The sequence below is a fragment of the Amaranthus tricolor genome, chromosome 15 (assembly GCF_026212465.1).
Source record: "Amaranthus tricolor cultivar Red isolate AtriRed21 chromosome 15, ASM2621246v1, whole genome shotgun sequence".
Lineage (NCBI taxonomy): Eukaryota > Viridiplantae > Streptophyta > Magnoliopsida > Caryophyllales > Amaranthaceae > Amaranthus > Amaranthus tricolor.
In genome coordinates this window covers 18,071,698-18,143,786 of record NC_080061.1, presented here as the reverse complement: position 1 = coordinate 18,143,786, position 72,089 = coordinate 18,071,698, and the positions used below count along the sequence as shown (strand labels likewise).

The window sequence follows — 72,089 nt, the reverse complement described above, 5'->3', positions numbered from 1 at the left end:
TTTGCAAAAAAATACCTTGTATGACATATTTTTTTTAGTGGCACCGTTAGTTGACCGTTAACTTAAAATTTTGATCTAGAATGTGTATGGCACGTGAATTCTCTAAATGTACCCTTCCCTCCATTCTTTTTCTAATTTTTCCTCCAATTTCCTCTTTTCCTCCAATATCTTCATTATTAACAATGCAATAGAAACATTAAATTATGCCAACTACAATGCAATAGAAACATTAAATTATCCCAACAAACAATTCATACAAACATTAAACTATGTCCATTACACATAATGTTCCACAGTTCATTAAAACTTAAAGTTTGATCAACAAGCACTAACTTAACTACAAATGATTTAAACTTGACTACTTTGATCCACTACATTGTGTGATGTAGTGGATTGATGATGAGAACTTGATGAAGTATGTGTTAAAATCACTCTTGGTGTACTGTACTTCCTTGCTCTTATTTTTTTTGCTCCCAACAACACATGACTTCTTTCTTCCTCCTTTTTATGGTGAGGTCATTGATGGACATGGTTGCTTGTTTACTGATGTAGGCATTGTTATAGGCGCAGTAGATGTTGTTGTTGTAGAGGGTACTGCTGAAGTTGTAGTGGTAGCAGTAGGGACTGTTGGGATAGATTGTTGGCGCTGACTGGTAGCTGCACTTGGTGTTGATGATGATGAAACTAACTCCTTCCAAGGACTTCCTCCCCTTGACTTCTCCATTGTGACAGGGGGTTTTGAAGGGTTTGTGCACTTCTTTCTGTTGTGTCCAAGTGTGCCACGATTGCCACACCTTCTTTTCGTGAACTCCCTCACCACAGAATCTTGCTTCTTCCCACCCCTCGTCTAATCTACCTCTTATTTCCTCTCTCTTTTATTTGGCCTACCAGGCATTTTCCTAAAAAGGCGTGGTAGAGGCTTAGGTAATGTGAAAGTAGGTCATATTTTATGACCTGGCATGCCATGAAAACTAGGTCCATATGTCTGGACATACGTCTTGACATGGTAAGCCTCATGAACACATTGTGTATAATCTAATTTTTTATTCACAATGCAGGCCATGGCATGCTTACAAGGGATGCCAATGAGGTTCCACCTACCACAATCACAATTCTTATTTGTTAAGTTCACAATTCTTAATTTTTAATAAATTTCACAACAGAAGGCATGATCACCCCTTGAAACTTACTTAACCCCTCCCTTTTAACTGTACTCCTCTATATTACGTATCTCCTAACCCATTCCGTAAGTGATATTTTAGGCTTACCTCTTGCCTCCCTTAGAACATTGTTGAATGATTCACAATAATTATTCAACCACATACCAGATTTGCTCCTTGTGGGGAATGCATGTCTAGCCCAATGGTGTAGTGGAATAGCAATTAGGTATCAAATGAATCAACATAAATCCTTTTTATTGTATTCATTTCTTGATCAAATTGAAATTGTGATGAATTGGGTATATTGAAAGTTGATTTTAACATTTAATTTCCTTTAAAGTCAACTTGATTTTACCTTTAAAGTCAACTTCAAGGTTGAAAGTTGGGTATGTTGAATTGGCATCTTCACCATCATTTAAAACAGGCTCATCTTCATCACTGTCCACTTCATCATCACCCCCATTGTAGTATATGTCCCTTGTGTCTTCTTCACCTAGCTCCTCATCATCCGTTCCATATTCCACATTCTCTGCAAACAAATCAGAATCATTTTCAGATTCACTCTCATTCGCTGCTTTGTAATCCTCATCACAGCTATCATCATTTCCAAATTCACTACTTTCATTATCAGATTCACTAGTGTCTATGTAATAGGGCTGTTGATTTTTGACTGATTTAGGCTGCAAGTATGTGTGTTGGCTGTTTCTAGAGGTGGTTTAGAGCATAAGGGCTACACTGCTTATTTTTTTTGGAATAGGAGTGCCCTGGGATGTCTTTTAGAACTAGGGTTTGCATATAAGGGTACATTGACACCCTTGTCCTTTAGTGTTGGTCCCCTTTTCACATGTGCACTTGCACTTCCCACATCATCCCTAACCTTATCTGTCGCTACACCTTTATCCTTATCCATCTCATCTCTCAAGCTGCACACATCATCATTACTTTCCATGTCATCTGTCTACTCATCAATTCCTATTTTCATTTTGGCTTTCATCTTGATGCTTGTTCTTGGTTCTTCACCTTTGTCATCACCACCATGAACAACATATAAATGGTACCAAACATCCTTTTTAGGACTTTCTAAGAAGTTTGGGATGCATTTATCATCCTTGATTTCTGTCCTACCTACAAACAATGTGTACTCATACCTCTTGTACCATAGTCTACGTACATCAGGAAATCCTAACTCTTCTCTAATCCAATGTGCTATTTCAAAGAGCAAACCTCCTCTGTATTTGGGTGTAAGCTAACCCTTAATTGCCTATACTCAGTCTTGTAGTTCTTAGTCACAAAAAAACCACCAAAATACAACCTATATTAATTGGCTTCATTATCTCATACGTTGAATAATAATAAGCAAACTTTCTACAATTCAAAATAAAGAAAACACAAGATTAAATAGAGGACAAATTATTCAATTTAACAGAAACCCTAAAATTTTATATTGAAACACAACAAATCAGCAAATGTTGAACAATTCCAAAACAATTTTAGTAAAAAAATTTACCCTTTCTTAGTTACCCATTTGAAATCAACCTTAATTCTCTTTGTCAATATCTTTTTTTGGCCATTAACAACAAATTCAGACCATCGTGACTAAAAAGAAAGAAGAAATAGATTTTTTTGGTTTTGAAAGGTGAGATTTTTAAGGAAAAAACATGCATGGACAACTGCAGAAAGAAGAAATAGATGAAGATATGCAAGCTTACCAGAGATTAGGAGAGTTATTAATGCAGCATTCAAGAGTTGATTAAGTTGTAGCAATGAGTTAAGAGTAATCTCTCCCTATGAACAGTGAGGGAAGCAATGAGAGTTGAGGGTAGGCATGGCCACGGGGCGGGTTACCCGGAACCGAACCGGTCCCGAACCGCTTGGAACCGGATCCGAAACCGGAACCGTTTGCGACAGGTTCCGAACCGCCCTGAACCGCGGAACCGTGAAACCGCCGGAAAAAAGTTGCCGGAACCGTGAAACTGCCGGAAAAAAACTTCATGAACCGGACCTAAAAACCGCGGTTTGGAACCGGAACCGGAACCGGAACCGATCCGGTTGAACCGGTCCAACAGTTCCATGGAACCGGAATCGGGACCGGTCCGGGTGAACCGGAACCGTGAAAAGTAGCCGTTATATAGCCGTTGCCATTTTTCCTATAAATACTCATCACTTTCAATCATTTTTATTCACAACTCATCTCTTCTCCTACTCTCTCTACTTACTCTCTCTACTTAATTCTTTAATTACGCAATTATTCTCTTAATTATATAATTAGTCTTTTAATTATTTCTTAATTTAGTTAATTACATAATTAGTCTATTAATTATTTATTTATTTCTTAATTCTATTATTATTTCAATATTATCAATCATGTCTTCATTTTTGAAAAAAGCCTCAAAAAAAGTTACTAAAGTGGCAAAATCATTGGGAGGTTCCAGCTCCTCCAAAAGAAAGGCCAATTCTACTCCGTCGGTATCAACAACACCTTCGATTAGTAATTATAATTATGAACCAAATTATCTAGAAGGGTACGACCCAGAATTACATAATTATGCAGAAGAAGTGGAAAGAGAAATATAAATTGATGAAGAAGAAGAACAAGAAGAGGAACCAACGACCCCTATTGGGTTACATGTATCTCGACAATCACCAACAAGATCACATGAAGAACAACAACAAAGACAAGCTCGTGGTAAACGAGTCAATTTCCAAACTATCGGTTAGTTTTATAATTTTATTCTTCAAATTAATTAAATTTTAAATTATTTATTTATTTAATTATAGTTTTATAATTTTAAATTATTTATTTAGATGAAGATGAACCAGTAAGACAACCTTTTCCGGCAATGCCACCTCCTAGTGGTAGAGCTGTTTCACATGTGTGGTCGTATTTCACAAAAGAACCAACCGACAATCCAGATATTTTCTTATGCACTTGTCAAATTTGTGAAAGTCAAGGAGTAAAACCCTTAGTTTCATACAGTTTTGCCAGAGGTAAATACTTTTTAAGTTTTTTATACATACATTATATATTCATATTTTATAAAAATTTATTTATTGTGTTTTGTGAATACGTGTTAGGTGGTGGTACGGGATCTTTTAACAAACATTTGGCAAAGAAGCATGGAATCACAAAAGAAACTCATGCAGCAAGCGGCAGCGAGACCACAAGTGGAAGCCGACAGACACAGTGGGACATTCCCAGCACAGGTATGCCTTTTAGATATAATCGTAATGATATGATTGATGAATTTTCTAGGTATGTAATTTGTGATGAATTGCCTTTTAACCACGGTGAAAGTAGGGCACACGAGCGTTTTGCTAGAATAACTTTGCAACCACAATATAGAGCAATCCCTAGGAGCACTCTTAAAAGACGCACAATTAAATTATATGAATCAATGCGCTATGAATTAGTTGAAATGTTTAAATCTTTTAATGGTAGGGTTAGCATAACAACTGACATTTGGTCTGCTCCCCCACATTTAGAATCTTATATGTGTGTAACAGCACATTGGATAGATCAAAATTGGATTATTCAAAAAAGAATAATTGCTTTTGAGACAATGCCAGAAAGACATATCGGTGAAAACATAAAATATAGATTAGTAGAGATATGTAGAGAATGGAACTTATTAGATAAGATATTTTGTTGTTCAACTGATAATGCAACCGCGAACATTAAATGTATAGAACTTTTGTATAACGAACCTGCTTTTAGTTTTATCCTTGGGGGTAGCTTATTACACATACGTTGTTGTGCGCATATAGTTAATTTATCTTGCCAAGCAGGTATAAAAGAATTAAGCGATTTATTAGAACCAATTAGAGATATAGTGAAGTGGCTTAGGATTGGAAAGATAAAGAGACGATATAAACAATTATGTGACCAATATCAACTTAAAAAAGTGTATTGGTCATTAGATACTCCTACACGTTGAGAATTAGCTATAGGTGTACATAATATATTAGAAGCGTATGACCACGCAACTAAGATTTTTTCATATGTTTATGAACCGAACGTTCACTTAGTAATAAGTGAGTGTATTACTATTTTTTATCATCTCCTTAAACATACGCATGATGATACTAACCCATATTTGAAGCCGATTCTTGCAGATATGATGGAAAAATGGAAGGCATATTTTACCGATTTTCCTTATATTTATGGAATTGCAACCATTTTAGACCCATGTTTTAAAACTGAGGTCCTTACTAAAGTAATAAGATTTTACTACCAATCGTTAGATCGCCCGCCTACTGATGTACATAATTATGTAGGAACATGTAAAAAATATTTAGCAGAACTCTATGATTATTACGCTAGTGTATATAACCCAAAACGCGATACGTCTAGGCATGCTAGCGTTTCGGCACATCCCACTTATTATAATTCGGTAATAGCTAATATAATGAGTCAAGATGATAGTTTTGTAGGATCATCTTCTTCTTCCTCCACCTCATATTTAGAATTAGATAGTTATCTTAAACACCACTTTGAAATAGACCAAGGTAGCTATAACATTTTAGAGTGGTGGAAAGAAAAATCTGTAAAATTTCACATTTTATCGAAAATTGCAAAGGATATCCTTGCGATTCCCGCGTCAACAATTGCGTCGGAGTTTGCTTTTAGTGCAGGTAGAAGATTTTTGGACGAAAAGAGATCTCGTCTTGCTCCACATAGTATTCAAATATGTGTTTGCAAGAAAGATTGGGATCAAGCGGAGATTCGAACACAAGGACTAAGGAATGATGATGATCAAGACGACGATGATGATCCATGGATGATGATGGATACATCTGCATCATCGTCAGGAGGAGAGTCCGCGGAAGCATCTAACCAACCAGATGATGATGTCGAAGACGAATAGGATCAATCGGACAACGATAAATCAACATTCAACAACTATAAATAAAAGGTATGACAAAGAACTACGTGGGCTTTGATTCCTTCGGGATACGTAGGCAGCTTAGTATTCCTTTGGGTACTAGGTTCAAGTCCATTTTCTCCCTGTTTTTTATTAATCATCTTTATCGACATTATCATTGATTCGTTTTTTATTAATTTATTTTTTTCATTATTTTTAGTATATATTTTAATGACGATCACAACTTGACAAGCAATGAATTTCGCTAATAATCAAGTAATCATCAAAGGTACGTCCGCAATATTATAATATTTTTTTATTATATAAATATTTAAAAAAAAAAAATGGAACCGATGGTCCGACCCGCCCGTCCCGTGAGTTGGAACCGCCGGAACCGCCTCATGAACCGCCAAGGAACCGTTTGGAACTGCCCGGAACCGGAACCGGTCGCGACAGGTTCCAAATGGCGGAATCGGGTGGAACCGGAACGGAACCGGACCAACCCGGACCGTGGCCATGCCTAGTCGAGGGAAATAAAGTACGGTGAGGAAATTCGTAAGGTTTACTGGTTTAAAGAGAGTCACGTGCCACACACATGCGAAGTCAACGCAAAATTTGACGGTCAACCAACAGTTGACGTTAAGTGGTAGCATTTTGAAAACAATTATGTAGTTTTTTGCAAAAAAAATTAGACTAGGTAGTTTTTTACAAAAGAGCCCATATACTAGGTAGTTTTTTGTAATTTTTCCTAGAAGTAATATGATCATCGATTAAACAGTTATCAAGTTGCTTAAAAAAATGTTAACTTGAGCTATGGCTTGCTCAATTCGACCGGATAATGTGTTTACTTGTAACTTTTTTCATTCTAAAATTAAGACAACTATTTATTTCTCTTTCTTTTGCCCAATATAGTTTTGGTCATTAAAATTGAAAAATTAAGTCAATGAATCTTCATCATAAACTTTTGAAGTTAGCACTTCTCAACTCCCAATTATGTTAGTGAAATGGAAGGACAGAGGCATGGTCACGAGTTATGGGCAATGCTTTGATATGGTACGCGTTTTAGAGTTCTTACAAAGATGATCTGTGTCTTTTAGACTATTTATTTGCAACTTTGAATTTGCTATTTACTAGAGGTGTTCATTCAGTTGATAGGGTCGGTTTCGGACGGGTGTTATTCAGTTCGGTTGCATTTCGGATCGGTTATTTTTCGGCTGTGTGTTACAACGGGTCACACTCGGGTCGAGTCGGTTAGTCACGGTTCGGTTAGAGATCGGTTATTCAAGCTATCGGGTTAGTATCAGTTCGGTGTCGGTTGAAGTTCGTGTCGAGTGTCAATCGGTCTCGGGTTGTCATCGATTACTAATTGGTTCGGTTTTTTCGGGTATAGATCGGGTTCGAGCTTTATTTTTCGAGTAGTTATCGGTTACGGATAACTATTGATCGGGTCAATATCGAAATAAGTTAATAGTCAGGTTTTTAATTCATGTATGCTCATTTACTTACAAAAAAATAATTACCGATTGTTTTATCAGATATAGTAGATAGGGGTATCAAACAGGTCGGGTTGAGTCATTTTCAGGTTCGGATCATATATAAATGAGTCAATAAACCCGTAACCTGAACCTGACCCATTTAATTAATGGGTCAAAAATTGAAACTCCGACCTGATCTGTAGCAAATCGGATCAACCTGCTAATGACCCATTTAACCTACTTTGTTTTAGGTCATTAAATTCATATATTTCAGGTCATTTGACCCATTTAACCTTAATTAAAGGCTTCCTCCAAAAATAACGTATGCCACTTATTGCAGCGAGCACATGGTATTCTTTAGTAAAAGGCGAAAGAATAGTTCGCTTTGTGCTCACGGCGTGACTGCGTAAGTTGGTATGAGATCTGTGGAAGTGATTTAAAAGATTTTTCTTTTATTAGTATCTTTCATAGCCGATGTGGGATAACTTCCTTTGTTATTGAAAGTCATCTTCAGCTGACAAATCCCTTAGCCGATGTGGGACACCTTCCTTTCTTATTGAAAGTCATCTTCAGCTGACAAATCCCTCAATACATGGTAATTGGTATTATCTTAGTTTTACGAAGTATTTGGCAAATGTTGATCCGTCTTAAATTTAATAAATGGGTTAAATAGGTTTTTTTCGGGTTTAAATATTCAACCTAAACCTAACCCATTTAATAAACAGATAAGGTCGGATTTACCCATTTAATTAATTGGGTCAAAAATCTAAACCCAAACCCGCCAATTTCGAGTCGGTTTCAGATCAGGTTAGCAGGTCGGGTCAGCTTTTGCCAGCCCTAATAGGCAGATCAATTTATTTCAATTAGTTTATATATATATATATATATATATATATATATATATATATATATATATATATATATATATATATATATATATATATATATATATATATATATATATATATATATATATATATATATATATATATATATATATATATATATATACACATATATATATATATATATATATATATATATATATACACATATATATATATATACACATATACATATATATACACATATACATATATATATACACATATACATATATATACACATATACATATATATACACATATACATATATATATACATATATACATATATACATATATATATATATACATATATACATATACATATATACATATATATATATATACATATATATATATATATATATATATATATATATATATATATATATATATATATATATATATATATATATATATATATTCTGTATGCAATCTCTTCTGTATAGAACTTGTGTTCTTCCTTTTTCCGTATTATTAGAAAACTGAAATTGGACTTAATTTGCTAAAATTAGGTGAAAATTTGATTCGGATTTATAACAGTTCGATTTACAACAGTTCGATTTACAATCGGTTCGGGTTTGTATCAGTTCGGGTTAAAAACAGTTCGATTAATAATCGATCGGTTTGTATTAGTTCGGGTTAAAAACAGTTCGATCTTAATCAGTTTTAGTCAGGTTACATTCGGTTACGTGCATAATTCGGGTCGGATTTGACTCGGGTCGATCACTGTTCAGTTCGGTAACATCGGTTAAGGTTTATATGTCGGTTATAAAATTCGGTTATAGTTCGAGTTCGATTTTGCCCTTTTCGGTTATCAAACGGTTCGAGTGAAGTATCAGTTCGGGTAATTGCGGTTCGGTAAACCTAAAAAACTTTCATTTTTTTCGGGTCGGATAATTTTCTATTCCGGGTCGGATTTTCGGGTCGGGTTTGTTTTGAACACCTCTACTATTTACGAAGATCGAAGTGAGAGTTTTTTTAAATCAAATTCAAAGGGATCACTCTTTAATTATAAATTAGCCCAAGGGATTTGATCAATGAATATTCATCTTGGGAAGGATCCTTCAAACAATTTCATAATAGATTCATAGCATAGGCCACACTTCCTCAAAATTTAACTTATGACCTAAACTCACAACAGACATCAATATTGAACCCAAGAATTTGAGGTTGAGAGTGTTAGGGTCAATAAACCATAACTCATCCAGATTAACCGAAATATACTACTATAACTTGTGATTTTATTCGATTTGCTAGCTACAAAAAGCTTTACAATAGAAAAAAAACAATATATGATTGAGATAAAGATAATTTATAACATTTGTTATGTAATTCGCTAATCTCTTCGTGAGGAATTGGAAAAAACAAATTACCATTGGTTTTGGTTTCATTTAAGGACATTTAAAGCGAATGAGAATGGTAAAAGCAAATTCAATGGTGAATTATGATACATTATGAACTAGTGATTTAAGAAAATCTACAAAACGTCACCACAACCTTTATTCCTCATCATCATCTGAAATAATTGAATTTATCATTTAGCATTTAGAAGTTTGAGTTTGGAAAATGCACTATGTTTGCTTAGCCCACTTTCTATCAAATTTACATCTAAATTATGAGATCGGAGCTTGAGCTTTAATGAATTTGTAAGTAATGGGACCCACACTAGATTATGACTTTCCATATCCATGGAATTAACAATCAAAAAGTGCGTAGTTGAACATAACTAAGAGCAGGGGAAATTCTATAATCTCTTGCTTTTAGCAAAATCAATTTCCTTAACCAATAAAAACAACAAAATGGCACAAATCATCACACCTTTTATGAACTACTCAATAAAATTTTACCTTTCCTTGCCAATTTAAACCCACAATATTTGTAATTCAACCCAAAGATCCAATAATTTTAAGTTTCAACCACCAAAAAAAAAATTACTGATTACACACCCCTTAAAAAACAGAAATCAATTTTTTTTTTGGGTACGAGAATTGAATTATTATTGAAGTAAAGAGAAAATAATGCAAAGAGATGAAAAATGACATCGACTTGGACAGAATTTAGAAAAAGAGAGAAAAAAATAAAAGAGAAAAAAAACTAACAGATTTATTAAAGCTTTCTTCAAAATTCTGGGGAGCACGGTAGCGTTGCTGCATCATGCATGCTTCTCTTTCTATCTAAATTTGGGAGATTTTTTTAATAAATTTTGTCCAAATTGACGTAGGACAAGATTTGCAATTTAATGTTTATTTTTTAAAATTTAATAATAATATAATTTGTCAAAAGAGAATTAAAAATGATAAAAGCAAACGCCTATATAGACTACCCATTCAACGCACAATAACTAGTTTCTTCTTGCATTTATAAATTCGGTGACCGGTGGCGGTGAGCCTAAATATATTGTGTTTTTAAATTAGTGCCATTTGCAATATAAATAAATACTCTCCATCATCATCTTCTCAAATAAAATTTACTAATTTTAATATCAAATTTTAATTAGAGTTTCTCATCAATTTATATAAAAAAATATATTTATGTGAGATTTTAATAGTTTCGTTTCAATATATACTTTCTAAATATCAAGATTTTATAAGTTATAAAACTCACATTTGAAACTATTTAATTTTTAGGTTTGCATTGAGATCCGTAAAAAAGCAAATTAGAAGAGCATTTGAAAATAGAGGGAATAAATAACAGTCTCTCTTCTATGAGACCGTCTCACGGTGAGACGAGTCCATACAAACGACCTATTAGTTAAAAAGGCATTAAAAAAGAAGAATGAAAACTAAACTCCCACCTACATAAGTAGTTTTCTTAATAAAACAAATAAATAGTTTGGGTTGGATCAATAGAAGTCATCTCATGATGAGACCTTAATAGAGAATTAGTGAATAGTTTTTTATTATTATTATTATTATTATTATTATTATTATTATTATTTTAAATATATTATTAATGCCATTTGCATTTATTTTTTATGTACTTTTTATGTTTCACTATACTTGCTACATTTGACTTTATTCGCAATTCAATGTGTTATGTTGATCATTTATATATTAAACTATACGCGTCTAAACATTATAAAATGTTAATATTATAAAAGTATGCGATTAGATGATTCAAACAAGATCCTACTTGACTATATTATTTCTTACACATTAGCTGCAGTATATAAAATTATCTCGAACGGGAAATAGTGTCAAAAATGGTAATGTAGCGAATATTTTAGAACAGAGGAAGTAGGTAATTCTTCTGTATCTTATATGACATCAGAAGCCAGCGTGACAAGATGTCACAACTTTGAATCTCAATCATCTATCATTTAAAGTGGAATATTAAAAGCATCAGTTGTATTCGCACTTCTTACCAAAAGAGCCCTTGTGTGAAGAGGCGTGTTTGGGTATATAACATATTTTAGGGGCCTAAGCATCAACTTAAACTTTTGGTTGAGCTGAATTCTAGATGTTGGATATTGAGATGTATTTGCCATTATATACCTAACTAGTGTATGTACTCGTGGAGTGCATGCATATATTGGTCTTTTAATTTATATAAATTCAATTGAAATGTTGAAAACTATCCTAACATTTAATGTATCAAATTGTAAAAGACATAATAAAAATTATTGCAGTCATTTATGAACAGGTTGTATTACCAAACCAATATATTTAAGCAGTGTAGTAATGTCTAAATCCTCTCTTATAGAATGCTTATGTTAGAAGTTTTTAACAATATGAATTATATGTCTAATCCATGCAAAAAAAAAAAAAAAAAAAAAAAAAAAAAAAAACTTTATTTTACAATCACAAATTTTTATTTAAGTGCACAATTTACAAATGAGTTGGTTTTATTATAGCAAAATATTAAATGAAAAATAATTACAAATAGTTATTAACCAAACACATAAAATATGCATTTAAACCTTCCACAAAATTTATTTTGATGAAAATTGAATCAATTTAACATTCACTTATCTAAAAAAGTATATTAAAATAATTTATGTCGTAGTTACCTAATCAAGTCAAAAATAGCACGTGTAATTTTTGTTTTAATTGATACTATTAATGAAATGTTTGTTTCTTTCACCTGAATTTTATCATACAAAAATTCAAAATAGTATTTTGTTTTGAGATAAATACACGTACTATTCATACTTGACATCAAAATATCAATCTCATTTTAAAATTAAATGACTCATAAATTAGATGTAATATGTTTTTTTGGCAATTTAAATGAAATATATTAACTCCAAAAAACCTTTTTACAACCTAAGCTACAAAAAAGAAAAAAACACCCCCTAAACACATGAGGGAGATGACAACAAAACAACCAGCCAAAACAAGCCAATAGGAAAGACCCAGAAACAAACAAAACTAACTACTTAACTACCAAAGACCAAAAGACAATGATAAGAAGGACAAGCTATCCAGCTAAACAAACCAAGCCAAAAAGGCAACCCTTCAAAGAAACTATAACTCTTGACAAATTATTCATCAAACCATCTCGAACTAGAAGTGAAAACCAACGAAGGAGAGAAGCGAAACCGATAACCAACCTACCAAGAGACTAGGTTGACTATCACAGCTACTAGCAGCTTCACTCCATACCTTTTTATCCTTAGACTTCTTTTTTCTATTCACTTGGACCGATTCCTTCTCCTATACATTGACAGTCTCACCCTGAGGTCTCCCACCAGCCACTCCAGTAGCCATTATTTTTGTGCAACATTATCCTGCATAGGCATAGAAGGCAAAACAATAGTGTTCTTCTTGACAGCCTTCACAACATGTCTATTCTTGGGTTATATGCCCTATAACATGGCATTTCTAACAAAAGTGAGGCACCCACTAAATAATCTTGATGAATAACGTGGCCCTCCTCACCTTCTACTAGGACAGTTTTAGGCAAAGGCTTAGAAACATCCATCATCATCATCATGCCTAGTGTATCCCGCGCTCATAAGAACTATGATCAGGGTCGGGGGAGGGAAGGAAGGCGGCGACAAGGGATGGCAATCTGTATTGGACCAGATCAAGATTCGTAGATCTATTTTCGTTTTCAAGGATTTGGGCCCTAAATTGGACCCAACGGATCGGGGTCAAATTTGAATCCTTTTAAATTTCACGTGTTTAGATGCGGATCTTAAAAAAATACCCAAACCCGGACTTGTGGATTTGTAGGACCTATTTTTTATTTTATATGCATTAAATATGCTGGGCTTAGATTGGGATTCGGGATTTTTAAAAGCTCAACTGATTTTGCAACATGACAACACCCTTCCGCTGAAAGTCTGAATCCCTTACTCCCTTATATTTTGTAATGTGATACAATCTTTATTTTTTTACCTTAATCCCTTATATTCTGTAATGTGATACAATCCCTTACTCTTACTCTCTTCCCAAACGGCCAAACCCTAATCCACAAGAGTCAAGACCCCAAAATCCGCAATTCAGTGTTCACTAGGTATTTCAAGACAATTTTAAGTTGTATAATGTTTTTTGGGTGATCGATTGTGAAATTATATATATTATTATCATGATTCAATGAATATAGCTTTATGGCAATCTCAACACAATCCAAAAATAAAATAAAAAATAAAAAAACGCAAAAAATAAGTCAGACCCGTTTTGGACCTGAATCCGATACTGGATTGCAGTATCCACGGATTCGGATATGGATCTTGAAAAAGTAAACCCGCGGATTCGGGTCTAGATCTGGTTCTTGCTATTGATAATGGATATTGATTTGGGTCCACGTGGATCTGATCCAGATCCGACCCGTTGACATACCTAGCGGCAACTCATGCCCATAAAGGAGAGTGCGACTAAAGAGTTCTTCGACTGGAGAAAGTTCCACAGATAAATTCTCAAAAAAATCTCGGTAGTCAAAAACATATAAATAAATAAAATACATACAAATAAAAAAAATAACCAGGTAGAAACGAATAAAAAATAGTATGTAAAAAGGTAAAGGCAAAAACAAGAAATACTAATAAGAAAAAGAGTATAAGTAGTTTAATCCATGGATAACATACTAATCTATTTTAAAAGAATATGCCAAAAGTTTAAATTGAATATTCCGGAAACACATAATAAGTATTCAGATAATCAAAAGCAAACAACCCTAAGACTTTATTGAATAAAATATATTTAAAGTGTTCTAATTTGATGACTATTTCTCAATCTTTGGGAGCTTTGTACATGACATATCTACATCCATGATTTGACCTCTTGATATATCCTTTTGAATGGTGTCTTGTTAGAGTTTTCATCTTGAATCGAATTTGTCTCAGAAATTTTATTTCCCTCATTTTGAGAAACCTAATTTGTTGAAAAAATTTGTTAGTTAAAATTTTTTTTAATATTAAACGCACATTCATATAAATTTATTACCTCATTCTTCTCAAGAAATTGATCAATAATGCTAGGATCCTTTGTTAGCCTTTTAACAGTGTATGTTCGGCTTCCTTTCTCAATGTTGAAGTTGTTAGTTACTTTGTAGCGGAATAAGTAACGCCGATCGAATAGGGATTCGAGCTCAATTGGAAAAGAAGTTGGAAATTTTGACTGTAACATCAATATAAATAATAACAAATAAGTATATTAATATCAACAAAATAAATGATTCTTTGATAATAATTATTCATTATAAACATTCAGACTTTTAACTGACTTGCCCTCACATCTCTAGCACTTAATCCGATTTCAGCTCTAGCTTGTGGATCCCATAAAATAAGAATAGCAAAGATATTGTTATTTTATTAATTACCAATTTACGTATTATGAATTTATGAAATATGTGTTAAGGAATTGTTATTGCATACCTGTCCAATTCTTCATTTTGGCATACTGCAATATCATAATAACTCTTTCATTCACAATTTCTCTATGCTTGATGTGTTCATAAGCCCTTTCAGCAAAGTGATCCCAAAGTCTTTTAGAGGGAATTTTCATTATAATCATCACCAATCACATCTGATATAAAAGTAATTACTTTGCCAAAATTAAAATTTTTCTGTTAATGAATAGAAAAAGGCAAAGAAACTTGTCATTCTGAACATTATCGAGAATGTCAGAGAAGGAAACAAAGTTAAAAAAAATGGATTTGCTAATTTTCAAGTTTGGAATTTCTTCGATTATAGATGTATTATAGAAGAACATCTTCCATTCATGTTTGGTTGATCTATACTCACCCACTGCAGGATTAACACCAAATTTTGAATAGAAAATAAGGTTTTCCTAACACACAGGAATTGGAATGAGTTGGCATTGTAAATTTTCCCGTCCAAGCCATTATAGATATTCCTTTTTCGTCCACCAGGATTAAGTGAATTGATGTGGTCACATCTCTCTCTTTATACTCCCACATATGTATCACCTTTGTATTAATTTTCCATCGCTCTGAATTTCTTGAATGTAATTTAAGCTCATGATTATTCTTGAAAATATTATTCATCAACAGTTATGTTTGAGAAAAGAGAAATGATATGAGCAAATAATTGGAATGATCAAATGGTCTATTAATACTGTAATTCCTATCATTAAAGTGAAACCAAATTTTTATTTTTGTTAAGGGATAATTATGTTATATAAAAATTGATTACTTTACATATATTCCAATTGGATGATTTTTTACTGATTTAAAATTGTTATTGTTGTAGCCTAGCAATGTATTTTGACTGATTTTAACAATCAATTACCTAAATTGTTTACGTTAATATTTTACCACTGTATAATTACAGTTGGCTCATTGCCTTCACAAATATTCCAATTGGCTCATTTTTTGCTTCAATTTATTTGTTTCTATAATTGTCACCTGGTCTATATACTTCACTTTTTTTTGCTAAAATTTAAATTGTATTCATGGTAACCTAAAATTTAAATTTAAATTGTTGTATATTAATTGTAAATATGGTAAGCGTGTAAATGTTAATCATTGATTTTAATGTATTTTGAATGATTTATATGATCAATCGTTTTCCTAAATTGTTGTTTATTAATTGTAAATATGGCTAGTGTGTAAATGCTAATCACTGAAATTCTAATAATACCGGCCAATAGAATAAAGACAAATGACATTTACTCATTCAATCTTTTTTTTCTATTATACAACAAAATTAATATTATGTATGATTGTGTTATTAATTAATTATCATAATTTTTTAATTATTTAATTATCAATGTAAATAATGAAATCAAATTAATAGTGGTATGAGTCGTGCCAGTAATCCGCGATTTCTATAATATGTTGATTGTGTATCATTGGATCTTATTTATAATTCTAAATCAATTTTTTTGAAATTATTGTTATATGTTTCAATTTATTCATTTACTATTTATTATCCTACTATTATTGAATAAAAATTAATTATATATCATGTAATCATTTCCTATTGAATGGATTTTTTTCAATTGTCATGACTCTTTAGTAAATGACACTTGGAACTTTTCAATATTTTTATCAATTATATTTATTGTTAAATCATTCTTTAGCCCTTTTTACCGCCAAATGAATTTTTTTATTATCAGTTAGTGAGATAAAATATTTAGTTAGTATGAAATTAATGAGACATTGTGTTATTATTAATTATCATGTAATTATTTTAATCATTTAATTATCAGTGTAAATAACGAAATCAAATTATTAGTGGTAAGAGTCGTTAATTTTTTACCGCCTAATGATATTTACAGAATTTAAAATTTTATTTCTTATCATTAATTTTTTTTTCAAAGAATCTAATATGAAAATTAAGAATAATTAATTTTTTGTATATAATTATTTTAATCTTCTAATAAAAAAATAAATAATAAAATAATAAAGTATAATTAATAACCTTATATTTCAGCAAAACAATATTAAATTAAATTACATAAAATAACACTGAATTCTTTCATACTATAACTTTTTGTAATCTAATGGGTTTTTAATATAATTTAATATTGTGTTTGCTTTGAAAATAAAAGATACTTTATTATACTTTATTATTTTTACAATTTTATTTTTGTAAAATTTGCTTTTAAAGGCTAATCTTTAGTCCGTCTGCAGATTAAATATAATTAATTTATTCTATAAAGGGCCAACCTTTATGTCCTATTTGCAAAAAAAGGGATTTCAGGTAAGTGGTACCCATAATAATCGGTTTCCCTTTTAATTAAAAGAAGGATATTAAAAAAAATTTGTTAAAGCTTATAAAAATATGTAGAGATGTCTAATAACCTCTTTCACTCTACTTCCTCTTTATTTCATCTACTCTCTTTTTGTCTTTCTTTCAATCTCTCTCTCTCTCCATCTCTCTATTTCTCTACGAAAATGAATGGTTGTGATTCTTCTAATAGTGGTCAGAGCTCAAATGCAAATGGTATTCGAACTTTTACAAATTGGAGTTGAAATTGAGGACTGTTCGAAGGGGACCAATCTTTACTCTATGCTTAATTGTTGCATCATGCAAATGGACAACATCATTCTATCCCTATATATCCACTGCATCTTATAACTAACACTAGTGAAAAAAAGCTTATGTGTTGCGGTTTTATCCTTATTATATGCTGCGGTTTTGACCCCTTTTGTTTTTTAAAAAAGGGACTATATGTTGCGGTTCTTTTGTTTTGTGCATATTTTTTTTGTTTTGTGCAAAATTGAATAAAATGAACATTGAAGAAACCAGTGCAAAAGTCGCGAGCCACAACTTGAGCAATTTCCAAAACAGAAACTTTATCTTGAAATTTTGCGACCCGCGAGTCTTTTCGCGATCCGCAACTTTTGCACAAAACAACAATTTTGCAATATTGGGATATTTAACTTAATTAATTAATAAATTTATTTATTTATTTGATTTAACTAATTATCATTTTCGATGACCATTATAGAGCGATGACAACAAATACTTAAAAAGTTGTAAACTTATACTTTTGCAAACCAAACTCATACTTATACTTCTTCATACTTATACACAAAAACAAACTTATACACAACATTCCAAGTTATAAACTTATACTTACAAAACTTATACACAACATTCCGAGCTATAAATTTATACTTAGAAAGTTATAAACTTATACTTACAATCGTACAACCTACTACAATTTGCAATCAAATACAACACAATTTCAATACTTTAAAATTCATACTTATACTTCTTCATAACAATATGTCTTATAATTTAAAATTCATACTTGTATATACTTTTTCATACATAAACACAAAATTAAAAAAAAACTTATATACAACATTTCAAGTTATACACAACATTCCAAGTTATAAACTTAGACTTTTAAATCCATACTTATACATAAAAGCAAACTTAGAATTACACAATACTATATTTCTTCTATCATCATATACCCATCAACTTGTCAAAATTACCAACATTTCAAGTTATAAACTTTACACAACCCATATAACAAATCAAAAAAAAAAAATTAATCCATAAAAGCACCTCACATGAAACAACACTCAAATTTATCCACAAAACACAAACATAGAATTACAAAATACTATAATTTTTCTAACATTTTATATCCATCAATTAGTCAATTACCAACATTCCAAGTTATAAACTTATTTCAAGTTGTAAACATTAAACAACCCATATAACAAATCACAAAAAAATAATCCATAAAAGCACAAATATATCTTTAAAACTCAAATAAGTGAGATTCAAAAAACAATATGCCTTAAAATTTAAAATTCATACTTAAACATAAAAACAATCATTTAATCCAAAAACACAAACAAACTTGGAATAAACAACATTCTTTCAAGCCTATGTATATTCTAATAACAACATTCATTCAACCCTAGTTAACCCTAATAATAATACAACCCTAATAATATTACAACCCTAATTAACCCTAATTAACAAACTAATAATATAAACTAAGAAAAATGTAAAACATCATGGAAAAACAAAACGTATTAATATATGAATAGAATTTACCTTGGTATTTAAATGATAATGTTGTGCTCTACATTGTAACCTACAATGGAAAAACAAAAACAAAATTATATGATTAAACAGGATGAAGATGAATAAGATGAACAAGATGAAGAAAAACAAGAACAAAATTTTAAAAATAAGCCCTAATTCGTGGGTTTAAAGATGAGATTGAAATGGGTTAGCAAGGTGAGATTTCAATGGGTTTTCGTGGGTTTTCATGGGTGATATAGGTTGGCTATGTATTAAACAAGAACCAAACTATAAACACACGTTTGTATTTTAAATTTTCGAATTCAATAAATAAGGCTGAAAAGTTTCTATTGTAATGGAATTGTTTTGTGATTTTTGTGGTTTTGAAACAAGGAAAGTTAAGAAAGGATATGTGGACAGAACAACTTTAAAATGGTTGAACCAAAGGTTTAGTTTCGATATAGAATTCACCACGAAATCAAAGCTATGGGCTCCTAAGAACACATTCAATATTTAGCCAAAAGAATGAAAAGCAAAGGAACTTCAACTTACTTTCAACTAATCCAAGTTAAAATTAAATTGCAAAGAAGGAACAAGAAATGCTCAAAGGTTGTTTGTATTAAAATGTAATGGAAGTGAGTGAATTACAAGAGAGCAAGCAGTGAAGACTCAACTCTCTTAAATGATGATAATTCAAAACACATATTAATTAAAAAAATAAATTAAGTAATTATATTTAGTTGTTTAAGTTGATCCATAATCATATTAAATATAAAGTGAATAATTGATATATATATTTTAAGTCCTGAATATTGAAATACGTTTAAATGAATTAAGTTTATCTTAAGGTTTAATTTATAAGTTTTGAAATAAGTTTAAATGGTTTTAAGATAATTATGTTTAAGATAAGGTTGTTTCCGTAATTATCTTTTAAAATATTTTTGTAGCACCCCGTAATTTATCGGATTTTAAAAGAAAATATAATAAGATAAAAAAATAAATAAGGTTATTAAATTATACTATTTTACATATATAATTATAAGAATAAAGTAAATTAAATTTTAACGGCAACGAGTTTTATCACGTACGATGTCATCGCGTGACGTTTCTTTTCTGTTTTAACAATATCATAGTAATTACTTAATTAATTAATTAATTTTAAAAAAATAATAATAATTAGGGGGAAATTGAAGGGGTGGCCGGTTGGTGGAGGCATGGGAGGAGTCTTGTAACTCCTCTCATAATTGTGTATTATGGCACAATTATGACTATTATCTTAAGTACCTATTAATCCTTAAACTCCTTTGATTTTCCTCACCATTTCAAAACTTCAAGTAAACAAAAAAGAAATTTAGAAATTTTCTCCCTGTTTGCTCCTTGAATTCGGCACAATCAAAAGGAAAAAAAAAAATTCTTGTTGTCCAATCCAATCTTTTGATCAAAGGGTAAGTTTAATTGAATTGTTAATTATAGATTTTATATACTAAGATTTATAAAAGAATTATGTTTTATGTATGATGATATCCTATGACTTATAAGAGGATTGAATATTTTTCTTTTATATATAAAAATTTTCTCTAATAATCCTTTAATAAACTATAATTTGTTAAAAGGATTAAGAAAAGAACTTCATGATCAATATTCTTTAACAAAATTTAAATTTGTTATAAGAATTAAGAATTTAAAGTTATATTGAAATTTAAATAAATTTCTTACGGTCTATTTTCTCTAACAAAATTTCAATTTGTTAGATGAAATTTAAATGGTATAAACCAAGTAGTGTAGTTATTCAACAGATTATAAATCTTTTAGCAAAATTTGACTTGTTTGAAGGATTTTATATATACATATACGTTTTGATTTAAAAGGGTGATTTGGTTTTATGATTCTCTACAAAATTTTAATTTGTCAAGAGAATCAAGTATTTAATTTAATTATCATAATTTATAAAATTTTAAGTTCTTGAAGGATTTTGTGAATGTGATCTTGTTAGATGTATTTTGGTCATGGGATTTAAAGGATTAATCATTTGAATAATGTACATATAATAATAATAATAATAATAATAATAATAATAATAATAATAATAATAATAATAATAATTCTCCGGGCAGCAGCAGTTCTGTCTCGGTAAAGGTGCCGATCCGGATACGTCAATCGTGTTCCGTTGTTGTTTTATGTACCGATGTGTTAAAAACTCGCTAAACGTTTAAAATAATTAAAAATAGTATTTAGATGTTAGAAATTATGAAATTTGGTACCCAAGGTAATTGACGCGTTCTGAACGCAATGGAGAAGTCAGATTTTTCATTTGAATTTTCTAACCTATCCGAAATGGCTCTCAAAGTTTCTGGTCAGAATGTGAAATTTGGAACCTTTGGGAATTGGATGTAAACAATTAAAAATTATCACGTCTTAGTGATATTTTAGCATATGGAGTGGATTAAATGTGTAAACACCTCCTAATACGTGATCGTTTTGTGTGTGTGTTATTTAGGACCTCGATTCATAAGATGGCGAAATTTTGGTCGTGCTTGAATATTGTTGTTTGCAGCGCTTAAAGGTACACGCTTAGACCATACTGTTTATGTGGTTGTGTAAGTAGTGTTGTTTTATTTCTAATCGAGGCATTGTAAATCACATAAGGATTAGACACTTCAAATAATTTGAAAGAAATTAATTGGAAATTGAGAATTTATGTGGTTGTCACCCAAAGGGGTTGACGTTTGGTTGTATTATGTTACCCAAAGGGATTAACGTATTGGTTTGGATTATTATAATTATTGTTCCCATGGCAGTTTTGGATCATTACGGTCACCATGGGGGTATGCATACTTTAGCCTTTGACGACTCAAACAGGACGGGCAACGTCTTAGGTCGGTGGTTGCCTTGGGATTAGCTCTCCCAAGTGTATTCCTCCAAAAAGATTTGAATTTATACTTGAACGACCCAAACAGGACGGGCAACGTTACAAGTTGGAATTATCTAATAATGAATGATTTATACTTGAACGACTCGAACAGGATGGGCAACGTTACAAGTTGAGATTAACTAATAATGAATGTATTAGAGCCTATGCATGCTAGGATAAACATATTCCTTGTGTTCAACCTGGTTGATATTTGTATGAAGTCTCTGACGTGTATTGGTTTGTTTCTTTGGAACCTACTGTGTGTTGTCATACGACGACTAGTAGGTTGATTGCAGGTAGGGTCTGGAGTGAGGTCTCGACTTAGAACCCGTAATCATCAAGACTATGCTATTATCTTTTTGTATTGGATTATGAGTAGAAAGAAACTCTGTACTTATGTAACAGGAGATAGTGTATTTTCTTTTCGCTTCTGCTTATTTCAATTAGCTTGTCTAGAGGCCTTTAGGCCTGACATATTTCCTTTCACGTTAGTACTGTTTTCTATTTAGTTATATTTCTTTATCGACGGAACGTTGACGATCGTAGAGAAGACTTTTCTCTAAAGCCCAAGGAGTGAACCGGAATTTGTATTTTCATATGGATTATCAGGTCACTTAAACCGGGCCGTTACAATTTTAATAGGTCAAGGTTTATTAAAATTAACTTTGAATATTTTGATAGGTCAAAATATATTGAAATTAATTTTGAATTGAAATAAAGTATGTTTGAATATTTTGAATGTATCATTATACGTTTTATTTTAAGCGTTTAGATATATTATAAATTTGAATTTAAAATGTGTGCTTAAGATATTTAGATGATTAAATGTTAAAGTATAAGCTTCACACGTTTTGTAATTAAGAGTACACGGTTTATATTTGAAATTAAATAAGTTGTTAAGATATGCTAATTAAAGAGTTTCCTATAAATAAGATGACAATTTAAATTGATACTAAAAATGGGAAATGACAATTTGAATTAATGCTCAAAATAGGAATTGATTTTGAATAATTATTTACACGTTCTATTATCTACTTTTGCTAAGTTTTCAATATCTTGTATGAGTTCTAATGTGGCAGCACAGCATTGGTTATTGATAACTAACACACAATGACGTAGTTTTATGAGCTGTCAGTGTAACGTCAGTTTGAGTTAAAGTTCAAGATCTTGAAGACTGGCACAGATCATTCAGATCAACGAAATTGACGGATGAAGCTTTCTTGTTCTTCAAGGATATGTTGAGGCGTGACATATATAAATACAAGGCTTCGTTCAAGAATTAAGATTGCACCTTCTTACAATTTTCTCTCTTGTGGAAATAAGATCTAGTATTCTCTAAGTATTCAAAAGAGCTGTAATTCTTAATTCATCTAACTCTTACAATTTGTAATAGGATTAAGTGTTAAAAAAGAGTTAGATTTTCCATAGATTTATACCCCTAACTTAGAATACTTTTTAAAGTGTTCAACTTGTAATCTCTATTGTGAGATTGCAATTTACTTTTATTAAGGGACTTGTAAGACGTTCTTCAAGGGGAAGAACGTGGTGAGAGAAGATAGAGAGATCTTCTAGTTTTTCTTAAAGTCTATTAATAAAAGGCGTTGAAATCCTACAAGTTGGAAGAGAACCCATAGGCGGGGAGTAGGTTATTTAGAACTAAACCCCGTTAACATATTGTGTGTTATTGTTTAAGTTTATTTCCGCACATACGTTATAGTTTTGTTAATCGACCTAAAACTGTTCCAGAATACAGTTTTGAAAGGTCACCCAAGCTCTTGAGCTAACCTCAACTTCTAAGAAAAATATCTGAATATTACACAAAAGTAAGCTCCCAACAGCTATATTTTGAAATCTAGAGGATAAAAGCAAGTTTCCAACAACTATATTTTCAAATCTAGAGGATATTTGGAAATAATGTGATTGGCTTGATTTGACTTGCTTTGCAAATGTCCTTCAATAATCTTCATATATCCTTGATGATTTTCAGCCATTTTGCTGATTTTATGGCTGAATGTTTTGCTTCGATTCTTGCTTCACACGCTTTGTAAATTTCGAACCCATTTGAGCCAAAAAAATAAATACTAGACTTAAAATAAATTGCAACTTAACTAACTAAACATGAAACATGATTAAGCTCGATCCTAAACCTAGCTTAATCATTTCTAAAGGACTCAAATATTTGAAATGAAATAAAAGACTCAAATTAATGAAGACTTAGTTTATGACTACGAAATTAAAGGGCTTGACATTTGGACTTTGAATTTGAGCGTCTTCCGTTTGATGTATTATTGTACTGATCTTAGCTAGCTCATGAGAATTAGATGTAGGTGATCCTACATCATCCTTCCCTTCTTTAGAAAAGCTTGACCTCAAGCTTGGTAACATGTCCTCCTCATGAAAAGGAATCAAATCTGCAACATTGAAAGTAGAAGACACACCATAGCTACTAGGTAGCTCTAATTTGTAAGCATTGCCATTTACTTTTTACAAAATTTCGAATAGTCCATCAATTCTAGCACTTAACTTTGATTTCCTTTGTGTGGGAAACCTATCCTTTCTCAAGTGAATCCATACTAAGTCACCTTCTTCAAAAATCACTTATATTCTCTTTTGATCCACTATTTCCTTAACCTTCTCATTCATTTTCTCAATCATTTCCACAACTTCCTTATGCACCCTTTGAATCTCATTGGCTCTAGACTCGGCATCATGATTAAACTTCAAAGGTGTAGGAAAACTCGAAAATCGTGAAGGATGGGAGGAAATTTGTGCGTTACAAAAGGCGTAAGATCTATAGGGGTTAATGGATTAAGGCCATAAACTACAAAGAAAGGAGAAAACCCGGTTGTCTTGCTAGGAACTCGATTATAAACAAATTCAGCATGTGGTAGCAATTGTTCCCATTCTTTAGGATTCTTAGTAATGAGGGCACGCAACAAGGTTCCTAAGGTACTATTGGTTATTTCGGTTTGACCATCAGTTTGGGGGTGGCTAGAAATACTAAAGTTAAGCTTGATTCCCATCTTTTTCCACTAGGTAAGCCAAAAATGACTAAGAAACATTGAATCTCTATCACTTACCATACTTCTTGTTATCCCATGTAGTCTTACTATTTTCTTAAAGTAAAGATTAGCAATGTTAACGGCATCATGTGTAGTATGACAAGCAATGAAACGGGCCATCTTAGAAAACCTATCAACAACAACCATAATGGAATCCTTATTGTTAAAGGTTCTAGGAAGTCCGGTTATGAAGTCTAAGCTTACATCTTCCCATGGGTTTTGTGGTGTAGGAAGAGGTTGGTAAAGACCTTGAGACGTTTTGTGGGCTTTGGCCTTTAGGCATTGCGAATGACATCTTTAGCAAGTTTGGGCCAATAAAAGGTCTCACTCACTAAAGCTGTGGTCTTTTCTTCCCCAAAATGTCCTCTAAGTCCTCCCTCATGATATTCTTTAATTAAGGTCTCCCTTATACTATGTCTAGGCACACATAATTGATTACCTCGAAAGAGATATCCTTGAAAGATGTAAAAAAGTCCTTGAGGTTTGTTATGAAAATTTTCAAATATTTCTCCAAAATCAACATCATCAATATAACATTCTTTTAACAATTCCATCCCAACAACCTTAATATTCAAAGTACTCAAAAGCAAGTATCTCCTAGATAAAGCATCAGCTCCGGTGTTCAGTTTACCCGCTTTGTGTTTTATTGTAAAGTGAAGGGTTTGTAGGAACAAAACCCATTTAGCATGTCTAGATTGAAGTTTGTGTTGGCCTTGAATGAATTTTAGAGCTTCATGATCAGAATGCAACACAAAATTCTTTTGCAATCAAATAATGTCTCCAATGTTCTAAACATCTAATAATAGCATAAAACTCTTTATCATAAGTAGAATACTTCCTTTTCGCATCATTGAGTTTTTCACTAAAGTAAGCAAGGGGTTTGTTGTTTTGAGTAAGAACACCTCCAATACCTACCCCAGATGTGTCACATTCTACTTCAGAGGTATCCTCAAAATTAGGCAAAGCTAGAATAGGTGCGATTGTGAGTTTGTTCTTAATAGTGTCAAAGGTTGTTTGTGCTTTGGAATTCCATCTATGGTCTTATGTTTTGTGAGTTCGGAGATAGGGGCCATGATTGAACTAAAGTTTGGGACAAACCTCCTATAAAAAGAAGCTAAACCATGAAATGATCTAACTTGGTGAATGGTGGTAGGAATAGGCCAGTCTCTAATAGCTTCCACTTTCTTTTCATCCGCTTTTATCCCCTCAATTGACACAATAAACCCAAGACATTTTACTGATTCCGAAAAGAATTGACACTTTTCCAAATTACCATACAATTTTTCTTTAGCCAATACACAAAATACTTGATGCAAATGTTCAACATGCTCGTTTCCACTTTGACTATACACCAAGATATCATCAAAATAAACCACAACAAATTAACCCAAGAAAGACTTTAAAGTCTGGTTCATAAGTCTCATAAAGGTAGAAGGTGCATTATACAACCCAAAGGGCAAGACTAACCATTCATAAAGTCCTTGTTTAGTTTTAAATGCGGTTTTCCATTCATCCTACATGAATTCTAACTTGGTGATATCCACTCCTAAGGTTGATTTTAGAAAAAACTTTCGAACCATATGAATCATCTAATACGTCACTAAGTCTAGGTATTGGAAATCTATACTTGATGGTGATTCTATTAATGGTTCTACTGTCCATACACATCCTCATTTCTCCATTTTTCTTAGGCATAAGTAAGGTAGGGACGGCACAAGGAATTATGGACTCTCTAATCAAACCTTCAGCTAACAATTCATCAACTTATATCCTAATTTCTTCGGTCTCTTTAGGATTAGTTCTATATGCTGGTTTGTTAGGTAATGTGGAACCGGAAATGAAATCAATCTTATGTTGTATGTCCCTTTTTGGTGGAAGTCCATTAAGTATCTCAATAGGAAAAACATGCACAAATTCATCAAGCAAAGGCACAAGCAAAGGATGGTCATGCAAAACAGATTCGGTTTCATCATTTAGCAATAACAATTCTTTTCGTTCCACAAATTCATGTTGTTCACTTTTAAGTAAAGGAATCAAAGAATTAAATTTTGTTAAAGTTGCTTGTAATTTAGAATTATGGGCAGGTGCTATGGAGCTAACGTGATCTTTTCCTTATTTAAAACAAAAGTATGTGTATTTTTAAAGCCATCATACATAAGTTTTCTATCATATTGCCAAGGTCTTCCTAATAAAACATGACATGCATCCATAGGTATAACATCACATAAAAGACTCTCCTTATAACTATTACCAATGGAAAATGAAAGAAAAACTTGAGAGTTTACAGGAATACCTTTGTTTTGATTCAACCATTGAATCATGTATGGCTCGGGATGTGGATTAGTGGTGAGATTGAGCTTTTCACCATGGTTTTTGAAGCGACATTAGTGCAACTCCCTCCATCAATGATAAGTGAGCAGATTTTAGCTTTAACCGTGCACTTGGTAAAGAATATTGCTTCCCATTGTTGGTTTTGATCTTTGGCTTTGACCCCACTAAGAGCTCTTCGCATAACCAATAATTCTTCTTCCTCCGAATATATTATTTCCTCATCAAGTTCAGCATTGTCACATAAATCCTCCTCGTTTTCCTCTTGATAATCATCAAATTCAACCAAGTTCACCATTTTACGATTTGGGCATTCGGATAAAATATGTCCTAAGCCTTGACACTTAAAACATCTTCTAGGATTGGATGAATTGGCATTTGGTTTGGGTGTATTAAAAACGGTTTGGGGCTGTTTTGAATGATTATTTTGAAAAGGTTTTGATTCTTGCAAATTGGGTTTAGAATAGGTGTTGGAAGTATTCTTTTGGTAGGAATTCAAGTTATTAGTTCTTGATGAAGTGAAACGTGAGGTTTCCTTCATCTTAGTCCTTTGTTGCTTATCTACTTTATGTGCAAGGTTAATTAAATCATCAAGGCAAGTATAAGGTTGTAATTCAACTATATTTCTAATTTTTGAATCTAAACCATTTAAAAATCTTACCGAAGTTTGATGATCATCCTTCTTAAGGTCGCACCTCATTATCATTGTCTCGAACTCTCGACCATACTCTTCTACACTTTTGCCATCTTGTTGAAGGTGCTGAGTTTGGTAAAGTTCTCTTGCATATAGTATGAAGGAAGAAAATTTTCCTTCATTTGCTTTTTCATTTTATCCCATGACCAAAATTTATCCTTTCCTTCTCTTTCTCATTTGGCACACTTACTAGCCCACCAAGTAGAAGCATATTTTCTTAACTTTAAAGCAACAATTTTTACCTTTCGATCCTCATCCGTATTCTTGTAATCAAAAACTCTTTCTACGGTCCTTAACCATTCAAGAAACTCATCTCCGTCTAATCTTCCTTCAAATTCTGGAATGTCAACTTTAAGATCATCTCCATTGCTTGTTTGTCTATTAGTTTTAGAACTTTCGGACTCATCATCCCCTCCCTCCCTCATAGTGCGTTTTAGGTGTAGGAATTCTTTGAGTTGGGCTTGAAGATACTTGATTGTCACGTTTTGTTCTTCAATAATTTTGCTTAAATCTCTTGGTTCATCTTCACCACTTTAAGACATGGCGTTTTCTGAATGAAAATTAAGGCTCGGAGCTTAGCCGTGGCTCAGATACCAAGATGATATAGGTTGGCTATGTATTAAACAAGAACCAAAATATAAACACACGTTTGTATCTTGAAATTTCAAACTCAATAAATAAGGCTTAAAAGTTCCTATTGTAATGGAATTGTTTTGTGATTTTTGTGGTTTTGAAACAAGGAAAGTTAAGAAAATATATGTTGACAGAACAACTTTAAAATGGCTGAACCAAAGGTTTAATTTCGACACAGAATTCACCACGAAATTAAAGCTATGGGCTCCTAAGAACACATTCAATCTTTAGCCAAAAGAATGAAAACCAAAGGAACTTCAACTTACTTTCAACTAATCCAAGTTAAAATTAAATTGCAAAGAAGGAACAAGAAATGCTCAAAGGTTGTTTGTATTAAAATGTAATGGAAGTGAGTAAATTACAAGAGAGCAAGCAGCCTATTTATACTAAAGAATTCAGCTACCAAAAATTACAACTTGCAAGAAAAAAATCTGAATATTACACAAAAGCAAGCTCCCAACAGCTATATTTTGAAATCTAGAGGATAAAAGCAAGTTTTCAATAGCTATATTTTCAAATCTAGAGGATATTTGGAAACAAAGTGATTGGCTTGATTTGACTTGATTTGCAAATGTCCTTCAATAATCTTCATATATCCTTGATGATTTTCAGCTATTTTGCTGATTTTATGGCTGAATGTTTGCTTCGATTCTTGCTTCATATGCTTTGTAAATTTCAGACCCATTTGAGCCAAAAAAAAATACTAGACTTAAAAGAAAATTACAACTCAACTAACTAAACATGAGACATGATTAAGCTCGATCCTAAACCTAGCTTAATCATTTCTAAAGGACTCAAATATTTGAAATGAAATAAAAGGCTCAAATTAATGAAGACTTAGTTCATAACTACGAAATTAAAGGACTTGACATTTTGATTTTGAATTTGAGCGTCTTCCGTTTGATGTATCATTGTATTGATCTTAGCTAGCTCATGAGAATTAGATATAGGTGATCCTACATCAATGGGTTAGATTTGAACCATTCAAGCAGTAAAAGAAATTTGATAAATAGATTCTATATCAACTAAAATAGTGACTTTTAACAAAAATTATAAGCTAATGTGAATACCTTTTTCTTTTATTATTTTTTATTTTTAACCCACTCCTTCAATATAAACAGTCTAACACCCAACAACTTATTTTTTTCTATATTTCTACAACATGTCACTTAAATAGTTCACTTCATTTAAATTGAGTACAATGCAATTCAATACAATTTTTAATATTTCAATTCAACTCAATTCATTTCAATTCTTAGTTCTACACAATTCATTTCAATTCAATTTAATTTTAATTAGTTCCACTAATTTGAGCCTAATAATTCATAATCAATCACCGTGATTTATAAATAACCACAAAAAAATAAAAAAAATAATACAAAATAAACAAAATCGAAAAAGATAAAAGAAATTTACAAAACTCTCACCTTATTAAATTATACCACGTAAGAGTAATTTGTTAACTTCACAAATCACCGTTATTTACTAAGATTTCCTTAATTTGAGCCCATCAAAACATGTCCTTACTGTCGTCATTGTTGAAACTTGAAAGCATCAAATCATTTCGTTAGTGACACATGCATTCTTAGATGTGCGGAAAGGAAAAAAAGTTGGACAAATATATTCCAATGGCAGAACATTAAATATCTCTTTAATTTCATCTTGTTTTTATTTGGTGGAGAAAGAAATTCCTTAGAGAGAAATTTAAATCTTTCTTGTGGATAAATAGTGAGAATAAATCCTTTATAAAGTTAAAAAGAGAGAGCCCAACTATCTAAATTATAACATCTGTTCATGAAAATACTCCAATAAATTTGACCAGCTACTCTTGTGAAAGAACGTCTTTTAAAGAGACAACCTCAAAATAAGAAGTCTGCATTTTTTTTTCTTTAATTTATATGAATTGGGCTATTTATCCCATAAATCTAATACGTCTCTCGAAAATACCGTCTCGCACAACAATTTTCTAAATTTGATTAGCAATTGAGATTGAATTAGAGTGAGATCCAACAGTGTTTTAAACAAGATATTTGTCATTTTGAAGAAACTACATAGTTTTTGGAATCAATACATGATGAATGAAATAAGAAGGTCATTTGATGAGAAAAAGGTATGAAAGATGAACGCATAGAAGTACCAATCAAAACAAAACTTTGTGATGTTTATAGCATGTTACATAAGTAAAGGCGAATTTATTATGTAAATCCTACCCTCCATTCTGCAAAGAATCTTTGTTGGTGCATCCATTTTGAAGTGCTAAAATGTCAGATATGAACTTGATTAGTGAGCAAAGTCCACCCAAGAAGTTATGATCAATTATGCCGTTTCCTTCAACAACATGAGCAAAATCCACAAGCTTAACTGAAGGACCTGAGACTCTGCTTTTCTCCACTGATTCCTTATCGTACACCATCAAAATTGATGTCGAATGGAAATGGTACTTTGTTTGATCCTCAAACCATGACTTCAGATCCTGCAATTGTGCCAAAATGCCCGAAGGACCACCAAATACTTGGGAACAAAATCTACAATCAGGGTTTTCTTCAAGATCATCAGATTGATTCCATGAAACAAACTTCCTTAAAACCAAACTGATATCGTCTGATGTATATGTAGTAGTCAACTTTCTATCAGGTTTCCAATAACCAGATTGTTGGCCCTTGTAGAACATTAGCCCCGATATCCTAAAACCCAAAGCAAGGCTAGAGGTTTCCCGGTCTCTCTTAAGGCATTTTTCAATGTACTCCTGGGTTGCTTGGGTGTACCAGGTTCGGGAGCCTATCTTCACATCAATGATGGACGGATTTGTATAACATGCGGTTACATCTTCTAAAACAAGGTGAGAACAAGGTCCAGATCCATCAGAAGCCCGTACAAGCTGGGTGCCATAAAATTTGGGGAACAATTTTCGTATATGATTCGGAATTGTCTCATCGGATAAGAATGTGTTGTAGAATTCAAGCTCTGTTGAGCCTCGTCCGTTCTTCTGAAGAGGCTTGTAGAAATGCCCAAATTCATCAACGAGAGGGCCAAGCTTCCCATTAAGTGCGTGGTGTCCGGCAACCTGGTGATCTGGGACCTTAAGAATTAGCATCATTCGACTAAGCTAAACCTGAAATTTTCCTTCAGAGCCAACGAAAACCAAATATTATTAGTCGACTAAAGATTTTGGTTCACAGAGATTTGCATTATCTGACAAAAAGAATGTTTACAAACAACCAGAAAGGAACCAATGTTCACTTGGATTCTATTTTTGGTCGATTAGTATGCTTGCAGCTGTTATAACATTAATTGCTCTTGGGTTTTTTTTTTTTTTATGTAACTTATTAAGTACTTGGTCACTATAAATAGAAGGCTCATTGTAATTATCCACATATTTTTGGGGTCTGAATCATCAATATCAATTTCCTAAAAAATTTATCCACGTTTTTGGTCATAATTGCTGTAACAGTGATGTAAAAATTTCACAGCCCATACGAGTAATTTTGCTATTAATGCGAAATTTGGCCGAACTTTTACACGATATTTTCAACATGTGTGAATTTGAAGATGTATCAGTGACGAAGTTGGAAGTTAAGAATTCATAAAAATTTCTTATTAGTTAATATCATAAACTAAAAATTTTAAAAGTTGGGGGTGGTGGCCGTTCCCGACAAACCCCAGCAACCCCTATGACTGCCTATGATTGTATGCTACTAAGGATTAATTAAATGCAACTTTTTTAGTATCGCTAACAATGGTAAAATTGGTATTTAATTTCCATAACTCTACCAAGATGGGAGTCCTTTAACGTTATTTCAGTGATGAAATTGTAAGTGTTACCCAACTACAACAATTAAATACTCGAGATTTTTGTTATGATACGACAATTTGTCGTATAATTACCCCGTGGGTTCACTCATGTGGACAAATCTACAGGGTACCTATGGACTCGGACCTACAAACCGACGAGTATTGAGCATTGACTTGCATACACACTAAATGAGGTTCACCTTTTTCCCAAAACAATATGATAATAGAAAAATTACCTACCAAACATCATATGCAAATTCACAACTTATTACCTACGATGTGAGATCTTCTCTACATTGGAAGTATTTCCAACAATTTTATCATTTATACAGTTGGATTAGAAAAGCTAAGTTCTTAAACAATTCTCGCAAGAGATCACATTAAAGCTTGAAGAAAGAATCTTTTCAAGTTGAGCTTTCTATAACATACCGAATACTATGGTGGGACCCTTCACCATACTGGTTTCTGTTCTTGATTATGTATATTAAGTCTGCATGTATTAACATACAAATTGACTTCTAAACTATTGATTTTTAAACATAAATAATAAATTTAATAAAGCAAAGGATTCTAATCAATAATCACAATATATCATCATGGAAACTCCAAATTACTAGTCCAAATTTAAATGATTTCATTCTGACTACCGAAAATCATATTACATTTAGGGGCTCAATCTAGTCTCGGACCTACTAGGCTATAGGTTGGGTCATTTAATCAAAATTCTGTTAATGTTAAATGGACATTAATAAAAAATTAACTTCATCATCCACCAAAAGTGACCCAAAAAAAAAATATATATATTCAGCACTGCAAATTAAAAATTTGTATAATGAAAAATGAAAGTAACGAGGAAAAAGGGCAAGAAAGTGGAAACTAACAGAGATATCCCAGAATTAGAGAAGCTATAATATATTTGAATATGTTCCAAGATCACTGCAATCTGCACCTTCCCTTACTAGAAATGAGTATGTATTTATATATATTTTTCGTATCAAGTTGTCAAATTGGGGTAGGAGAACCACAAAATCTGGGAAATTTTTGAAATTTCAAAGTATATTATGTCATTAAAGAATAGAGATACACCAATTCTGGTTCATGAAAATGGCATATTTAAGGCTAAATCTTACGCTAAGGAGAATACTCTAATCGACACAACGTCAACCATTATCACTTTAATTTTATAGTCTTTTGCGACTTGGTAAAGTATGCCAACAGTAAGATTTTGTAGTAGTCAACTTTTTTTTTATTCCAATTATATTTTAAGTTAACTTTTGTAAGAAGAGACATTCGATTTTTTTGTGTTGTAGCCCCTCACATTGACTTTATTCCTTTTTATTTATTTTTTATGACTTAGAATTTTTTTTCGATTTTCATCCATGCATTTCATTTAACTTTTCATCTTATTAACACATTTTTTTCGATTTTCATAAAATATACTTTTTACCGCCTTTTACTAACTTTTTATGAACTATACTCCATTTGTAAAGGGCTATTTCTAGGGATGACAGTTAGATTCGAATACCATCCTAATCCGACTAGGCACGAAGAAAAAAAAATCCGATTCCAATCCAAGGAAGAAAGATTTGTCACAGAGTCCGATAATATAATCTCACTCTGAATTGGAGTCAGATTGGAAGTGGATCTCAGATTAAATTCGATAATTCGCCTCGAATTCGACTTTGACCCAAAACCGACATCCGACTGCGACTCTGGCTTTGTAATGGTGGTGGCTGATTATTAAATACTTTGTTCAGAGAGTGTTTAGTGGGGTGAGGAGCTAGAGTTAGAGTTAGTGTTATACCACCATTCACCAAGAGGGAGCAACTTGTTCCCGCTATTAGGAGAATCTAAAATTATGCATCTTAAGTATGTTTTAAGACATTTGTTTATCCCTTTAGTTTGCCAAATGTCTCTTGGGTGATATGCTGATGAGAGTAGTACGTTAGTACCCTGAATTTTTTAAAAATGCATTCCATAAATTACCAAGGAAGATGGGATCCTTGTCATTAACAATAGACCTTGACCACCCATCTAACTTGTATACATTATCAAGGTAGACCTGGGCTGTTTAGATTTAGAGCATGTAGGACTGTATTCAAAGACATATGGCATAGACTACGACATAGACTAAGAAAAAAACGTAACAATACAAGCAAAATGAAGCTGCTCGACCCAAGTGCTCGTTCGAGCATGCCTTCTTTGGTCCAGCAGTTTGTTCTAAAACCTTATGTTTGATGTTTTAGTGATTTGCTTGTTCGAGAACTTAGGAAATTTCGCGTCCAAAAGTTTTTGAAAGTGATTTTGGCTCATGCTCGTTCGAGCACCTATAGTGCTCGTTCGAGCACTTCAGAATAGTGCATCTGTTCGTCGATCAAAACTCCGTATCATGGAGTGTTGTGTTGTTACGAACTAATGTTTTATTTGATATAATTAGTAAATGGATTTGGATGAATCATTGCTACTCTACTCTATAAATAAGAGTTGGTGCATGAAATCATTTACACTTTTGATCATACTAGAACATTATTATTGAATCATCTTTCTCTCATTCTCTTGAAACATAAAAGAGAGTTATAAACTCTTTTATTGTTTTCTGATTTTATTCTCTACATAAACACATAATCATTTAGTTTAATTGATTTGTACTAATTAGTTGAAGTGATTGATTGTATCTTATTGTGAATTTCCATTCTCATAACCCAAGTACATTTGTGGGGGAAATATCACAATAGGAAAGCTTGTAGTCGCCTTCAATCTATATCAAGATTTTAAGTGACGTTACCGTTGCAAACATATCTTCTCTACGGTATTGTTCAATTCATGATTCATTTAAGAAAGGAGTCCATTGTCATGCACAAGAGACACTACAAACATTATCTTGTATTTGTAATTTATTTTTCTATATTATTATTTGTATTTATCTATTGTGATATTTTCTGTGATCATGACAAGTGTTAAAGAACTCACTTCAAACTTCATGAAATTAGACAAGTTTTTAGGTGTGCAATTCAGAAGATGACAAAAGAAAATGCTCATCCTCTTGACTTCCCTCAATGTGGCATAAGCACTCTGAAACCGGAAGAGAAGGAGAATGAAACTTTGGAGGAGGCAAGGAAGCGCAACAAGTGGGAGAACAATGATTTAATATGTAAAGGATACATCCTTATGGTATGTGCGATTCTCTTTTCGATATTAATCAATTTTCATGAATCCGCTAAGTTTTATGGGATAGTTTAGAAGATAAATATATGTAACAAGATTGTATATCTGTATATGTTCGTAGGAACTTTATTATACAACTAAAATATACAAAATTTATCTATATATGTTCGTAAGAACTTGATTATACAACAAAATACAAAATATAGTTTGAAACTAAATCTTTTATTATTCTTTCTCATTGTGACCTATGTGTGCTTCCTCCTCGCATGCAGCTTCGTCATCACTGATACGATTTGTTTCTATTCTCCCCTCTTTAATCTGTATCATGTGTATAAAATTAAGACCAAATTAAAAAAGCAATTAACTATAAGAGGAACCCCTATGAGTGACAAAACACCAACCACTCGATGGCATTTAAAAACCACAACAAAAACAAATCGTAATAGATAAGAAGTTTCCGATTAGACTAAAAGGTAAGTTCTACAGAGTTTCCATTAGGTAGCTTTATTGTACGAGACAGAGTGTTGGCCTGTTAAGAAGATCCATGAACAAAAGATGGAAGTAGCAGAGATGAAAATGCTGAAGTGGATGTGCGGTAACACCATAATGGACAAAATCAAGAACTAAGAGTTTAGAGAGGAGTTAGGCATTGTCCCATTATCTGCTAAAATGCGTGAATATAGGTTAAGATGGTTTGGACATGTGTAAAGAAAGACTGTCAGCTACCCCGTTAGAAGGATGAAAAGCATCATTGTGGAGAGTGGGAGAAGTCGAGAAAGACCTAAGAATACGTGGGTTGAGCAAATAAAGAGTGACCTAAGTGAGTTGCACCTCTCCATGGACCTGCTAGGGATAGGAATAGTTGGAGACGTCAGATCCATATTTTAGATAACTGATAATTTTTTTTTCTTTTTTTTTAAGTAGCTGTTCCTTTGTGAAATTGTCATCACCCATATCCTTTTATGTAGGGCTCCTACATATTTGGGGGGTAAAATTCGACCGCTTTCCTCTAGTCCTCCCTAAGAAGGGAGTACAGGTTTGGATTGTTCGTCACCTTACCTTACCCAGACCCTACTTCCAAGCGGGAGATTGGGTATGATGATGATGAACAAAAACAAACCAAATAAGCTTACAGAACAAACAATCCACAAAACCCGAAAAAACCTATCTAAAGCACCAACTAAGTTTAATTATAAATTTACAGAAATTTCGGCAGCACCTCCTTCGTATTCTGAACTATATCCATAATTTCAAAAAAAATTTCCATCACAGAATCACAACTAGCTATATGACATTTCATACCACATTAATATTTGAATAAACGTCCACCAAACAACTCAAGTTTTTTTCATTCTAATTCAATTTCCAAAAAATATGAAATCGACAACTAAGAACATATTATCATTAAATATATAAAAAACATAAATAAATTGTAAATGTATTTACCTGATGTCCTGGCATAAATGTTATTGATTAAGAGAATAATCGAGTTTTAGGGTTTTCAATCTATTTTCTTCAATAGACATAGCCATCTATATATACAAGAGATGTTTCCTAAAAAGAGAATATACAGAAATATTCTAATCCCTAAATATACACCAAAATATATGGAGAATAATATGTTGCCTAATATTTAATATTCTAACACTCCCCCTCAAGTTGGGTCGTAGGGTCACCAACACCCAAATTGCGTAGAACACTTTCAAAGAACTGGGCTGCTACTGCTTTAGTGAGGATATCTGCCAACTGATCTTCTGAGCGAACATGGGGCAATCTGATAATCTCATCTTCCAACTTTTCCTTTATGAAATGTCTGTCAACCTCGACATGTTTCGTGCGATCATGTTGTACCGGATTCTCTGAGATGTTGATGGCAGCCTGATTATCACAATACAACACGCAGCTCTTCATTGGCATAAAACCAAGCTCAGTAAGAAGTTTCCTCAACCATAAGACTTCAGTAAGTCCTTTGGCAACTCCCCGAAATTCAACTTCAGCACTTGATAGGGCAATGACCTTTTGTTTCTTACTCCTCCATGTCACAAGATTTCCACCTTCTAAAGTGAAATAGCCTGATGTCGATTTTCTATCATTTCTATCACCTGCCCAATCTGCATCAGTATAGGCAACTAAGTCAAGGTGACCATTCTTCTGATATAGAACCCCTCTTCCTGGAGTTCCTTTCAAATATCTCAAGATTCTGATAACCGCCTCCATATGTTGTATCTGAGGTCGATGCATAAATCGACTTACAACTCCAACTGCGTAAGCAATGTCAGGCTTTGTATGAGCTAGGTATATCAACTTCCCCACCACTTTCTGGTACTGCGCACAGTTTGTTGGTTCCCCATCTTCAAGAATTTGTAACCCATGGTTGATCATTATCGGTGTCTCAATGGGCTTACAATCTAACATACCGGCTTCCGCTAGTAGATCCAGCACATACTTTCTTTGAGATATAAACATGCCCCTGTTATACCTTAGGACTTCAATCCCCAAAAAATACTTGAGCCTTCCTAGATCTTTCATTTCGAATTCCTGGAACAACTTGTCTTTTAGGGCTTTGATTTCTTCTCTGTCGTCCCCTGTAATGATCATGTCATCTACATAGATGATGAGGCAAGTTATCTTACTTCCGTTCTTCTTCAGAAAGAGTGTATGATCGGAATCACTCTGTCGATACCCAAACTTCTTCATTGCTGAAGTGAATCTGCCAAACCAAGCTCGGGGCGATTGTTTTAACCCATATAAAGCTTTCCGTAATCTGCACCCTTCATTTCTCCCAAAATCTCCTGAGAAACCTGGAGGAGCCTGCATATAAACTTCTTCTTTTAGTTCTCCATGAAGGAAGGCATTTTTGACATCGAATTGATGAAGAGGCCAATCAAGATTTGCTGCTATGGATTATAGAACCCTTATAGTATCCAACTTAGCAACTGGAGAGAATGTCTCTGAATAATCAACTCCATAGGTCTGTGTATACCCTTTCGCCACAAGTCTAGCTTTGTACCCTTCGATGGATCCATCTGCTTTATACTTCACTGTATACACCCATTTACATCCCACTATTTTCTTCTCCTTTGGTAAGATACATTTCTCCCACGTTTCATTTTTTCGTAGAGTGTCAATCTCCTCTTCCATAGCCTTCCTCCATTTATCATCTTGCATAGCTTTATCAACATTTTGTGGAAGTTCGGTAGCATAGAGAGCGACTTTGAATGCTAAAGCACTCTGTGACATGTTTCCCTCCACGGTCGGCTCAATCGGATATCTCGATCTCTTGGCCTCATAATCTGGATCATACCTTTTAGGAGGTATAACTCGAGTTGAGTGAGGTGGAAGTGTGTACCCCTGAGGTTCACCTGTCTACTCTTTCCCTGTCTCCACAGTTTCACTAGTAACATCAACAATATCAACATCATATATCTTATTTTGCTCAAGTAAAGAACTAACCTGATGTTCAGACATAACTGGATGTGGTATGGGGTGCACAACTTGGGGAGACAGTTTGGTAGCATTGCCTAATTGCTCTTGTGGGTCTAGGTTTAGCATCCAGGACTGGCTAACCATCTGAGATCGTCACTTTGCATCTCCCCCTAACATCGAGGATGGATGTAATAGTACTCGGATTCAGAGAAATCACAATCCATCGTAGTGTACATGCGTCGATCAGTGGGATCATAACACCTATACCCCTTCTGGTTTCTTCCATAGCCCAAAAAAACACACTTAATAGCCCTTGATTCCAGTTTACTTCGTACCCGTTTCGGACAATGAACATAGACAGTGCACCCAAAGATTCGGGGGGGTAAGGAATGTGAGGAAGGTATGGGTAGGTACGTTTGAAGGGTTTCTAGAGGTGTTTTGTAGTTTAGGGCTTTTGTGTAAATACGGTTAGTGAGGTAGGTAGCGGTAGAAATAGCGTCAGGCCAATGGGTGGAAGGAACATGAGATTCAAGCATTATGGCACGGGTTATCTCTAGTAAGGTTCTGTTTTTCCGTTCAGCGACACCATTTTGTTGGGGTGTATCTGGACACGAAGTTTGGTGAATAATGCCTTTACTAGCAAAGAATTGGTGCATCTCAGTGTTAACATATTCACGGCCATTATCAGTTCTCAAGATACGGAGTGGGGTTTGGAATTGGGTGCAAATCATGTGATAAAAATCGACAAACACTTTAAACACCTCAGATTTGTGTTTAAGAAAATAAATCCAGCTCATTCGAGTACAATTATCAATAAACACAATATAATAAAGAAAACCATGCATTCCACAAACAGGTGCGGGTCCCCAAACATCAGAATGAACAATCATAAAAGGTAAACTGGATTTATTCAAACTACTAGGATACGAATGTTTATGACTTTTAGTTAGAATGCATGTCTCACACTTAAAATCCAAATTTAATCTAGCTAAAGTAGGAAAAAGTTTCTCTAGATACCCTAAAGATGGATGCCCAAGTCTACGATGCCAAGTCCACAGTTGTTTCTCCCGTGACCCGTGAGCAAGAACTGCGTTGCCTTGTTGAACCTTCTCTTCCAAGTAGTACAGACCACCTCTTTCAATACCACGCCCAATAATTTTGCCTGTCTGAACATCCTGCACAACACAACAACCAGATTTTATAAGCATAGTGCAATTGAGTTCCCTCGTAAGATGGCTAACGGACAGCAGTTTATGTGAGAGATTAGGAACAAACAAGCAATTATTCAAGGTTAAATTTTCTGACACAGTAATAGTTCCAGCACCCACGACTTTAATTTCTTCCCCATTAGCAGTTTTAATGAGGGTTTTTTTCGGTCGGACACGGTTTAAAAAATCATTTTGATCATAAGACATCGTATCTGTAGCTCCGCAATCTAGAATCCACCCGTTAGTACAATTAGACAAGGCATCCTTATTTTCACAGAAAAAAGAAAAAACATGTGAAGGGCAGGGAGCCACGTCGCCCCTCAATTTTCCATTTAAGACCGTGTACCCTTCATTTGAAGGGTCATCTTCACCCTTTCTCTCTCTAGGTGAGAGAAATTTAGCTTGATTTTTCTGACTTTGGTGTTCCTTTTCCTGACTTTGCTTTTTCTTATTACCTTCATCTTCCTTTGAGTGTTTAACCATGGCTGCCACGGAATTTCGTTCATCTGATTTTCCATCAGTGCTTGAGACTATTGCTGCTCTTCCAGGCTTCGGTTGATCGAAAAATTGGCCGGTCATTTTTGCCCCTTTCTTCCTCGTGTCTGGCCACCAATCCGGGTATCCCACAAGTTTAAAGCACTTATTCTTTGTGTGCCTCATCCCACCACAGTGGGTACATTGAAGATGGCTTTTTTCGTCTTTTTTCCGGTAAGATCTGTCCGATCTCCCTTTGACAGCAAACACGCCCCCTGAGCCCGATGAATCTAACTCTGATGATGGCTCCTTTTTCATGATTCCCCTTCTCATTATCTCCCTCCTTATGCATGTATATGCCTCCTCTGCAGTGGGTAATGGATCTTGAAGAAGAAGGTCTCTCCTTTCTTTGTCAAATGTTTCATTTACCCCTGCAAGGAATTGATACAATCGATTTTTTTGGGTTAATTGATTGTAAATGATTTTGTCTTCTGAGTCTTTCATCGGGTTTGGTTGCCTCCTATCGATTTCCTTCCACAAAGTTATTAAGTTGTTGTAGTACTTCTCCAAGGTGTCGGTCCTTTGCTCGATTTTGTTAGCCTTGACAGTGAGGTTGAAAATTTGGAGACCATCACTGCCACTGCTATATACTGTTTCGATCCCCTTCCAAAATGCCTTTGCGGTTGGAAAATCGATGAACTGGTTGACTAGGTCCGGATGAATGCTTTCGATTATCCATGAGATAACCACTTAATCTCGCCTGGTCCATTGGCTATACTCTTGGTCCGTTTGTGGTGGTGGATCGGCGATGATATGGTTGAGCCGATCACGACCACTTAGGGCTAATTGCATCAACCTGGACCACATGGTGTAGTTTTGGTGAGTTAACTTTTCTGATATTGAGAATGTGGGAATCGAAATTGTGGTGGTGTTTGTGGTTGTTTCGGGTAGTGATGGAGGTGGCTTGTTGGTGTTTAACTGTGAGAACAGTTGCAAAAGCTGCCCCATTGTGACAAATTGGTCTGGCATGATTATGGTGTCTTTTGACTCCATTTTTTTTCTGTTAAGGTAAGGTTTAATTTTCCCGGTAGATGATGAAGCCGCTTAGACGATTTCTCCTCAGAAATGTCTTGGCTCTGATACCATGATTAAGAGAATAATCGAGTTTTAGGGTTTTCAATCTATTTTCTTCAATATACATAGTCATCTATATATACAAGAGATGTTTCCTAAAAAGAGAATATACAAAAATATTCTAATCCCTAAATGTACACCAAAATATATGGAGAATAATATGTTGCCTAATATTTAATATTCTAACAGTTATTACTTGGTTAAACGATTCAAGAGGAAGATGTTGCTTGAACAACGTCAATAATTGTGCCACAATTTCCTTCACGATTTCATCTTTATATGGTTGCAAAAATTCTTCAGGAACTTTACACCGCCTGCTGTAGCTTTATTACTCTTTTTTTTTTTTTTGCCAAGCACATTCTTAATTGTCGTTTCTTTTTTTAGTTTTCTTGGTTCATTACTTCATGAAATGCACTATCTCCATCAACTTTTGAATCCCATTGTACCTCCTCCATCTTATCCTATGATATAATTAAGATAAACATGTACCAACTATAAGTTTCTATTAAAATGCATACAACTAAGATGGCCAAAAATAGAACTTACAATGTTACTTTGAATAAGCTCGTGCGATGTTTTGTAATTTTTTCCTTCCTTTCTTTTTCCAGTTTCTTTGTACGTAAGAGCTTGAGACGGTGACTTATTCTCTTTATCCATTTGTTGCTATCAAAGAATATTAATACATTATTAAGGCCAACAATCTTTTGTAATACCCTAACTCATGATTACTATCATGAAAAATATTTAATGAGTAGAATAGATAAAATAATAAAAAATTCAATTACCAATTCATATTCCTTTCTTGCAAAGCTCTTTAGACCCATAGTGTGCCTATCAATCTGACTCATACTACTTTCCTTTTTTCTTCGACTTTATTGCTATATGTTATTCACAAAATAAAATGTAAATTGTCGCATCAAATTATTAGCACGATAAATTAAAATTGATAAAACGTATTTAAAAATTTTATATTGAGAATAAAAAAGAGATACCTCGATTCCATCCAAATTCCAATATTCAGTTAAATCCTTAACATGTGCTTCTGGAATTGAATCAGGTGCATTTGTCAATCTATCATTATTGTTGATGTATGCTTTAAAATGTTTTTTCTTCACAAAGCATTCTTGTCTTCGCCAAAGAATTCCAACTGATCGTAACACAAAATCTTTACCTTCATCGGAGATAATGTACTTTTTCAGCATTAAGCATTACATCATTTAAAAAAAAAAAAATCATATCTCAATACATAAAAAGAATGGTACTTACCTTTACATAACTCCAAATATTGTCCTTGTTTTCAACACGATGCCAATTAAGCTTGTTTAAAGGTGCAAGAGCAGAATTACGCGCTAAAGTCCCCAAAAACCGTGTAAACTTATCCACCGTATGATCATCAAGACCAATAGGCTTCCCTACTTCATTAAGAATGATACGCCTACGATCATCTATTGTCCATTCATGCACATCTTTGCACATTGTTGGTCCTATAGTTCGCTTCTCTCTTAAAGGTGCTACACAACAACATACAAAGATTATAAAACAATACGACTAAAGAAATAGCATATAAATCTAAAAGCTTTAATACGATGACAAAGAAAAGTGTTATAGCATCACTTCGCTCATTTTCTATCTCTTGGTTTATTAATGATTCATTTCGCATGTCCAATAGGTCACCATTATAACCAAATTCGACATCTTCTCCATCCATGTCATTTCTATCACATTCATTTGAATCCATAATGTAATCATAATCTTTTTCAAAATCAATGTCAAATGGTTCTTGTTGTAAATGACTTCCTAGTGATTTTGTTGAACCACCTTGATGCGATTTTTGCACAATAGATTGCTGTTGTGATCCATCATTATGTTTTTCTCTAAGTTGTTTCTCTCTCATTCTTGCTTTCAATTGCATATAAGCACTAATTGAGCCGGGAGAAACCATTGATTTACCATGACCCGTCTTTGTTTCGATACCTTGTTTCTCTCTCACTTGAACCTTACATTGCGTTTGACCTTGTGGCGGAACTTTTCCTTGTGGAACTAGCCTTGAGAGTCATTTTTTATTGCTTTGGTGATTCACCATGGAACTTTTTCTCAAAGAAAAAACCTTAAAAACAACATTGATAAAAGTTGATTAATTAAAATAGAATGCTAACCTATTATAATTCACAAGTATAATCAAATAAGAAATCACCTTCTTGGTGTGAAGCAATGAATTTGCACTACTTTTCCTGATCTCATGTGCATCTTCTTCGTTGCAATGATTCTGCTCATTATCTTCAGTGGATGCTTACTCATCATCAAGAACTTTACCTTGTAGTGGAACTCTCCCTTGAACCTCACATTGCTTTGTACCTTGTGGTGGAACTCTCCCTTGTGGAACCAGCTTTGAGAGTCGTTTTTTATTGCTTTGGTGACTCGCCATGGAACTTTCTCTCAAAGAAAAGACCTTAAAAACAACGACGTTGATAACAGTTAAATTAGTTAGAATAGAATGCTAAACTATTATAATTCACAAGTATAATCAAATAAATAAATCACCTTCTTGGTTTGAACCAATGAATTTGCACTACTTTTCCTAATCTCATTTTTTCATCTTCGTTGGAATGATTCTGCTCGCTATCTTCAGCGGGTGTATACTCATCATCGAGATCTTTACCTACCTTTTTTGATTACACCTTAATTTTCTTCGGATGTTTTGAGCCATTCATTAATTAATTTATTTCATAAGCCATTGTATTAATCCCTAAACCCTTCCTTCTTAGTTTGTTTTCTTCTATCCTCTTCTGCCTTATTTTTTCATAATCTGACATATTGAAGATCTTTGGTACAACCGTTAAATAGTGTCAGAAAAATGCATAAAAGTTTGTAAAAGAGGATATATTGTAAACGGATGACAGCCCACCTATACATTGAATTTTAAAGCAATAAAACACACTAGCTTTAGCAAAGAAAGTAAGAGAAGTCTACAAACAAAAACCGTCACCCTAACTAGGTCAAAAAGCATAAATAATTCACACTAACGGAAAGAAATACACACATAAGAGAAAGATTTACACAATTAACTGCATGATATTATATCAAATACTACTCAAAATTCTCAAGAATCTTGAAAAAGAAATATAGCTAGAAATTGTCTACCCATTTAAAAAAATATCATTCAAATATTTATGTTGACGGTTCAATCCAATCCCACTCTGGCTCATCAATGTCGGACTCATCATCGAAAGTATCAACACCTAAATCACTGCCAATGTTGTTTTGTTGCACCTGAACCTTAGGACAAGCATCTCCTCTACACGAACTTATATCTTCATCATTTACAGGAGCTAAATTTATATCATCATCAAGTTCAAGAACTTTGCTTTCATATATGTCTCTAGATTGCCCTTCAGCATAAAAAAATCTCTAGGCAACATACGATTCACATAATGCCAATCCTCTTCAAGGCCATCTTGAATATTGAATACATGATGAACTTGTGATGCCAACACATATGGGTCATCTTTGGAGATGAATTTCTTAAAATTTGCACGAGTGAGGCTGTAGTCGTCTATTTCCACTTAAAAACCAATCACATTCAAACAGTACAACACTAAATGCACCCCAATAATCTAACTCAATAATTTCTTTTATGACCCCGTAATAAGTGACCATACTCAAGGCAGGATTACAGTCCTTGCTACTTGCAAAGCTTGAAGTCAAAGCAGTCAATGAGACTCCACTATTTTGGGTTTTGCATTTCTCATCATGCTCTTTGGTGTAGAAGTGATAGCCATTACAAAAGTATCCAACACATCTCCTAGTAGTATTAGAAGGACCCAATGAAAGCCACTTAACTGGATATGAGACATTAGCTGACTCAATCTTTACGTTAAACCAATCCATAAATTCATTGCCATGTTGTTGAGCCTCCTTCCACCTTCTATTCTGCTTGTTTTTTGACTTATTTTTCACAACCTTCTCATGTTTCCTAAGATATCACCATAAAAGTAAGTAAATCAAATTAATTATAAGCCTAATATATTATATTGAACAACAAAAAATAAGTACTCACTCGATATAATATTGAACTTGCTCATCTTCACAGTTGAATAATACATAACGATGTGCCAGAGTCCTTGTCTTGGAATCTAGACTAAATGCATTTCCTTTCTTTTTTCCCTTCTTTTTCCTCCCAAGAGGACAACCGGTTATAAGGAAAAAAGATGACCCCTCATCTTTAACTTTATCATTTGTCCTATGACTTCATTAGATCCCTTCGATCGCATCTTTTCTCTGTCATTCAAATATCTAGAGCAGAATACCAAACACTCTTCAGCCAAATAACCTTCTGCAATCGACGTTTCAGGACGATTTCTATTTTTAACATAAGATTTCAAATTTCCTAGATACCTTTGAATCGGGAACATCCACAAATCACATAAAGGACCACCAAGCTTTACTTCATTGACTAAATGAACGGGCAAGTGAACCATGATATCAAAGAAAGATGGTGGGATTATTCTTTCAAGATCACAAAGAGTCTCACTAATCTCCGTTTGAAGGCAATCCAAATCATTTGGATGATAACTCTATTGCATATTAATCTGAAAAAAGGCACTTAATCTAATAAGAGGCAAAGCCACATGCTTTGGTAGAGATTTTATAACAGCAACCGGAAGTGATGCATTATTATATGAGCATCATGGCTCTTATACCCTAAAATTTTTTCCTCCTTCACTTGCTCACACCTTGCAAGATTTGATGAACACCCTTGCGGTAGCTTTGCCTTTTTTATAACTCCGCAAAATATTCTTTTTTTCCTCCTTCGTCATTGAAAATGATGCTTTAGGAAGCAAGACAAAGCGATAATCACCTGATTCCAAAAGATGCAATTCTTTTCTTATTCCTATTTCTTTCATATCTAATCGAGCTTTATGGTGATCTTTAGACTTTCTAGTAATGTCTATAAAGTTCCCAGCAAAATATTGCAAATTTTTTTTTCTATATGCATGACATTCAAATGATGACGACATTTGCCATCTTTCCAGTATGGTAGAGTGTAGAAGATTGATGATTTTCTCCAAGGAGTATCTATACTTTTCTTCTTCGGCTGCAACTTTCCAAAACTATTTTTCTAGTTTTCCTATAAGCTAACAATCTCAGCCCCTGTTAAAGGTTCCGGAGCTATCCTCTCCTCCTTTTCCCCATCAAAAGACTTTATATCATGCCGCCAAGGATGATTGACATCCAACCATCGACAATTCGCTCTATAGACTGATTTCTTACTATTATTTAAATAGCGATGATCAGTTTCATAATGACAATAAGAGCATGCAAACTTTCCTTTGGTGCTCCAACTAGACAACATAGCGTATTTTGGAAAGTCACTTGTTGTTGATTGTAAACCTGCATGCATCTTGAACATTTGCTTTTTGGATGCATCATAGGTGTGCAACCTATTCTCCCATAGATCTTTGAGCTTTTCCACCAATGGTTGGAGGTAGACATTAATGTCATTTCCTGGAGAGTTGGGCCCACGAATAAGTAAAGACAACATTAGGAATTCAGACTTCATACATAGCTATGGGGGTAAGTTATAATTGATCAAGACAACAGGCCATTAATTGTGTTGCGTGCTCAAAGTTCGAAATGGATTAAATCCATCACTTGCAAGTCTTAATCTAATATTGCGTGCTTCACTAGAAAAATCCGGGTATCGTTCATCAAAATGTTTCCATGCTTCACCATCAGCAGGATATCGAAGTAGATCATGTATAACCCTTTCTTCATCATGCCACCTCATTAACTCTACTGTTTTTGAACACATATACAGCCTTTGAAGCCTAGGCTTTAGAGGGAAATGCCAGACAACTTTTGCGGGGTCTAAATGAGCATCCTTAGATGAAAAATTATTCATATCTTCTAAATGTTCATTCCTTTTATCTTTCCATCTTGAGGCATGACACACATGGCAAGATGTAGCACATTCATGCTCTTTCCAATAAAGCATACAATCATTATGACATGCATGGATTTTATCATATTGAAGACCTAAATCTTTCACCACTTTCTTTGTCTCATTGAAAGATTTTTAGGCAATTTAGAATCTGCTACTGCTTCTCGAAATAATTACAAATAACCTGCAAAGGCAGTGGTCGTTATCCTATGTTTACACTTAAAAAGGAACACGCGAATGAGGAACGAAAGTTTTGAAAATGTTTTGCATCTAGGATATAGCTCTTCATTTTCATCTTCTACTAACCTATCAAACTTTTTAGCCTCTGTATTGGCTTCCTCTCCAACCCCTTCATGGTAACGTGGAAACATGGTTGCCACATCTCTGAGTATCATATATCAAACGTTCCATGCCATCTAGAAAATCGGGTGAATTGTCAACATTAGTATTTTTTGTTGAAGATGTGTCATTCTCATCACACTGCCATCCTTTGGTTCCTAGCATGAACCCATTTGCGATCAAATGATTGTACACTCGTCTCTACGATACCAAAACCGAAGATAACACTCTTTACATGGACAAATTATTTGATCCCCAATGGCTTGCGTAGCAAATGCTCGGTCTAAATAATCTAGAACGCCTTTCTCATATTCATTACTAGACTGTAAGAAGTTGGTCCAACTTACTCATTTTGTATCCTTAGTTAACCAACAAAACAAATTAATAAGTTTAGAAAGTAATTCCTTACATCTAGCATGTCAAAAACATGCATCTCAAATATTTTGCAGTTGCTCCTTATCCACAAATAATAGCAAAAGTTTTGACAAACATGAAATGGTCAAGACTTCAGAGATAGCTCATCAGTGAGTGAGTAGTTCAAGTGAGCGGATATGTTAGATCAATGCACGTCTTGTAGTTCAACAATGAGTCTTTTGGTTAATTCATTACAACATTAAATCACCACAACAAAAAACATACCAATTAAGACACAAAAACAAAGTAACCTATCTAAAGTATAAACAATACACAAGCTAATTTTAATTATAAATAAGAACATATGAAGACAATCCATATCCATTGACTCGGCCACATAAAACCATGTATATGACTCTAAGGAAAAGTGTTATGAGATCAATACTTATATGGAATTTTAAGAGTAGAACACCTTAAACCACTATCATGTAAAGTCAAGGATAATTTAATGGTTTTCCATAACTAAGAAAAACCATCATAAACTTAACTAGCTAAGGGAATGTTCTTAACTATCTACAACAACAGTTTTAGGCACACCGAAGTTGCAGTATCACCCAAAGTGTATCATTCACAAAGAGCACAAGACTAGGATATATACTACTTTGAACTACAGCAACAATCGCAAACCCATACACATTAAAGCAACAACATACCCGGTCAGTGCACACCAGTAATTTTGATGAATATTTAATGAAAAACAAAATAATCATAAACCCTAGAATTAGGAAATCAAGCCAAAAAGATAGAAAGTAAACAAGATGAAGAAGAAAAGTATATAACTTGCAATTACTCGGTTTTGAAAGCAACTGTGTAATTACAACAACTTTTAGTGAAGGAATCAAAGATATTCTGCAAATCACTTTGCACATTGGCCAACTCGTTTTTCAAAATGCTGTTGTTTACGTAAAACATAAATCTCATGTATGACTCAAGAGAGATAACCCATAAATAAATTAAACGTGAGAAAGATGGTTACTAATTATATGCATTTTACACTCAAGAAACAAAGAAAATTCTCAACATCAAAATTAAACTCATAACAAAAATAATGTCATTGTCAAATTAGAACTCAAAGATTGATCGGTATCAAATCAAAACTCAAATCAACTACTCAATCATACAAAAAATGATTGGCAATGCAACAAGTATAAGAAATTAAATAATTGTAAATGACATATTAAACAATCAAAAATATAATCAGCAATAAGTATAAATTAAAACAAAACTGTAACTACAATATAATCAGCAATAAGTATAAATTAAAACAATCGAGAATATAATCAGAAATAAGTATAAATTAAACAATAATATAATCAGCAAAAAAGCAATAAGAACAGTAACTACAATAATCAAGAATATTCATATTGAAAACAAAACTGTAGTTATACACCAATTTTCCGTCTACAACAAATTAAAATTAGGTTGATTACGAACTGTAACTATACGCCAATTTACGAAAAATAGCAGAATCTGAACTGTAACTAGCTATAGATTAAACAATACAAATTCATATCAAGAGATAAAAGATAGAATTACTTACCACCGATTTTATGGGAAATGTGAGGAAGAAGCAGTGGCAGAAGGATACCACTGACTACTAGCTAATGCAGAAGCAGCGACGCGGTTGATGGCTGGCGGGGCTGGGGGAAAACACGAAAGAACTGATCACTTACCCAGAATGAAGAAGAGTACTATGAATTTAGGGATTATGGAATTTCGAAAATTGGGTTAAGGAAGTGGATGGATGTTCGAAGATTGGAAGGATGCTGTTTCGCAAATCACTTAGTTTAATTAAAAGTTAATTTTGTTATTGGGTTAAACTATTTTCTTATAATTTTTAATATTTTTCCCTCATTTCAAAAATGTCTAGCGGTTTGAATTTTATTTCAATTTTTCAATTTTTATTTTTCTTAAAATTTTCAAATTGCTAGATTGATTTTTTTTTTTGTAATTTCAATTTTCTTTTTCCTTTTTTTGAAATTGTTGGGTTGAACTGTTAATTTTTAATTTTCTTCCCTCTTCTTTAAAATTTTTGGGATGAATTTTATTATTTAAATTTATTTAAATCTCTTCCTAATTAGTTAGTGTAAATTTTGAAAAATTAATTAGCTTGGATAAACTTAAAAAAAAATTGTTTGGGTTATTAAAATTTTTAAATAAGATGATTAAGGATTAAAGAAACTAAAAATTCAATACTAATTATTTTTAATTTTAGTTTTTTTATAAAAATAAAAATTTTAATTAAGTAGAAAAGTGTTATACATGGATTACTAATATAAAAAGTGTTACATATTACTAATATAAAATATGTTATCTAATTTAGCTAGTCTCTTGAGAGACCGTCTCTTTGAAAGACGTATCTCAAGCCCAACCCGTAAACATTAATGCCTACTTACCGTATTCTTAATGCCTACTTACATTATCCTTAATACTTACTTACTGTATCTTTAATACCTACTTTCAATATCTTAAATGTCTACTTACATCAATCTTAATGTCCACTTACAATATTTTAAAAAAATATAATGGCCGGCGTAACTAGAGATGGTCTCTCAAAGAGACCCTCTCTCACAAGAATTAGTGTATCTAATTAGTGTTACCAAATTTTAAAGTGTTACATATTAGTGTTGTCTATTAGTGTTACTAATTTTTAAAGTGTTACATATCATGTTACCAATTTTTAAAGTGTTACATATCAGTGTTATCAATTATCAAAGTGTTACATACTAGTGTTACCAATTCTAAAAATATTAGATATTAGTGATACTAAATTTGAAAGTGCTACATATAAGTGTTACCAATTTTAAAAGTGTTACATGATTGTGTTACGTAAAGATAAAGTGTTACAAAAGTATTACATAATCTTTTCGAAAAGGTAGATATCAAAAAGTGTTATTAATCTGCGTTACTTAAGGTCATTTTTGTACTAGGAAGAGATTACTCTCTTGGTACTCGCGCTCAAAATCTTCAAGTTAAAGCAAGTTTAAGAGAACTTGAACGTTCAAAGAGGGACAATCTCAATCTCTGAACCATCAACATGGTGATAGATGATGAAAAGGCTTCAATATGTGGACAAAACAGGAAAAAACAACAAAATTCCAAAGTAAAAGGCATGAAAAAGGTTAATGATAATGCTTGTTGGAAATGTGGAAAGGCCGGGCATTGCAAGAAAATTTGCTTTGTGTTTAAGAATAAACAAAAGAAGATGAAGGGTAATGCTTCTACAAGCAAAGACCCTCCTAATAAAGGTAATCTTGTAATTTTGGATGAAAATTCAAGTTTAAGTTTATCTTCCATAGATTTTAATGTGAAAATTGTGCAGGATGATGACATGTCTTGGTGGATCGATTCAGGGGCCTCGAGACATATGTGCAAGAGTAAACATTGGTTCAAAACTTTACACAATGTTATGGATGGGGAGAATCCCTACATGGGAGACAATTCATCAATCAAAGTCCCTGGCAAAGGACAAGTGGCTCTTATTTACATCGGGAAATACTTTAGTCCTTAGGGATGTAAACTTTGCTCCCGATATTAGTAGGAATCTTGTTTCCGGTCCTATCTTGAATCAATTAGGATATAAGTTAGTGTTTGAAGCCGATAGACATATAATATCTATGTGTAACTTTTTTATAGGTCGTGCTTATTTATGTTGTAATTTGTTTAAACTTTCTTTAAATTGTAATTTTGAAAACATGGTATTTAATATTAATATGTGTGATGATTTACATTATTTATGGCATCTTAGATTGGCATATGTTAATTTTGGTAAAGTTTCTTTTATGTCAAACCATGAGTTAATTTCTTTATGTGAACAAAAATCTGAAAATTGCAAAACATGCATGCTTAATAAGATAACAAGAACGCCTTTCAAGAGTGTTGAAAGAAAATCTGAAATTTTAGAATTTATACATAGTAATCTTTGTGACTTCATAGTACACCATCTTTAGGTAATAAAAGATATGTAATTACTTTTATTGATGATTATTCAAAATATTATTATATCTATCTTTTGCATTTAAAAGATGAGACACTTAACTCTTTTAAAGATTACAAGAATGAAGTTGAACTTCAAGTTAATGGTAAATTTAAGAGATTAAGAACTCTTTTAAAGGAGGAGAATACTTTAATCCTCATTATTTCTAATAAATGGGAATTATACATAAAACAACCGCCGGTTATGCACCACAATCAAATGGTGTGGCGAAAAGGAAGAATCAAACTCTTCAAGAAATGGTCAATTCCATGTTGTCATACGCAAACTTGAGTGATGGATTTTGGGAAGAAGCAATGTTGACGACATGTCACATTCTAAACGAGTTTCATCAAGAACCAATTAAGGAAACTCTTTATCAATTATGGTTCAAAAAGAAACCAAACATAAGTTATCTTAAGGTTTCGGGTTGTAGGCTATCGTAAGGGTACTCGGACAAAAGAGCAAGAAACTCGGTGAACGAGGTCTTGAATGCATTTTTATAGGTCATGCCAATCAAAGCAAAGCCTATAGGTTCTATGCTATAGAGTAAAATGACTATATACCGATCCATTCGATAATTGAGTCTAGAGATGGATATTTGATGAGAATAGATTCTCATCAATTGGTAGACAAAGAAATCTACACGTAAGTACCGATGACAATGTTGAACTTGAACATATTCAACAAGAAAATCCACAAGAAGATGTTGTTGATGACAATCAACAAATTGTCTTACAAGATACTCTATTGGATGAAGAAGATATTCCTAAAAGGAGTAGAAGACAAACAAAAGCTAAGACTTGTGGTCTCCACTTTCATGTATATCTAGTAGAAGGTACTAGAAATGACGTTCATTCTAGTGTTCTGTATTTTCTAAATGTGGAAGTAGACCTATTAACGTATAGCGATGCTGTAGCATCACAAGATAGTTCCTTTTAGAAAGAAGCTATCAATGATGAAATGGATTCCATCATGGGAAATAATACATAGGTATTTGTCGATTTACCTCCATCATGTAAACTGATTGGTTGCAACTGGATCTTTTGAAAGAAGATGAGAATTTATGTACTATCGATAAGTTTAAGGCCCGTTTAGTGGCACAAGGCTTTTGACAAAAGCACGGTATTGATCACTTCGATACATATGCACCAGTTGTAAGAACAACCACCATTCGGTTGTTGGTAGCGTTAGCTTCGATTCAGAATTTACTGATTCATCAAATGGACGTAAAAACCGCCTTTTTTGTGGAGAACTACACGAAGAAGTATATATGAAATAACCTGAAGGGTTTGTTTTGAAAGGACATGAGAATAAGGTGTGTAAACTTGCAAAGTCGTTATACGAAGTAAAAAAACCACCGAAACAACGGCATCAAAAGTTTGATGAGATGGTTTTGTGCTTTGGTTCAAACTGAATCAACCCGATAAGGCATTTATAGCAAATTCGATGGGCAAGGCAACGTAGTCATTATATGCCTCTACGTTGATGACATGCTCATATTTGGTACTGATTTAGTACGGGTTCAAGAGACAAAAGAATTTTTGACAAGTTCATTCTAAATGAAGGACATGGGGGAGGCCGATGTGATGTTAGGAATCAAGATCATAAGAGATGGAAATCGAATCAAATTAAGTTAAGCTCATTACATCAATAAAGTTCTTAAAAGATTCAATATGTTTGATATATCCATGATTTAAACCCCTATGGATCAAAATGTCAGATTTCGTAGACATGATAAAGAACCAGTTTTATAGTTAGCGTATTCAAAGGCTATTAGATCTCTAATGTATGCGATGACTTATACGAGACCTAATATAGCCTTTGCAATGGCAAAGTTAAGTAGGTTTACAAGTAATCTAGGGCCGCATCATTGGAAAGCAGTTAGAAGAGTGTTAAAATACATGAAGTGTACTATGGATCGTGGTACCACTTATAGTAGAGAACCTCCGATCTTCGAAGGTTATTCTAATTCAAGTTGGATCACAAATGAAGAGCAAAATTCTTCTACAAGTGGTTGGGTGTTCATTTATGGGAGAGGAGCCATATCATGGTCTTCTAAGAAACAAACATGCATTGTTGATTCCACTATGGCTTCTGAGTTTATAGCGCTAGCATCCGTAGGAAAGGAAGCAGAATGGTTACGGGATCTCATGTTTGAGATACCGATATTACCAACGCCTATATCACCGATGGCAATTCATAAGGATTGTAGGACGGCATTGGTGAAGACTTATAGTCAAGTATATAACGGTAAATCTCGTCATATTGCTCTCAGGCACAGGATAGTGCAAGGATATATAGTTAATGGGGTCATAGATGTTGATTATCTGAACACTAAGTTTAATTTGGCTGAATTCTTTACTAAAGCCATAAGTAGGGATTCAATTGAACAGGCGTCAATTGCAATCCGATTACGTTAACTAAAATTCAATAAGAACCAATTTACACACGATTGACGTCGTGATTGAATTCAATGTGGTGAAATTCCTTTTTAATTTTGAAAGCAATATAATTCTAATGACCCATAGTTGCTTTCTACCGTGAGTAGCGAGGTAATTGTCATTTAAAGTTCTCAAGGCCCAAAGTTGAAGAGCTCTTAGTGAAGTATCCATTCGCGGGGATATTTTATGCGTAAGGAGAACCTACCTATATAAGTTTGAAGTTTTGGCCACTTCAAGTAGTCAAGATTAACGTATAGACTATGATAAACTTATGAATAGATATGGACACAACCATTATAATGTGTCACAGAAATGACATTGTGTTATTTGTTCTATGTGTACTTCATCTTCAAATGATATTCGCAGGGATATCACTATAACACGATGCATAGAATGTTATTTTATGATCAATTTTTGAGAAAGAGAAAGAAAGTCCTAATGACTCAAGAAAATAGCAACTAAAATAGAAAAAAAAAATTCATAGTAATTATTTAAAAAGCAACTAAAATAACTATAATAGGAAACAACAAGTCTGCCACAATAGTTTTGGTTTTCAACATTTTCTTTACCTTTTGGACATTCGTTTTATGTCTATTGTCCCACTATTTTCATAGTGATTAATTAAATAAAATAATCATAACTTAATAATGTAGGTTTGCACAATGGATGATTTTTTATTAAATGATAGAAGTTGGATGTATAAAAGGCCTATCAACAGTGATTATAATATAAAATTCATGCAAGGATTAGAAATTTTCTTGAAATTTGCAATTAATAAGAGTGAAGTAGTAGGGATTACATGTTCTTGTATAAATGAAAAAATCTTGTCTATAAACATCCGAATGAAGTTAGGGAGCATTTGATGTGGAAGGGTTTTGTGGAGAATTATTACGATTGGAGATGTCATTGTAATGTATTACCTGGTGAAAGTAGTACTTCAACACACTGGAATGAATTGCAGTTATGTTCACTCGTACAAAATAATCAAGACAACGCATATGTGCGTATGGTGCATGATGCCGCTGCTAGTAGAATCCCAGACATGTACCAAACTTAAAACGATGAGCATCCTGAAAAACCTTTGCCTTTGAAATTACCCGAAGATTCAAACCCTCAAGCGAGGCAGTTTTTCGACATGTTAAGTGCGATAAACAATCCCTTGTATCCTGGTTGCAAAACATATATGCGAATGTCTATGATAGGTCGCATAACGAATCTAAAGAGAGATTTTCGCATTCCCGAAAGGTTGTATGATGAACTTTGCCTCATGATGAAAGAGGCTTTACTAGAACCAAATACAATGACAACCAACTTTTATGATACGAAAAAGAAAATAGCCGACATGGATTACCGGTAGAGAAAAACCAAATACAATGACAACCAACTTTTGTGAAAAATACGGTATAACCCATAACTTTTCACCTCCTAGGACACCCCAACAAAATGGTGTTGTTGAAAGGAAAAATCGCACTTTAGAAGATATGGCTAGGACTATGCTTATAGAAAATGGATTATCCAAACATTATTGGGCTGAGGCAGTTAATACAACAAACTATGTCTTAAATAGGTGTCTCATTAGATCTATACTTAAGAAAACCCCCTACGAGTTATTTAAAGGTAGAAAACCAAACATAGCCTACCTTAGACCATTTGATTATAATTTTTTTATCCATAATAATGGTATGGATAATCTAGGTAATTTTGATTCTAGAAGTGACGAAGGTATATTTCTGGGATACTCATTAAATAGTAAGGTTTATAGAGTGCTAAATAAGCGAACAAGTACGGTTGAGGAAATCATACATGTGGTATTTAATGAATCCGATAATGGAATATTAAGAGTTAAACCTTAACAAACATTTTAATGATGTAAATGCTGATGAATTAGATTCCAATGATCATAATGAAGATTAAAAGAAGAATATGCAAGATCCTATACAAAGTCTAAACGAGGTTGAAGAAAAATAGGTTGGGCGCATTGAAGACTCACACCCTGATCTTGAGACCTCAAGACCTGGAAAAAGCTCTTGAACGTACTGATTTAAGTACTCCAACTAAAGATTCCTCGAAGGAAGTAGGAATGAGTTCTCCAAATGATCACACACCATCCATACTAAGAATAAGGTTTAGATTGTCATCTCAACATCTTCCGGAAAACATCATAAGTGATTCAAACAAAGGTACTCAAACTCGATCCTCTCTTAAAATTTATGTGCATTTTCTGCTTTTGTTTCTCTTATGGAATTAAAGGATATAAAAGAAGCAATACAAGAACCGAAATGGATCATTGCTATGCAAAGTGAATTAAATGAATTTGAAAGAAACAAAGTTTGGGATCTAGTTGAAAGACCACCAGATCGTACTATTATTGGAACTAGATGGGTTTTTCGCAACAAGCTCATTGAGGATGGAGAGATAATAAGGAACAAAGGAAGGCTAGTAGCTCAAGGTTATAATCAAGAAAAAGGTATTGATTATGACGAAACTTTTGCTCCCGTAGCAAGGTTAGAATCTATTCGAATCATGCTTGCTTCTGCTTCATATATGAATATAATATTATAACAAATGGATGTTAAATGTGCTTTCTTAAATGGCTACGTACAAGAGGAAGTATATGTTAAACAACCACCTGGTTTTGAATCCGGATTTGCCTAATCATGTGTTTAAACTAAACAAAGGATTATATGGCTTGAAACAAGCTCCAAGGGCTTGGTATGACAGATTTAGCTCACATTTACTTGAGAATAATTTTCAACGAGGTAAAATTGAAAAAATCTTTTTATTAAGACCAAACAAAAAGATATTCTTGTTGTTTAAGTATATATTGATGATATATTGTTTGGAGCTACTAATGATTCTTTGTACAAGGCATTTGAAATGAGCATGATGAGAGACTTAAAATTTTTTTCTTAGACTACAAATAAAGCAAAAGTAAGATGCCATATTTATTTGTCAAAGTAAATATGTTAGAGATCTATTAAAGAAGTACAATATGGGTCAATGCAAAAGTGCTAATACGCCTATGAGTGCAACACTAAGTTTAGATCAAGACATAAATGGTAAGAGTGTTGATCACAAGTCTTATAATGGTATGATTGGTACTTTATTGTATTTAACAGCTAGTCGTCCGGATATAATGTTTAGTGTTTGTTTATGTGCTCGTTTTCAAGCTAATCCAAAAGAATCTCACTTAACAGCAGTTATGAGAATTCTTATATATTTACATGGGACTAGAGACTTCGGTCTATGGTAACCTTGTTGTGGAAATTTTGCTTTGATTGGTTTTTCAGATGCGGATTATGTTGGTTATAAGGTGGATAAAAAGAGCACTTTAGGATCGTGTTAATTCATGGGATCATCATTGATTTCATGGCATTCTGAAAAGAAAAATCCAGTGGCTTTATCTACGGCAGAAGCATAATATATAGCAGCCGGTGCATGTTGTTCTCAAATCTTATGGATCGCACAACAGCTTCGAGATCTTGGAGTTGATCTCAAAGGTATTCCAATTAAGTGTGATAATACAAGTGCAATTTGTATTACTAAAAATCCAGTACAACATTCACGTACGAAGTACATTGAGGTACGTCACCATTTCATACGTGATCATGTTGAAAAAGATAATATTACTCTATCTTTTATTCCTACAGAAAATCAATTAGCTGATATATTTACAAAACCTTTAAGTCCTGATCGTTTTGCATATATTCGTATGGAACTTGGAATGTTAAATGATGTTGCATGAACTTAGGGGGAGTAAGAGTACAATAAATACTAAATACTAAGTATGTATTTAGGGGGAGTATTTCAATTTATTTGTATGATTAGTTTACTTGTAAAATTTCTGATTGCATATACGTGTCCATGTTTGTACGTATATTTAAGGGTCGAAAATTAAATTTCAATTTCTTAAAAATATATGTTACATATACATATAAAATATAAAAAATTGGTTTTAAAAATAAATACGTTTAATTAATAAAGCATATTTAATTTTCTTAAACTAAATTTGTGTGCTTGAAATTTATAAATTGGACGTCAACTATAGGGGTGTTCGGCAAATAGCTGATAGCTGATAGCTGGTAGCTAATTGGAACAACTGATTTGACTAGGTGATTTTATTTACTAATTTTACCAGCTGGTTTTAATAGTTGATTGTTAAAAAGTGTTTGGAAAAATATAGCTGATAGCTAAAAGCTGATTAGTGTAAAAAGATCGATAAGAACATGATAAACTTATTATTAAATGTATACTTTTATTTACAAACTATTAATGAACTATTAGCATTCATATAAATGTATAAAAATAATTTAGATGTTTAAATATTACAAAGTGATACGTATAAAAAACACTTAAGAGTAAAACTAAAAAAATACCTATTTTATTAATATGGAGTATTTACAACTAAATACTCCACTTAAATTACATTTTATTTTTCCATTTTTTATCTCCTTGAACTCCTAATCCCCTCACCTCCTCTCTTTCTCTCTCCTTTCTTCTTCAACTCCTAAAACTACGATTCTAAAAGCTTCAATACCTATGCTAATGAAATTAACCTACAAAACTTCAATTAAACAAAAGCAAGAAACATAATTACGATTCCAAAATTTAATCTTCCTTCCTTTACCCTTTCAAATCCCCTTTCCCCTAATGTTATTTCCTTTGTTCTTTTTTGTAATTTATGGCTTGAGTTAGAGGTAATGTTGTAGTTGTAATTGGTGACACAATTATTAACTATGGAAGTGGTAATTGCCATGGATGAAGTTGTGATGGTATGATTGTGCTTGTAATGGCGTAGAGGAATTAACATGATAAGTGAAATTAGGGGTACTGGAAATGGGAGTTGTGTTATCAAAAAGTATGGGAATCAACTGATTCGAGCTGAACACACTGGGTTTTCCAGCAAGTTGAAAATAAGCTTATTGATCTCAACAAGCTCTTTGAATAAGCTATTTTACCAAACACTATTTTAGCTTGTTTGACCCTCTCATCAAGCTAAATCACACAATCAGCTAAAATTTCCCCAACCATATCTTTTACCAAACACCCCCCATGTCTTAACTTCTTATTCATGAATTTAGTATTAATTTAACTAGTTTTTAATTAGGTTCATGATTACTATACTTGTTCATCCCCTCACGTCACTCAAACACCACAAACCGGTCAAATTTCACTCACACTCATTGTTGCCTTTTCCCCAAGTTGTCAAATCACAACTTTATGATGTACACATCCATTGTTCTTCATTTTTCTTTTTAAATGCTTGTGATCTGTCTCTTTCCATACTTCACTCCAAAATTTCTGATTTTGTTCATCTTTTTCAAGAAATTTTTCGAATCCCTTTCAAGCTTTCAAGATTAAATCCATGGCTCCCAAAAGAAAATTAACTCGTTCTTCCATCAAATCTGAAAAAGGGAGAATTCTCAAAATCTCTAAGGCTTGAAACCCTAAATTCAACAATGCCTTCACTTCTCGCTTCTCTAGAGGTTCCCAAAAATTGGTTTGAAAATCATACGGCTTTTGGACGATGGATAAACACTTTCAAACATCGTTCTTTGTCTTTTGTTGATATTCTTGACTACAATTTCTTCTTGTTCGAAGATTTTAAAGTTGTATCTTCTTTCATTCAAACAACTCCTGGAAAAATGTCGGATCCAATTTCAGTTACTTACCCAATTCTTGTTAAAATCTTCTACTGCAATTTGTCTTTCATAACTGTTGATGGGTTCCCGACCTTAACATGTTTTGTCAAAGGCCAAGAGATTGTGATCTCTAAAACCCTAATCAATGACTTGGTTAAATTCTCTTTTGATATGGAAGATTCTACCCTCAATTTCGTTGCTCTTCAAAATGCGAAATATATGTTTGTTCTTGCCTCTCACTCTGATTTTTCTCCAACAAAACAACTTACCCACAATGGTTTGAATCTTTGTGGAAAGTTATTGCATACCGTTCTTGTTAAAACTGTTCTCTTCCGAAATTCTTCTTGTGAACTTGTCATAGATGCACACCTAATTCTAATGTGGAAGGTTGCTTCTGTAAAAACTGTTGATTATGCCTCCCTTATCATTTCAACCATGCATTTTTGTAGCTCCCCTTTAGGAAACAGTGCTCTACCTTATGCTAATTTTTTGACATTGGTCTTTGACCATTTTAATTTGCTCTCTGATTTGAAGGAAGTAGATTATTCTGGTCCACAATCTCTTTCTAGCAATGTCCTCCCATCCCTTGGCATTTTCAAGGTTAATGGTAAGTATGAGTTATAATCACACTTATCATTATTTGAGAAAGAGGATCTTCAAAAGATCCATGGGAAGAAGCTCTCTTGTCTTGAACCACCGCTCAAAGAAAACACCACTCATTCACGCCTCCAGTCTCTTGACTCCGAGGTCAATGAAATGAAAATGTCCATCCTTGTTTTACACGACAAAGTGTCTACTTTAACTTTTATGTTAGACACTTTCATGAAAGAAATGAAAGGTATGGTCGTTAAAGATGTGGTTGTGGAAGAAAAGTAGAAGAGGGAGAGGCTGATGAGAAGAAGGAAGATGTTACCAAGGAAGAGGAAGAGGAAGAGGAAGAGGAAGAGGAGAAAGAGGAGAAGGAGAAGAAAGACGAGGAGGTTGCTACCCCGATCAAACAAGCACCACCATCACCACCTGTTGAGGCTACCCCAGTAGCTGAAGTGACAACTTCCCTTATAAACCGAAGGCTTCCAAGAAGAGGAAGACTAGGTCTAAGAAGTAATTTTTAAGATGTTGGTTTGATGAACTTTTTTTTTATTTCGGAAAACAGTTTGGATTTTTAAAAAATACAATCTCAAACATGTAAATCCCTATTTCTTTTTAACGAAAGTAAAAAAGGTGGAGAATTATTTTGGCTTGTAATAGTTTAGTTTTTATTTTGCATCGCATCGTAGCTTAATTTTTTGCATGTTGCTTGCTTGGTTGCTTGATTGTTCATTTTCATGCTATTTCATGTTATTGTTCATCTTCATGTTCATATTCATGTTCATATTTATGTTATTCATGTCCATCATTTTCATTCTTGATTATTGATGTTCATTCGTATGCTTGTTGATAATCATAATATATTATTTATGATACGATCATATGATCTTAAAATATTGATATTATGTTGATATGATATTATAATAAAATATTGATAATTGAATCTTTGTATGAATGTGGTTGGTTATTTATTTACTTGTTATTTGGATAATGGTTTATTATATTAATGATTTATGCATGTATTTTTATTGGTTTATACTTATGTTATATCATGTTCACTGTTCTGATTTGAAACGGTTTTCAAAGCCTTGAAAAATTTCTGCTTAATAATATCTTAATATGTTTTATAAAATATCTAAGTGTTTGTTCTTATCATGTTTTTCAATTCATATTCACCAAGTAATGACCTAGTAATATGATTTAGGAAAATATGGTTTTGACTTTCATCAAGGGGGAAATTGAAGTTTCAACTCCTTTAGGTGATGATATTCAAAACACATATTAAATTATACAAATAAATTAAGTAATTATATTTGGTTGTTTAAATAGATCCAAAATCATATTAGATATAAAGTGGTTAATTGATAAATAATTTAAGTCCAAAATATATTGAATTAAGTTTGAAATAAAATGACTTAAGTTAATTGTCTTTATAAGATAAGGTTAAATTTAAATTAAATATAAACGTTTATTTAATAGGTAATTATTTATTGTTACACGTTTTAATACTTGATTAATTTGAATAAATAATTTTCTTGGCAAACAAGTTAATACTAATTATAGGTTTTCCTATAAGTGTGGAGTTATTTTTAACCTCACCTAAAAATAGGAAGAATAATTCAAATTAAGCTAAAACATAGGAACTTTATATGGCTTATCTTTTCCCATTGTTATTATTTCAATTATTAAATTTTAAATGTTTTGCATGAGTATTAACGTGGCAGCACATCAAAGAATTGAAATAGCTAAAAAATAGTGTCAAAAATGTGTTTGAACAAGTATTAAGTGGAGCGTCAATTTTACTTGCGGCTCAAGGTTTTGAAGACTGGTTCAGATTGATTAGATTGGCGAAATAATAGGATGAAGTTTTCTTGGTTTGAAAGACTATGTTGAGGCGTAACATATATATAAGAAGCTTCATTCAAGGATTAAGGATTGCAACACTACTCATAAATTAGATTTTTATTTACTTTGAGTTCTAGTATTCAAAAAGTGTTGTAAACTTAGTTCATCTAACTCTTTCATTTGTAATAGGATTTAGAGTGAAAAAAAAATTTAGAATTATAGTTATCATCTACGCCTAAAGCTTGGAATACTTTTTAAAGTATTCATTTTGTTTTCTCTTTTGTGAGATTGGGATTAGTACTTTTATTAAGGGAACTTGTAATACGTTCTTCAAGGGGAAGAACGTGGTGAAAGAAGATAGAGAGATCTTCTAAGACATCTTAAGTTCATCAATAAAAGGCGTTGATTCCTACGGGTTGGAAGAGAACCCATAGGCCAGGTGCAGGCTATTGATAGCTGAACCTCATTAACTAATACCTTGTTCTTGTTTAAGTCTATTTTCGCACATAGTTCCAGAATACTGTTTTAAAAGGTCTCCCAAGCTCTTAAGCTAACCTTCCAGAGAAAAATTTAAACGGGCATACTCTCTATTCACCCCCCCCCCCCCCCCCCCCCCCCTCTTTAGAGAGTATTCGATCTTCTATCAATTTTCCTTCGGGTTGTTTTATGATTGTTTTAGGTGTTTTTTGGTGGCAACAAAGTAAATTTCCATATGGTTGAAGCTTTGGCACACATATTGAGCCTTTTCTCAAAGACCTCGCATTATTGGAAACCCCTTTGTGCCTTAAAACACCCAAGAGGAAGAGGAATTTCCCTGATTCGACCAAATGCATCACCTATTCGGTCGAATGAAGCTTCTGGATGCTGAGGCAATATTTCCAATATCGCTGGAATGGGCGAATTCACAAAGATTCGACCAAATGAAAGAGATTCGACCGAATATAAAGGATTCGTCCAAATAAGTCCTGTGATTCGACCGAATGGTCTTCAAAGCTGGTTCACTACTATATTCAACCGAATGGCCACCTCATTCAGCTGAATGAGTCTGTTTCTATATTAAGTTTCTTCTTAATCAAGACTTAAGGGCTAATTTCGGGATTTCAAGGCACCTTTGTTTTAGAGGGTATAAACCAAATTTCTATATAAATCCCAATCTATCATCCATCTTAACCCTAATACATTCTTTAGTGCAATTTATTTTTGCTCTTAAGCTTTTCTTAGTTCATTAAACCCTAGTTTTCCATAGTTTATGCTTTCAATTTTTGTATTTCCGAGTTTTCCACTTTCTAGCATTAGATTTCAATATTGGTTCATGAATCTTCACTACTTCTTATTGCAGTTTCAACATTGGTTTGTAAGTATTAATCTCCTATTTACTTTTGAGTTTATTAATTACATTCATTGTCTTGTTTACATTTATTGCTATCTAGAATAGACATTACATAATCTTTTGTTCTTGTATGCTTCATTTAATGTTCATTATGTTTATGGTTGTTGGTTCATTGATTATCTTTGCTTTGTATTCATTTATCATATGTGAGTAGTTCTTTTTGGCGGTTTGATTAATGAAACCCTAGGAATTGCTATGTTCTTCATTGTTTAAGATTTGAGAAAAGATAACAATATTTAGTCCTTGAAACTAAACACGAATCTTGTCCTGCAATTCCTTTGGAGACATAGGGCGATTATATAGTTCGTTCATTGTGATTTGTAGAATCACCAACTTCCTCTCGTACTCTTAGGTATCTAGACTAGTTATTGTTCGATTTCCTCTACCTAAAATTCCTTCTTTATAAATCACTTTCCTAGGATGAATCTAATCTTAACCTCGTTTTCTTTCCTTCGATTTACATCGTCATTTAACTTTGCTAGTCATTAATGTCATTAGTTTTAGAACTTAAACCCATAAAACCGTGTAATATTAAGACATAGAGTTTATTGATATGCTTTGTCCTCATGGTTCGATCCCCTACCCCATTATACTATTCCATATGTATTAATTTTGGCCATTAGCAGCAATAGAGGATAGGACTGGAATAGTATCAATTTTGGCCATTAGAGTAAAGAGTTGTATTGAAAGCCATAGCTGAATGTGAGAGATTTACATTACTCTCTTTGCAAACTGGATATCTCGATCTCTGTGCCTCAAATTTAGGATCATATCTCCTTAGTGGGATTCAACTAGTGCTTCTAGGTGGTAACTCATACTTGTTTGGTATCACATCGATAACATTATTAGAGTTATTATTAATCACTTGAAAGACATCATTTGCCTTTTCCAGCTCAAGATGCTCAATAGGTAGGATTGGATGCTCAATAGGTAGGATTGGAGTGCGCTGCAAAGGCGATACTAATATGTCTTCAGAAACAATATTGGTAGTGTCACCTACTTTCTCTTTTGGTTCTGAAACTTGAAATTCACAATGAGATACAAATAACCCAATACACCCCTAGTACTTAGGGTATATCACTTAATAACAAAGTGTATGAATGAACTACTCCTATAAACTTTGAAAGATTGGGAAAAATTTTATAACTTTTTTGAAATCACAAGTGAGGAAGAAAGTAAGGATAAGAGTAGAATTCAAAAATTGTATATGACATCCTTCCCCGAGACCCCTATTTATACTAGTCATAGTATACCAAAGAATCATGGCTCACTAATTACCATTGATGATCACATTTAATAACCATACATCAATACCATGTTAATTGTGAAATTCATAAGCACTATTCCAATCCATTAAACACATTGTAACATCAGAATAAGAATGAAACAAGAAAGGAATCCAAAGCGCATTGATCAAAGAAGACGAAATAGCAAACTAAACCAAACATAACCAAAAGCCGAGTGGGCTTTGGTTCCACAAATAGGAAAGCCAAGTCTGCTTATCTTATTGACTCGGTTTCCTATTTTGCCTTTTGTCCTTCCCTTTGACCCCCCTTTGGACCTTGTATTATTTATAAACTTGTCCCACTACTATTTGTAGGACTTGGTGATATTTCGTAGGGATTAATATGCACAAAATGTCCAACAATCCTCCTCCATTTGAGTATATTAAAACTGCTTACTCTTTTAAAAAACAAAATTTATAATTCCATTTTATACATCAACGCCAATGTTCCTACGGATAGAATTAATGCCTAGTACAACATACTTCACGAGTAATTGAACCGAAATCGATATCCCTACGGATTTGAATCAAATGACCTACCCAACCACTCGAACATGAAGTACACAAAAAATCAATAACACAAAGTCATTAACTTGACACATTATAAGGTCGTGTCCATATCTTATTCATAAGTTTATCATAGTCGATATGCTAATCTTGACTACTTGAAGCGGTCACATAATCAGGTTTTTACGTCCTTTAATAGTAATACAGTAAGTGCACGGCGTAGCTTAGTACGACGGAAAGTATGGGTCGAATCCACAGGGAGAGTGGGTGTTAAGTTAATAGTTTCTTGATCGATTAGTATGTTCGAAAGCGTATAAAACGATGTTTGGTGATAGAAATAATTAAAGCAAGCAATTAAAAATACTTAATGAAAATGAAGCATAAAAGTAAATAAGAATGCAAGGAATTAAAGCAAGGATAAAATGATCAATAAGCTAAGGAGGCATAAGCTAGACTTTCTCACCAAAGTAGTGTTTACTAAACTTTAACCTAAGTTCATGGATGTCTTATTATGGGGAAGAACGTATCGTAAATACTAATGTTCTCTCTCAAGCAACAAAAGCTTCCTAAAACATACTCAACTACCTATTCTTATGGACCTAAGCATAATTTAAGACTTGAAGTACAGATTCACTATTTCCAATAAAAGCATCTACCTATTCTCATGGAGATGACTTAATTTTTAAGCATAGATTATCGTTAAAAATTGACTCTTGCCCTCAATTCAATGACACTACACATGATTGCAAAATCCATCTTAAACCATAAACAACACAACCAAGCCAAAGGTAAAGAAAGAAATTTAAACTACATACATGGTGATAATGCCTAGCCTAAGCCAAAATAAACTACTCACTCATACTCATATTAAGATTGTAAATTACAAACAAGCTAAGAGCCATAGATGAATGAATTAAACTAGAGTACTTCTGAAAAGATGAATTTAATATAAGTTGAAGAACTACAAGCATGAATATATAAACCTAAAAGCAATTAATCAAAGATAACTGGGTGACATGAATTGAAAACAATAATAAGCAAAAGATAGAAATTACTCTTTTATGTTCAATCTAAAGATGAACAAGATGATTGGTTATGATTCAAAGTAATACCTTCTAAACGCTTCAATAATAATACACCAATGGTTGAAGATGTTACAATAGAGGATTAAAATTAAGATTGTAATTGGAAATTGAAAGTTCTTAATCGAATTGAATGAGAAATTATGCTAAACACTAATTCTCAATTGAAATAAAAGTTAAGCTATGAAGAATACATAAAAGTTACTCAAAATGAAGGATTAAATCTGTGATGTTGAGCTTCCTCTTCCTCTTCTCTATTTATAGCATTCAAAACAAGTGGGGGTGGTGTTTTCATGATTGCTCCACCACCCCTAGGTTATAGGAGGGACGTGCTACCCATAATTGATAGGGTAGGGTGGCTAAGTAGTCTTGGGAGCAGCAAAAAAAAGAGTTAATATGATTGGACCTCGAATGATATTTAAAAAGATCGCAAAAGCTGCTGCCACCCATCTCGCTCGATCTGACGAGCCACCATCCGGTACAATATCAGAAACTTCAAATATTGGTTAGATGTGAAAATCAGCTCTGCTCGACCCGAGCCATCCCGCTCGACCTGGTCAAGCGGATGTTCTGTACCCTTGAATTGAATCCTGCTAATGATCAGAAGCTACTGGAAGATTGACTGCAGCTCGCTCGACCAGAGCCACCTCGATTGACCGGTCGAGCGCCCTTTAGAAATGTGATACTCAGCTTCTGAACTACTCGAGCTACCTTGGCTCGAGCTAAATCTGGTCGAGTAGGTCTAATTTAGCTTTTTTTGAAATGTTCTTGTGGCCTGGCTCATGATGTTTCACTTCTTTGAGCCCTCGGTGTTTAGGTAAGCAATGTGTGCAATAAAGTGGGGCTAATTTGTACTCGATTTTGATGATTAGATCCTGAAATGAAATAAAACACCAAAGCAACAAAACAAGCGTAAAATCCAATAAAACAATGCAATAACATATATTTTCCTCACGCTAAACAAGCCACTTATAGGAGTAAAAAATAAAGATAAAATGTAGCTAACAAACTCCCCCAAGCCAGACCCTTGCTTGTCCTCAAGTAAGCATTGTATTATCGTAAAGAGAAAAGATAGGGAACCAATAGAGATGCACATGAATGATCTAACAACAGCTATGATCATAAATGCACAAGCCACATTTTGTCAGAAGATGTATGATAGATTAGCAAGCTATGATTATCAGTTCTAAAAGTTTGAAGTGTGTTCCTGTTCTACAAATCATTTTCAAAACAAGTTGTCAATCAATGACCTCAACATACTGGGTCTAAGACTCCCAAACCAATCACAATGGTCATTAAATGAACCTCACTTTGTTGGGTATGTGGCCAAGGATGAAAAAGATAATTCCCTCAATAATTTCTAAGAGTTATACTCATTCTCTCATCCTATGGCTCAATGAAGAAGGATGTGAGCCTCTAATGGAGATGTGTCAAAGTTTTGCACCTCGGTACTCAGGGTCTCAAAGGCTTTTATGCTTTATTAGGAGGTTGGTAGACTATTCAAGAATGGGAAAATGTGATGAAATGGGAAGGTTTCTTAAAATGAGGGTTAAGTAATGAAATGATCGAAAAGAGGGTGTAATGTGATGGAAATATGGAAAGGCTAATGTGATATCATCACTAGTCATATGATCAAGAGGAAAATTTGGCATTTCTACAATAAAAAGCTTTCTTCTACTTATCATCATTCATTCATTCTTTCTCTCTATCTCTCTTTTTTAAGTAATTTGAAATCAAAATGTATATATATGGGAAGTATATTGATTCATATAGAAATTCAATGTAATTATTAAGAACTTCTATAATCTATAAAATATAGTTTATATTGAAAAATAACACAAGATTCAAGAAGATGCAAAAGGATGTAGAAGATAATGTGATAGGAAATGCCAAAATTATGATCAAATTAACTATAGTAACCTTAACTATTATGTTCAAAGGTATGTGTAATTAAAGATGGATGATTAGTAATGAAAGAAATAGTGGTAAAGGTAAGAAGGGAAAAAATAGGCATAGTCTAACACAAACAACTAGATTCACATTAAGCCCAAGTCCTCAAATCATGCCAAGTATGCTACAAATCCACAATCTTATAAGTAGACAAGTGATATGTGCGGAGGAGACTCAATCATGACTCATGGGTTTGAAATATGTCCATAAATGCCCAAAGGCGGTGCCACAAACCAAATCAATGCTCAACTATTGTTTTGAAAACTCAAGGTTCACAGGATTGCAAATCAAAAATTTAGAAGAAATAATCTAAACTTGCCATGGTATCATACATATTTTATGAATATGGCCCAAAATAAATACAAGTACGCTATTAAAGATCAAAATGTGCATGAATGTGATTCAAGGCATTGAAAACACAATCAAATTAAGAAAATAGTAAGCTAAATTACAAAAGCAATAAAACGAAAAGAAAATTAATGAAAGCATGCATATATACACAAGAAGAACATAAGGGGACCATATACACAACACCTCCCCCAAGCCGAACTGAGCAGTGTCCTCAATGCGACAAAAGGGTTTTAGAGAAGGTGCTAGGTCTCTAGTCATCACTCTCATCTCCTTCATCATCATCATCATCATCATCATCATCATCTTCCTCATCATCATCATCATCATCATATCCCTCTTCCTGTGCCCTAGGACCAAAAGACATACTAGCGCTCCCCCCCCCCCCCCCAGAATCATAAACATAACCAACATTACCTGGTGGCGGTTTGTACCACGATGGGTGCACGTGATCTAGGGCAATATGCCCCTGCTGGTAATGGTGGTTATATATAGAATATTGGCTACGCTGGTAATCGACCATGAATTAGTCGAACCGGCTCTGCTGCGCCTCTATTCGGTCAAACGCTGATCAAAGCCGTCCATACGCAGATGTAAACACTGTAGGGAGGCCAGGACGGAATCAGGGTCGGTATGGTGGGGGTGGAGGTGTTGCATGAGAGGTGCCACCAAACTCGTAGGTAGAGGATTGACCTCCTTGCTCAAATGCAGGTAAGGGGCGACGTTCCTCGTTTGTGGAAGAAGAGCCACCTCGTCCTCGGCCGGAGTACTAATTGTGGAAAGCATGTGGTGGTGGCCTTTCCACTGCTAGAGGGTCCAGTGCCCTCCCTTCTGGTCTAAAGAGATAGGTGGGACGATTTGGGATTAAATCGGAGAAAGCTTGGGTGGGGAGATGGATACCGATTTGCTGGTCATGAATCTTCCACTATGTTTGACCATTAGTAAGCTCTATCCACTTAGATTGAACTTAATGGATCATGCTGATGGTGGTGGTCTCTCTAGATAGTACTCCTTCCCCTCTCCAACCAAAATGCATAGCAATTTGAGTGATAAGTCCGCCAAAATATATCGGTGTACGAATAGGATTAGTTTCATTAATGGTATGGTGGAATGTGTGGACTAGAAGTCTAGCTAAGTTAAAGGTTAAACCCCATTCAGGGTGGAGAAATAAGCCTAAAATAATCAAATCATTATTGTTGGCCTTATTGGACTTAGATTTGGCCATGATGGTGAAGGCTATGAACTTGAACCAAATCTTGATGACACGCTGCAAGTTGGTCAAGTGTTCTCTTGATATTAACGACCAAATTTGGAAAGGGCACTACTCATAGTCTAATCCCCCTCCCGTGTCATTCAGACCAATTAAGTCTGCAAGCTCAGTTGTAGTGAGTTGCCGCTCAATTCCATCTATCCTAAAATATAATGAGGTTTCCCCATAATCATCATGTGTTATGTTCAAGGAACTCAGAAACTCGAGGACTAACTCGGGGTATGTTTCTCTATGCATATTAAACATAAAACCCATGCCTATGGCTTTAAAGAAATGCATAGTATACTCTAATAAACCTAGGTTTCTAAGCAGATTAGCACAAATAAACCTAGTGAGAATAGGTCTTTCCTTGAGGTTTTGAAAATTATCTCATTGATCTTCATTCCTGAAAACAATGTTGGGGTAGTCCTCATCTGGTTCAATTATTGGTTCTTGTTGCGGTGATGGAGACCTCTCTCTCCTTCTTTGCCTCCTAGGTGCCATAGCTTGTTTTTGTTGATAAATTCCTTGAAACTAAGACTCACAACAAGCAAAGAACACAAAATCTCTACTAAAAAGCAAAGATTAATTAGTAGAAAACAAATTAAAACTCAAATCTTGAATAACAAATTTTACCTCAATCTTACAAACCCTAATTTGGATGGATATTGGTGAGAATGGAGCAATGTGGATGCAAATGATGAATATGAAGAGTGAAATGTTATTGTTAATGAGTGAATGTAGAAGGATTAAAGGATTTTAAGGCTTAGGGGTTGAGTTTTTAGTGAGAGAAAGTGAGAGGAAGTGATGTTGCTCGAGTGGAGAAGGTGAGAAATGAAGTTTGGGTCGTGCAGATCTGGTTTTAAATATGAATTCTAACAGAAATTGCTCCACGCTCGACCGAGCGAGCTTACTCGACTTGTCGAGCGAAGTAAAGTTCTCATTTTTCTTGCATTCTGTTCTTCTGCAGAGCATTCT

At 33.4% G+C, this 72,089-nt stretch overlaps 1 protein-coding gene, 2 long non-coding RNA genes and 1 other non-coding gene across 8 annotated transcripts; all 4 read right to left on the bottom strand.

The window, feature by feature from the left end:
* Positions 1-7,785: 7,785 nt before the first annotated feature.
* Positions 7,786-7,901, bottom strand: LOC130801973 (U5 spliceosomal RNA). Its single transcript, XR_009039695.1, has one exon. It is a non-coding gene; the product is annotated as a U5 spliceosomal RNA (small nuclear RNA).
* A 5,159-nt stretch (positions 7,902-13,060) lies between these two features.
* LOC130801165 (uncharacterized) lies at positions 13,061-15,847 on the bottom strand. The gene is made up of 3 exons (XR_009039522.1): positions 15,205-15,847; positions 14,774-14,947; positions 13,061-14,701 (listed from the first exon to the last, which is right to left on the bottom strand). It is a non-coding gene; the product is annotated as an uncharacterized LOC130801165 (long non-coding RNA).
* A 15,083-nt stretch (positions 15,848-30,930) lies between these two features.
* LOC130801164 (inositol polyphosphate multikinase beta-like) lies at positions 30,931-33,875 on the bottom strand. Of its 2 annotated transcripts, XM_057664945.1 has the most exons (3): positions 33,589-33,875; positions 33,137-33,197; positions 30,931-32,038 (listed from the first exon to the last, which is right to left on the bottom strand). In XM_057664945.1, the coding sequence occupies exon 3, from the start codon at positions 32,010-32,012 to the stop codon at positions 31,122-31,124; it is 891 nt and encodes a 296-aa protein (XP_057520928.1). In that variant the 5' UTR covers positions 32,013-32,038; positions 33,137-33,197; positions 33,589-33,875; the 3' UTR covers positions 30,931-31,121. The 2 variants fall into 2 exon arrangements, with proteins under 2 accessions (XP_057520928.1, XP_057520929.1); XM_057664946.1 differs by lacking the exon at positions 33,137-33,197.
* A 7,800-nt stretch (positions 33,876-41,675) lies between these two features.
* LOC130801163 (uncharacterized) lies at positions 41,676-50,609 on the bottom strand. Of its 4 annotated transcripts, none has more exons than XR_009039521.1 (9): positions 50,349-50,609; positions 44,656-44,936; positions 44,309-44,563; positions 43,933-44,221; positions 43,381-43,625; positions 43,107-43,285; positions 42,900-42,992; positions 42,661-42,777; positions 41,681-42,575 (listed from the first exon to the last, which is right to left on the bottom strand). It is a non-coding gene; the product is annotated as an uncharacterized LOC130801163 (long non-coding RNA). The 4 variants fall into 4 exon arrangements; XR_009039519.1 differs by having other exon boundaries at positions 41,682-42,575; positions 44,089-44,221; XR_009039520.1 differs by lacking the exon at positions 50,349-50,609 and adding an exon at positions 46,172-50,332 and having other exon boundaries at positions 41,676-42,575; positions 43,381-44,221; positions 44,656-46,087.
* Between the last annotated feature and the right edge of the window lie 21,480 nt (positions 50,610-72,089).

Coding starts and splice junctions, on each gene's coding strand:
- LOC130801164 (XM_057664945.1), bottom strand. CDS start 32,012: ATGATGCTAATTCTTAAGGTCCCAGATCACCAGGTTGCCGGACACCAC.